The sequence below is a fragment of the Procambarus clarkii genome, chromosome 57 (assembly GCF_040958095.1).
Source record: "Procambarus clarkii isolate CNS0578487 chromosome 57, FALCON_Pclarkii_2.0, whole genome shotgun sequence".
In the NCBI taxonomy this organism is placed as follows: domain Eukaryota; kingdom Metazoa; phylum Arthropoda; class Malacostraca; order Decapoda; family Cambaridae; genus Procambarus; species Procambarus clarkii.
This window is the reverse complement of record NC_091206.1, coordinates 20216498-20288586: the sequence shown is the minus strand read 5'-3', so window position 1 is coordinate 20288586 and position 72089 is coordinate 20216498. Positions and strand designations below refer to the sequence as shown.

General features: G+C 47.2%; 3 protein-coding genes across 3 annotated transcripts; all 3 read right to left on the bottom strand.

Annotated features, from left to right (window-relative positions):
* Positions 1-1695: 1695 nt before the first annotated feature.
* Positions 1696-2400, bottom strand: LOC138353376 (uncharacterized). The gene has a single exon (XM_069306378.1). It carries the CDS (start codon positions 2398-2400, stop codon positions 1696-1698), a length of 705 nt encoding a protein of 234 aa, XP_069162479.1.
* Positions 2401-3462: 1062 nt separating this feature from the next.
* Positions 3463-8986, bottom strand: LOC138353375 (dynein heavy chain-like). The gene is made up of 2 exons (XM_069306377.1): positions 8961-8986; positions 3463-4126 (listed from the first exon to the last, which is right to left on the bottom strand). The coding sequence occupies exons 1-2, from the start codon at positions 8984-8986 to the stop codon at positions 3463-3465; spliced, it is 690 nt and encodes a 229-aa protein (XP_069162478.1).
* A 47696-nt stretch (positions 8987-56682) lies between these two features.
* Positions 56683-67042, bottom strand: LOC138353374 (putative membrane protein YdgH). The gene is made up of 2 exons (XM_069306376.1): positions 66953-67042; positions 56683-57312 (listed from the first exon to the last, which is right to left on the bottom strand). Exons 1-2 carry the CDS (start codon positions 67040-67042, stop codon positions 56683-56685), a joined length of 720 nt encoding a protein of 239 aa, XP_069162477.1.
* Positions 67043-72089: the final 5047 nt, after the last annotated feature.

The window sequence follows — 72089 nt, the reverse complement described above, 5'->3', positions numbered from 1 at the left end:
TATACTCTGGAGGCTCCTGGTATTATACTCTGGAGGCTCCTGGTATTATACTCTGGAGGCTCCTGGTATTATACTCTGGAGGCTCCTGGTATTATACTCTGGAGGCTCCTGGTATTATACTCTGGAGGCTCCTGGTATTGTTCTTGAATTATCCGGCCCGAAGGAGCTTGTGGAGTTTGGGTCCACAGGTTCGTGTCTGGGGAGTCACGACACGTCCCTGGACCCCAGCTGTGGTGGGGTCAGCTGTATACCCAGCTGTGGTGGGGTCAGCTGTATACCCAGCTGTGGTGGGGTCAGCTGTATACCCAGCTGTGGTGGGGTCAGCTGTGGTGGGGTCAGCTGTGGTGGGGTCAGCTGTGGTGGGGTCAGCTGTGGTTGGGTCAGCTGTGGTGGGGTCAGCTAGCGTGGGGTCAGCTGTGGTGGGGTCAGCTGTGGTTGGGTCAGCTGTGGTGGGGTCAGCTAGCGTGGGGTCAGCTGTGGTGGGGTCAGCTGTGGTTGGGTCAGCTGTGGTGGGGTCAGCTAGCGTGGGGTCAGCTGTGGTGGGGTCAGCTGTGGTGGGGTCAGCTGTGGTTGGGTCAGCTGTGGTGGGGTCAGCTGTGGTGGGGTCAGCTGTGGTGGGGTCAGCTGTGGTTGGGTCAGCTGTGGTGGGGTCAGCTAGCGTGGGGTCAGCTGTGGTGGGGTCAGCTGTGATGGGGTCAGCTGGCGTGGGGTCAGCAGTGTTGGGAAGTTAGCCTGGTTGTGAGCACCACAAAAAGTGTATTACCGTCATAAACAGTGATAGCATCAACCTGGGGCGGCATTAAGGCCAGATAGTGGTATCCAACGTTTACAGAGGAGACTGGGAAAGGTAGAGGGGAGGAGGGGGGGGCAGGGGGAGAATACGGGTAGAGAGAAAGGGGGAGAGAGAGAGAGAGAGAGAGAGAGAGAGAGAGAGAGAGAGAGAGAGAGAGAGAGAGAGAGAGAGAGAGAGAGAGAGAGAGAGAGAGAGAGAGAGAGAGAGGGAAGGATAAATATAAAGTAGATAAAAAAGATAGAAAGAAATAAAGAAAATACAAAAATAAGAACGAGTGTGAGTGTGTGAAATTGATGGGGAGGGGGGAATGTGGAGGGTGGAATGGGGGGGAGAAGGGGAAGAGGGAGGGGGTGTTGGTGTACTGGGTACTAAGGGAGAAGTCCATCTAGTGTCTCGCACTGGTCTAGTCTGTTGCTAGGCCAGGCTCCATGTGGTACTCTCTCTCCCTGTCACTCTCCCTCCCAACCCGGCCCTCTTTCCTCTCTCGCTCGCTCCCTCACAGCACTGTAGCAGCTCTCTAACACTATGTAGAACAGATAAAATATTATATATGCTGGTTAGTATTATGAAATGTATGGCCATTTCTATGTATGAGTATGTGTACATGTATATATAACATTAATAATTGTGTAACTAGCGTCATAACATTGTTATTTGCTTAGCTAAACGAACTAGAGGGTTCAGTTCCTGAACCGATTATGTGCCTCTGTAATCCTTTACACCACCGCCCACGGAATGGGTATGGGGTGAATAATAAAGCAATTGAATTCTGTGGTGGAAAAAATATATAAAAATCCTTATCTACTGCCTTCCTTCGTCAGAATCCATATTGGTAGACCATCTCCGTCCTCAGTGAAAAGCTGCCACGGGGAAAGTGAGCATCCTCATATGTCCTTCAGGAACTAGCAAGAGCCACCAGAGCTGTAAGCTAAGATGCCGTAAGCTAAGATGCAATAAGCCAAGATGGTGTAAGCTAAGATGCAGTAAGCCAAGATGGTGTAAGCTAAGATGCAGTAAGCCAAGATGGTGTAAGCTAAGATGCAGTAAGCCAAGATGGTGTAAGCTAAGATGCAGTAAGCCAAGATGGTGTAAGCTAAGATGCAGTAAGCCAAGATGGTGTATGCTAAGATGCAGTAAGCCAAGATGGTGTAAGCTAAGATGCAGTAAGCCAAGATGGTGTAAGCTAAGATGCAGTAAGCCAAGATGGTGTAAGCTAAGATGCAGTAAGCCAAGATGGTGTAAGCTAAGATGCAGTAAGCCAAGATGGTGTAAGCTAAGATGCAGTAAGCCAAGATGGTGTAAGCTAAGATGCAGTAAGCCAAGATGGTGTAAGCTAAGATGCAGTAAGCCAAGATGGTGTAAGCTAAGATGCAGTAAGCCAAGATACTGTAAGCCAAGATGCCGTAAGCCAAGATGCTGTAAGCCAAGATGCTGTAAGCCAAGATGCTGTAAGCCAAGATGCTGTAAGCCAAGATGCAGTAAGCCAAGATGGTGTAAGCCAAGATGCCGTAAGCCAAGATGCTGTAAGCCAAGATGCAGTAAGCCAAGATGGTGTAAGCCAAGATGCCGTAAGCCAAGATGCTGTATGTCGGAAAATCCGACACCATTTAATATATCATACAGACAGATAATAGCTGTGTTGTATAAATAAGTTAACCCATAGAAAACGTAACTTGTAGTGGAATTACCGCCTAAAGAAAACGGGATATCATCACCACATACTATTATATTCACCACCTATTATGGTGGGAATTATTCTTAAATACATTAGTCTTTGGACTTTACCATCATAAAACATCTCATATAAATTAACTTAATTATCAATATTAAAGTAGAGTAAATGTGACCCTTCTATCACTTACTGACATCTGGACAATGTAGGCCAGGCGTCAGTGAGGGAGGAGGGGCAGCCATTGTTGTTGTCACCTCCGAGACGCGTGGAGCAAATTCGGCTCCTATTATATCTGGACAATGTCGGCCAGTAGCGTCAGTAGTATGAAGTGTTAGACATTGCCATTGTTTATACTAGACCAGAGGCGCAGGGAGCAATTCGGCTCCTGTTAATTTTACATGGACGTAGTGTTATGGAAACCAAAGGTGTACCATCTTCAACACGCTGTCAACAAATTCAAGTTAAGTGTTCTTTCCGAAACCCATGTATCTTTCATTTATGGCCATTAATGTCATTATATAGGGTGACCCGGTTAGAGCACGTGGTAGCCTCAAACTAAAGGTAATTAAGCCAGGTCTTCATTGTTCCATTTACAGTGTTCTCTGATATACCTGTCATATATAGGATTCTGGCTTTACAGCTAGCGCCCTTTTGACAGGTTAAGACGAGGAAGCATGCATCAGTTACCAGGGTGATGGAAGCTATCTCAAAGAGGGAAAATGTGGTGTCTACACCCTAGTTATACCTGGTGGACTAACCTGCTGTACTATAAGATAAGGAACCTCTTCAATGTATGTAGTCTAATATTGTAGTTTGATTGGCTGCATATATATATATATATTCATTTAATATAAACCCCCCCTAATGTGTAGAGGATCGATTTGTGAGATTATGAGATTATTGCAGAAATACAGTCCACTTATCATTATACAAATTGCTATCGAAGTATGTAAATTAACGTAAATATAAATTCATATAAATTAAATAAATATAAATCTCACAGGTCGGTTCCCACACTGTAAGCCAAGATGCCGTAAGCCAAGATACTGTAAGCCAAGATGCCGTAAGCCAAGATGCAGTAAGCCAAGATGCTGTAAGCCAAGATGCTGTAAGCCAAGATGCAGTAAGCCAAGATGCTGTAAGCCCAGATGCCGTCAACCAAGATGCTGTAAGCCAAGATGCAGTAAGCCAAGATGCCGTAAGCCAAGATGCCGTAAGCCAAGATGCTGTTAGCCAAGATGCCGTAAGCCAAGATGCTGTTAGCCAAGATGCTGTAAGCCAAGATGCCGTAAGCCAAGATGCTGCAAGCCAAGATGCTGCAAGCCAAGATGCCGTCAGCCAAGATGCTGTAAGCCAAGATGCTGCAAGCCAAGATGCTGTAAGCCAAGATGCCGTCAGCCAAGATGCCGCAAGCCAAGATGCTGTAAGCCAAGATGCTGTAAGCCCAGATGCTGTAAGCCAAGATGCTGTAAGCCAAGATACTGTAAGCCAAGATGCTGTAAGCCAAGATACTGTAAGCCAAGATGCTGTAAGCCAAGATGCTGTAAGCCAAGATGCTGTAAGCCAAGATGCTGTAAGCCAAGATGCTGTAAGCCAAGATGCTGTAAGCCAAGACGCTGTAAGCCAAGATGCTGTAAGCCAAGATGCTGTAAGCCAAGATGCTGTAAGCCAAGATGTCCGCCACAATTATGTTTTACGAGTTTTGTCTTGGGTCCGTCTGGCTCATTAGTGTTTTTTTCTTTCTTTTCTTTTAAGCTCTCTTTCCCTTCCTCATCCATTGTTTTACTTATGTTACTGTTGCATGTTTTTTTATGGTCGTCGCGGGCTATAAACATATCTCAGTCGTCGCTGTTGTTGAAAATATTTGGAATTAGCTTAATAGTGATAATTTTGTATTTTGGTGTTTGTGCTTCAGCACTAAGGTCTCTTAAGTCATCGATTAATGGAGGAGTATCGTCCATAGTTCCTCTCGTTGTTTATCACTATTGACTTTTTAACTATATTTTCATCATTTAAGATGCTTTATAAATTATGTTAACATTTATTCCTTGTTGCTTTGGTTGAATATGTAAATATGTTTGTTGTGTCTTGAGCTGGTGCTGTACCCCGAGCTGCTGTTGTCTCTTGAACTACATTATGAACCACGTGTCCTTTTATGACGACAGGCAGGGTCTGAGAGGCAGGGTCTGAGAGGGAGGAAGGGTCTGTGAGAGAGGGAAGGCCTGAGAGGGAGGGTCTAAGAGGGTCTGAGAGGGAGGGGAAGGTCTGTGGAAGGGACAATAGAGAGCCATTAATGAGAACCAGAAATAAATACACCCAGAGGAAGAGAGAAGCCAGGAGTATATTTGAAAAGTTGTGACAAAAGCTGAGGACTAACAAAAGCTGATCTATAGCCATATAACACTAAAATACAAAAGTGAGACACCATGTAATCAGGTTGAAGAGACAAGTAGTAGTTATCACAGAAAACGATAAGGAGGTATACGAAGAACTTGACAAATATTTCAGGCATTTACAATAGAACTTGTGTGGAGACTAAGGTTGCGAGATGAGAGTCCGGAAGAAGCAATGGATGACATGGTAGTTACTGTATATGATGTTCAAAAAAATGCCTGTATGAACTAAATGAGACAAAATCTTAAGTGCATTTACATGTGTCGAGTAAATGTAAGGAAATACTAGCACCCTGTACAGGTGGACATGAACTGGAATACCCCATGAGATGTAGTTAGGGAGACCAGTCGGCCGAGAGGACAGCACGCTGGAATTGTGATCCTGTGGTCCCGGGTTCGATCCCGGGCGCCGGCGAGAAACAATGGGCAGAGTTTCTTTCACCCTATGCCCCTGTTACCTAGCAGTAAAATAGGTACCTGGGTCTTAGTCAGCTGTCACGGGCTGCTTCCTGAGGGTGGAGGCCTGGTCGAGGACCGGGCCGCGGGGACACTAAAGCCCCGAAATCATCTAAAAAATCATCTCAAGATAACCACCTCCATCCACAATTCTAAGCCTATATAGCTTCAACAGAATTCGATCATGAGGATAGTTAAATTATAACACAACAGGTACAACAAGGCTTGGGTCTGAAAATGAGGGCGGGTTCTGTTATGTTGACCAGACCACACACTAGAAGTTGAAGGGACGACGACGTTTCGGTCCGTCCTGGACCATCCTCAAGTCGGGTTCTATTAACATGGTTGGAAGATATACCTTAGTAATTAGCCACAGATACTCGGAATATGTCGAGGAAGTGTTAAGAGCCGGACAGGAAGTGAGCCACCTGGTGACAACACAAGGTAACGCTTGTGTATTACCTCCGAATGTTGATTTTCTAATTATCTGATTTGATATTCTGTCTTTATGAATTAGTGCTGGCTTCCTCAAGATGATCAAATTCAACAGAACGGTCCTTAGGGATATTTGGTTTGTGTCGAAGACTACGAAAACCGCGTAAAACTCTCTTGGCAATGACTCCGTTGATAAGATCATCCTCCCTTCCTTGGTAAAGTCGTACCCGTTCCCCCACCCGTTGATGTTTTTTTTATTAACACATTTAGGTAAATCAACATTTGGGCAGCTGCCCTAGACTATATGAAGGGGAGTACAGTGTGTCAAATAGCTAGCTACGTGGTGCTAAACCTCCCCATTACACACGATGGTTAGTCATACGTTGATGAGTGGGCTCCTTCTCCCTAGTCTACACTGGCAGCTCTCCTCTCAGTGAGGGCTGACACCGAGCACCTGCACGTGGGCAGGTGGCAGCGGGTCGTGCAGGGGAAAGGCATGCACCAACATACAACACCCTCGCCTCACCACCACCACCACCACCAGGACGGCGGCCCTCGTGCACCACCACCACCACCAGGACGGCGGCCCTCGTGCACCACCACCACCACCAGGATGGCGGCCCTCGTGCACCACCACCACCACCAGGACGGCGGCCCTCGTGCACCACCACCACCACCAGGACGGCGGCCCTCGTGCACCATCACCACCACCAGGACGGCGGCCCTCGTGCACCACCTGGTCCCGCCTCTCAACTGTCAATCAACTGGTGTACAGATTCCTGAGCCTACTGAGCTCTTATTATATCTACATTTGAAACTGTGTATGGAGTCAGCCTCCACCACATCACTACTTAATGTATTCTGTTTGTTGTATTCATCTACGGGGCCGGTGGCTAAGCGGACAGCACACTGGACTTGTGATCCTGTGGTCCCGGGTTCGATCCCGGGCGCCGGCGAGAAACAATGGGCAGAGTTTCTTTCACCCTATGCCACTGTTACCTAGCAGTAAAATAGGTACCTGGGTGTTAGTCAGCTGTCACGGGCTGCTTCCTGGGGGTGGAGGCCTGGTCGAGGACCGGGCCGCGGGGACACTAAAGCCCTGAAATCATCTCAAGATAATCTCAAGATCTCTCTGTGCCTGCAGAATCGAGCTCTAGCTCTTGAACTTCGCTTTTCTAGCTGCTGTTGTCTAATGCAATGACTGATGTGTGTGTGTGTGTGTGTGGGCCCTCCCCCCCCGCCACATACGGTGATTATCTTATGCAATGATGTCTATGTTCTTTGGTGGGTATTGTCGACTTTGTGATCATGTCTCCTATCATTCTTATGACCCAATGACGTGTGGTTCAACTCAATAACTGTCCTCATACCAAATGTCTTGCATTGATCGTTTTAATGTCTTTAAATTTTCTCAAGACCATTTATCAATCATTTTACACCAAAGTCCCCAATTGGTAATTTATATTGTATTTTTTTAAATAAAGATAAAAAAAAAAATTCTGTAGTACTGAGAGGCCGTCCTCCTAAGGTTTCCCAACTTCAAGGAACTGTCTAATTAAAGTGCCCTTAGCCTAACCTACATCAGAGGGCCCAAAACAGAAATGTCAATTTCGTGAGCCGTTATCATTTTTCTAGTACGACAATTTTTGGCCTTAGGTAGAGTATACGTCAAAATGCGACGTTCTATTAGGAGGACGAGTTGGGAGAACTTACAGTGGTGTCACCAGTATCCCTGCCAATCTAACAAAACCATTTACCTTAACCTTAGTTATTCCGTTATTACTATCTTCTTAAAACATTATTTCACTAATTGATTTAGGGAGAGTTTCCTGGTCATTATTTTTTATTAATACATGAGGTACATCTGCATTTGTGCAGCTACCCTAGACTATATGGACTGGAGTATAGTGTGTCAACAAAGCTAACTAGGTGATGCTAAAAACTCCCCATCACACAGGATGGTTAGTCATACTGAGGCATGTTACGGTGGGGCTGAGGAGGCGTGCCAGTCTCCGGGGGCTAGATTCACGAAAGCACTTACGCAAGCACTTACGAAAGTGTACATCTTTCCTCAATCTTTGACGGCTTTCGTCACATTTATTAAACAGTTTACAAGCATGAAAACTTCCCATTCAATTGTTGTTATTGTTATGAACAGCCTCCTGGTGCTTCGGAGCTCATTAACTGTTTAATAATTGGAAACAAAGCCGCTAAAGATTGAGAAAAGATGAACAGATTCGTAAGTGTTTGCGTAAGTGCTTTCGTGAATCTGACCCCGGGACACTCCACCACGGTGCTGGGTTATGGATTGTAAATTCTCATTATTTCCCCGTGGATGTAAACAAGTTGCTGATAATATTCTATGTCGGTAGAGCAGACTCTGCCCGCATACCTTCTCTGGGAGCATACTCCCGGGCGACCAGCTGCCTCTCACCTGTCACACCTGCCTCTCTCTCAACTACTCTTATCCTTCATTCACTCCTCCTCCTCCTCTTCCACACCCGTAGCATCCCCTTACCCCCGCCCCTTCCACTACCCTCAAAACCTCTCCCAACCTAACCACCCCCACTAGGGTGTTGTCCCCCCCCTCCCCCCGCTAGACGTTTCTGTTTATCAACACCTGCCTCTCACCTGTAACCTCCACACCTCCACTACTTCCTCATGAGGTGGACTGGAACCTACAGATCCCACCCCACCTGCCCCTTCCCCTCTCATTCCCACTCCACCTCCTCCTTCCCCCCTCTCATTCCCACTCCACCTCCTCCTTCCCCCTCTCATTCCCACTCATGACCCACACCTGTTTCTCCCCTCGACCCAGATGTTTTGTACATGACCTCTCATTACCCCCTCCCCCCTTCACCTCCAGTCGATGGATCACAGCTGTCTCCCCTACTTCCCCCCCCCCCCACCACCTCAATCACATACTGAATGTATTCGTATCCAGAGTATGGTCTCCACTCTCGAGGTCACTTCAACCCCCCCCCCCCTGGTCCATGCCTGCCCCCCCCCCCCTGTCCACCCGTCCCTGAGCCGTGTGGTGGCCGAGCCTTGGCCCTCTCCACCTGGCCCACCTGTCCTTCTCCGGGCCGGGACAGGTGGCTGCTGGCCCCACACACGAGGAATATAAAACTTTATACCGTTTTTTACACTAAATTTATAATTTAGTGTAAAAGTTTTTTTCATAAATTTAGAATAAATTTAAAATTCATACTAAATTTTAGTACTTGTTACCGTCATGTTTACATTTTTGCCGTGATGTGGACCAATACCTTGAGGTGCTTCCTTGAGGTGCTTCCGGGGCTTAGCGTCCCCGCGGCCCGGTCGTCGACCAGGCCTCCTGGCATCTTGAAACATACACCAAGACAATCAAGGCATCTTGAACATTCATTTGACATCAATACTTGTATATTGTTCATATGTGTACAGTTCTTCGTGTGATCCTACACTCATTTGAACAAAAATGAACCACTCGTCAATGCATTGAATAACTGTCCTCCAAGGCTTGAACAATGATCTTTGAGCCAGTTGTTTTAACAACCTTTAGGTACAATTGCAGTTATGGAACGATTGTGCACTATATGAAGAGTTCATTTACCAGAAACCAGGCCATACCACAGACTCCAGAACGAAGAAGAGGGCAGGAGAGAAGGACGAAGAAGAGGGCCGGGGGGGGGGGGGGAAGGATGAAGAAGAAGAGGGCAGAGGGAGAAGGACGAAGAAGAATGGCAGAAGAGAAGGACGAAGAAGAGGGCGGGAGAGAAGGACGAAGAAGAGGGCAGGGAAGAAAAGGACGAAGAAGAGGGCGGGAGAGAAGGACGGAGAAGAGGGCGGGAGAGAAGGACGAAGAAGAGGGCGGGAGAGAAGGACGAAGAAGAGGGCAGGAGAGAAGGACGGAGAAGAGGGCGGGAGAGAAGGACGAAGAAGAGGGCCGAAGAGAAGGACGAAGAAGAGGGCAGGAGAGAAGGACGAAGAAGAGGGCGATAGGGAAGAGGAAGGAGCCATTAGTGGCACTCTATTATGAAAGGAAATGTGTCGGGAGTAAATATTTGGGAACGTCAATGGCAAGCAGACATAGTTAGGCGTCGGCGGTTCCCAGTAAGGTATACATAGGTATACCTGCCTTGTTGGGCGGCTCAGAGGTACACTACAGGGTATACATAGGTATACCTGCCTTGTTGGGCGGCTCAGGGATACACTACAGGGTATACATAGGTATACCTGCCTTGTTGGGCGGATCTGAGGTACACTATAGGGTATACATAGGTATACCTGCCTTGATGGGCGGCTCAGGGATACAATACAGGGTATACATAGGTATACCTGCCTTGTTGGGCGGCTCAGGGATACACTACAGGTATACATAGGTATACCTGTCTTGTTGGGCGGCTCAGGGGTACACTACAGGGTATACATAGGTGTACCTGTCTAGTTGGGCGGCTCTGATGTACACTACAGGGTATACATAGGTATACCTGCCTTGTTGGGCGGCTCAGAGGTACACTACAGAGTATACATATGTATACCTGCCTTGTTGGGCAGCTCTGAGGTACACTACATGGTATACATAGGTATACCTGCCTTGTTGGGCGGCTCAGGGATACAATACAGGGTATACATAGGTATACCTGCCTTGTTGGGCGGCTCTGAGGTACACTACATGGTATACATAGGTATACCTGCCTTGTTGGGTGGCTCAGAGGTACACTACAGGGTATACATAGGTATACCTGTCTTGTTGGGCGGCTCAGGGATACACTACAGGGTATACATAGGTGTACCTGCTTTGCTGGGTGGCTCTGAGGTACACTACAGGGTATACATAGGTGTACCTGCCTTGTTGGGCAGCTCAGGGTTACACTACAGGGTATACATAGGTATACCTGTCTTGTTAGGCGGCTCAGGGATACACTACAGGGTATACATAGGTGTACCTGCCTTGCTGGGCGGCTCAGAGGTACACTACAGAGTATACATAGGTATACCTGCCTTGTTGGGCGGCCCAGGGATACACTACCGGGTATACATAGGTGTACCTGCCTTGTTGGGCGGCTCAGGGATACACTACAGGGTATACATAGATGTACCTCCCTTGTTGGGCGGCTCAGAGATACACTACAGGGTATACATAGGAGTACCTGCCTTGTTGGGCGGCTCAGGGATACACTACAGGGTATACATAGGTGTACCTGCCTTGCTGGGCGGCTCAGAGGTACACTACAGGGTATACATAGGTGTACCTGCCTTGTTGGGTGACTCAGGGATACACTACAGGGTATACATAGGTATACCTGCCTTGTTGGGCGGCTCAGAGGGACACTACAGGGTATACATAGGTATATCTGCCTTATTGGGGAGCTCATGGATACACTACAGGGTATACATAGGTATATCCTGCCTTGTTGGGCAGCTCAGGGGAATACTAGAGAGTATACATAGGTATACCTGCCTTACTGGGCGGCTCAGGGATACACTACAGGGTATACATAGGTTTACCTGCCTTGTTGTGCAGCTCAGGGGAACAGCTAGAGAGTATACATAGGTATACCTGCCTTACTGGGCAGCTCAGGGATACACTATTGGGTATACATAGGTATACCTGCCTTATTGGACAGCTCAGGGATACTCTATAAGGTATACGTAGGTATACCTGCCTTGTTGGGCAGCTCAGGGGGTACACTACAGGATATACATAGGTATACCTGCCTTATTGGACAGCTCAGGGATACTCTATAGGGTATACATAGGTATACCTGCCTTATTGTACAGCTCAGGGATACACTATAGGGTATACATAGCTAACCATATACATAGTATACATAGCCTGTTTGGGCTGGCTTCCACATTAGCCAGTTGTGTGAGGGGCTCCCCTAGTTTGACTTCTCTTCTCTTCACCTTACTCCTCCTTCCTCCGTCATACGATGGTATTAACACATGTTGTGTCGACTTTTCATAATATGACCAAATGATATTGCGTGTTGAGGGGTACCGCCTCCAGGTACCGCCCTGGCCCCCATGGTGGGACCTACAGCAACTGTAGACACTACAAAACAGCAACTGTTGCGCCCCCTCCCCTATCCCCCCCCAAAAATATAACGTTTTGTACTACTGGCATAAAACAGAAGCTATAGAAATCTAACCTAACCTCACCTTGGCCTAAATAATCCCTATTAGTACATATATTCGCGATTTTTTTTTCGTATTTTTTCTTTACATGTATTAAGAAGTTGATAGGAGAAACCACCTTGCCATCCAGGTTCACACACTATGAATACATTCATTGAGAAATATGGATTTATGAATATTTCGAGGAACATAATTTCCAGATAATTAGGGATGACCCCATCAAGAGACTGGGCGGGTGCAGATTTACCGAGGCCATTTATTATTATTATCTTTATTGACAAAATTAAATACAATTTTGCCTAATCTGAGGATTTCGATTAAGTCTTATTAAAGTGAGGATAATGCTGGTATTCACTGTCACGCAGGACAGAGGGTCATACATCAGACTATTGGTCTAAACTGTAGGCGGAAGCACATATATATCATGGTTACAATCAATGTTTTAATGTATGGATATGTGAAAACAACTTTCTATTCTGCACTACCACACAAGGGCAGGAATGGGTTCATAAGTGATGCAGCTTAGAAGTAATATAAATAAAAATTGTTCTTCATTCTTTAAAATGGACAAGCAAATTTTGGGTAAATTGTTAGGATGTCGTCCAGAACACCTGAGTCAATAAAATAGTTACACAGTTGGTGGTACAATAGGCCAGGAGGTCTAAAATGCTTTACGGTTTCGCATTCATCAATATAGTGTTCTAGTGAATGCATTAAAGGTTTATCACAGAGTTTACAATCAGAATATTCTGGTAGTGGCTCAGCCTCACTAACCTGCCAGATGTGTCTATAGCCAAGGCGAATTCGCGCAATGACTACATCACATTGCCTGGTCCGGTTACTGTGCTGACCATACAAATACCTATTATTACAAAACTTGTCATAACTTTTAATACTGCAGTTTTCAGGTCTCGGGGCATTTCCTAGTTCTTTTAAATTTGAATTCATTTCTTTAATTTGTATGTTTCTAATAACTGCATTAGATAGTCCAAAGTCATAATCAATGTTTTCTTTCCTGCAAGCCTCATTGGCCAATTGATCTACAAAGTCATGTTTTCCAACTCTAACCACAACGTGGCCCAGCCCGTCTCCGTGCTGCCGTGGAGGTATAACCAACGTTCTCAGAAGTCCTGTGATCAAGAAATGTTTCCAGGGCAGTAACCACGTCGGGACGATGAGTGTTCTTGAAGCTGAGTGAGAGATCGCCATCGTTGGTCATGAAGCCCGCTGATGTTAGCAGACATTATGCTAATGAACTGACTCCTCCTCCTCCTCACATCCCCAATGCAGCATCCTAGGGATGTGTGTGTGAGAGTGTATGTGTGTGTAGAGAGATAAATGTATAATAACAGGTAAAATAGGTCGGGAGCCGAGGCTAACCATAGCCCGTGCTACTTGCCCCGCTCCTGTGCCAGGTAAGTTACGGGCTCGCCATAGCCCGTGCTGCTTGGAACTTGTTCCGAGTAGCTGAATCTATAACAACATAGGTCGGGAGTCAGTACATTAAAGAAATGACGGTTATAAAGGCGGGGTCCAAGACCTAACTCCATCCTGCAGTCAAAAACAGCAAATACACACACACTGAAATTTACAATAAGTACTTTTATTGAGAAGTTTCTGATGGGAGCAAATATATTCGCACTGATTTACTGAAATTTGAAAGTAGTAAATCCGTAAACCCCATTTGTTATCAGAAATTGATCAGAAGTCCCAACACTCTTTGGCAATAGGAAAATCTTTGGGAGACGTTAAGATGACTTAGAGGGAAGCCTCTCGCTCTCTCCACTACGTGAAGCTACGACCTGTTGGTTCTTACAATACTTGGGGGGAAGAGAACACTAATACACTCGTCTCCCTTACTAAATCACATGTATAAATAAAGCAAGATCATCACATCGGCTGAGTAAATAGAAACGCAGTTTTATTGTCTTGGGACTTTCATCACTCTTACTGCTGCATGTCGCTGTATCTCTATTATCAAACAACTTTAATCTGTCCAGAGACTAATGAGAAAAATCTTTTCCACTTGTCAATACCTGGACGACCGAGAGTAGTGAGGGGAAATGGCCTCACGGCGTCGCCTTCCTATTTATATCAAGTTGAGAATCGTCTCCTGAGCGGTTTATTCCCCTCATAACTCTGTGCTGTGAAGCATTTAATGGTCCGAGTCCCACTACAAAATACCCTGGTCAGCTCCATTCAATAGCTTGTCAGGAGCCGGGCCTAAATTCCTCACCAGATCGGGATCTATAGAGAAGGCGACGGAGGGCCCCGGGAGCTGTTGGCCAACTCTTGACAACTCTTTAGGAATTTCTGGGATGTTTGGATGGCGCTGGGGCGAGCTACGAGGGAGCTCTTTCACGCAGAACGAGGCCGACCTGAGTTGGGAGACGCGTCTCAACTTGGGTTGAACTTGAGTTGGTTCTCTGGGGCCTCACACACCCTTTGGTGGTTTGTGAGAGCTCTTTGGCGTCGGAGGCGGAGGGAGTGGAGGACGAGAGGGAGATAGGAAAGGGGAGATAAGCAGGTAGAAGTGAGATGATGACCAAACAACACATCAGAAGGTGGGGAAACGACGACGTTTTGGTCAGTCCTGGACCATTATCAAGTCGTGTGATAGAAGAGAGGAAGGGACAGGCAAATAAATAAGGTAAGAGAGAGAGAGAGAGAGAGAGAGAGAGAGAGAGAGAGAGAGAGAGAGAGAGAGAGAGAGAGAGAGAGAGAGAGAGAGAGAGAGAGAGAGTGAGTGAATTTAGAAGTGAGGAGCAGGTAAGTGATGAGATGTGAGGAGGAAAGAATAAGAAGAAAGGTACAATTAAGAAAATGGGTAAGCAACGGGAATAAGCAAAAGGGGCAAAGCCTAGGTCAGATTAAGTTTGTTAAGATTTAATGGTCCTGAACGGACCGAAACGTCGTCGCTTCTTCATTTTCCGATGTGTGGTTTCGTCATCATATCTTCAGCCACGTTATTGTGCCTCATCGTCTGCAGGTAGAAGTGAAACGGGGAGGTAGGTATGAAGAATGGTTGTGGAAAAGGGAGGGATGAATAGGGAAAAAGGGTCGGGGAATGATGGAAGAAGGAAAAGGGGAAAGTAGGAAGAATGGAGAGAAGGTAGGGAAAGAAAGGTGAATTTACAAGAAGCATTTAGCATTACGGGGAAGATTTGGCTGCCTTGAGGAAGATTTAATTTTTAATTTTTATTTTAGAACACCTGGAACATTTTATAATTTGCGGAAGCTATTCAGGGCTTGGGCAAGTTGGAATACTCATCATGGTTATTAAAGGGAAAGTTATTTGAAGATTTGTTTTCTTTACTTCTAAGTCTTTGTGAATATGTGCTCAGCATGTGATTAAAGTCCGAGGAAATAATTGTTTATACCAGCATCTTTCATCTCCCGTTTTATTCAACTATATATAGGAAAGAATTCATAGTGCCCTAACGAAAGCATATTTTGAGGTTTTAAAATGAACTGCATTGCACAATAGGAGACAAACTAGGCCATGACAATTATTAGTGTTCAAAACTGACGAAATACTAAAACCGCAACAAGAGTTAAATCTTTATTGTTTTAAAAACAATAATGGTTCTTTTCCCCAAAGATTTTAAGAACGATATGAGGATAAATCTACGAGGCCATCACCAAAGATGAGACGTATGTTTATTGAGGGAAAATAAGAGGCAGAAAATAAAGTAAATCAAATCTACATTGATGCCTCGGCTAATTCTACTAACGGCAGTTGTGAAGCAGCTTCGTAATTAGCAATAATGTCTTTCAAAACTAAAATGAGGAAAAATAATTGAGCACCATTGCTGCTCAACACAAGCAGAGCTCTCTGCCTGTGTTATAGCATTAAGATACCTGGAAAAGAACACAATGTGATCATCTATCCGTATTTTGAAATTGAAATAAGTTTATTGAGATAAAATACACACAAAGGGATGAGGTAGTTCAAGCTATTCTCACCCCGTTCAGTACAACGTGTTAATACATACATAGACACACATCACAAACAATAAACATATTATCGAACATTCTGAGAGATAAACATATACATTCCTTCTTAACACAAGTAGTATGGTATCACATACACAATACTTTTATGACCTCTATCCGTATTGACGCCTCACTGAAAACTCAGCCACAACACAAGAGGGACAGACGGCGAGAACGCTGTGAGAATTCAAACAAAGGCGAACAAGTTCTTGAAAATTTCCAATGTCGAAATTTGTGGAAGAGAACGAGCAGATGTGTCGGCTTTCAAGGCTGAAGGTAAACCATATTGAATATATCGCTCCCCCCCCCCCACCCCCACCCCCAAGACACTTCTGCAAATCAGAAAATAAGTGAGGACCGATGAAGTGTAACTTCAAAGAAGCGAACTGACTTAAAATGTCCAAATTAGTATGATTTTCTTCCTCGTCGGGATAGACAAATTTAGACATGAAGAGCCACATCGATTTTCTATGGGGTCTCGTGTTCTCCCCCAAGCACCCTTCCTCACCTCCTTCGTTCATGTCACAATTTCGTAAATTCACAACTTCCCAGAAGCTTAATCTCACTCTTCGAATAAAATATATCGAGCCAAATTTCAGAGCTAACAAGATCTTGTAATGATTGACATTTTTGACGCATATCTTATCGTGCAACTGGATGGAGTGCTCTGAGGAACGATACCAAGTGGGAAGGATCGTTCAGGCATCCTGTACCATAGTATGTCTTGGGATATAAAGTAGAGGAGTTGCCCTCCGGCCGGCCGTTGTCTCACCCCGCCCCCAAGACACCAGTCACGACTGGCAAGGTGTTGTGATGCTGCTGGTGTGTAATTTCCCGTAGTTCACACATGCGCCACCGTGCGGCGCACGTGTCGGTAGTCCTGCATGGGCTTCCATGTGTAGCACCCAAGGAGGAACAAGAGTAATTATCAGGAGAAAATGCTAAATCAGAATTACTATAACCTAACTATTACTTACTATACTAATTTAGAATTACTAAATGCCTAACCGCTTGGACTATGGGAATCGAACATCGACCCTGCCGGAAGAAAGACTCACTATACCGGCCATGCCAATAGGGTAGACACTTGGTTTCTTCTTAAGTGGACTAAAGACTACCTCACTGATTACGGGATATTCATGCCCGTGCCACCTCTTGGGATGGCTTAATCTTCATCACTCGATTACCTCACTGGGAGTAACCCAGGGACATCTTCTATGGGCCTCATAGAGGCCCATAGAAGGGTCTATGGGTCCTCCTCACTCATAGGTCCTCCTCACTCATAGGTCCTCCTCACTACACGACAAGGTAGAGGCGCCCCACTCACCCCAATACAAGAGAGGGATGGGGACGAGGTAAAGGCGCCCCACTCACCCCAATACAAGAAAGGGATGGGGGGACGAGGTAGAGGCGCCCCACTCACCCCAATACTAGAGAGGGATGAGGGGACGAGGTAGAGGCGCCCCACTCACCCCAATACTAGAGAGGGATGGGGGACGAGGTAGAGGCGCCCCACTCACCCCAATACTAGAGAGGGATGAGGGGACGAGGTAAAGGCGCCCCACTCACCCCAATACTGGGGGGTGGAATGGACAGGGGGAAGGTGTTCGTGGCGGGGAAGCATTACTTCTGGCTGCGTCAGTATCTCACCAGCGATACATATCTGGCCAAGTGTGTAATACAACAGCAAGTAGGTGGTAAGTATTCCCGGGCGACCAATATTCTACCAAATCCACTTATCTTGTATTTCTTGCCAGGTTAATATAGAAATTTTGTTATTTTCGTGCTGGTTTAGTGGTCTTGTGTGTTTCTTTTGTTTTTCATTATTTGTTAATGTTTTAAACAATTGTTCTTTTAAATGATTTAATATTTTTAATACTTTATTGAAACATGAAATTATTACTTTATTATTTTTGCTTATTAATAATATAGTTCTATTGTTCATAAATGTATTCATAATACAAACTGTTCAATATATAAAATTTAATACATATATGTGTTGTAGCTTTTTAAAGTACGCATAATTAGTATATAATGTATTTTAATACACGACTTTAATAAAATTATGCATTCACACACACACACACACACACACACACACACACACACACACACACACACACACACACACACACACACACACACACGCGCACGCACACTATATGTAGTACCTGGTGGTACCTGGTGGTGCCTGGTGGTGCCTGGTGGTGCCTGGTGGTACCTGGTGGTGCCTGGTGGTGCCTGGTGGTACCTGGTGGTGCCTGGTGGTACCTGGTGGTGCCTGGTGGTGCCTGGTGGTGCCTGGTGGTACCTGGTGGTGCCTGGTGGTGCCTGGTGGTGCCTGGTGGTACCTGGTGGCGCCTGGTGGTGCCTGGTGGTACCTGGTGGTGCCTGGTGGTGCCTGGTGGTGCCTGGTGGTGCCTGGTGGTGCCTGGTGGTACCTGGTGGTGCCTGGTGATACCTGGTGGTGCCTGGTGGTATCTGGTGGTGCCCGGCTTGACCCCAAAAGGTTGGGTCATTTAAGTGTTGGGAACCCCTGAATGCAGATCTGCCATCAGAACATATGTTTTGAATGTCAACAATATGAACAGCTGAAGAAAAAAAAACTGGGTGGGAAAAAACCCCATTTCATATAATTTTATGGGGGTCGTAGTGAGAGCGACACCGACCCGCCTATGACAGTCCCCTGCCACGCAATAGTCACCCTGTAACGCTGGGTGAGGCTATCCCCAAGCGTGTCTGCCAGGACGCTTACGTATATATATATATTAAACGAAGGGTCCTGGTTGAGATATCCTTGAGGTATTCCTCATACTTTTTGACCCATTTTAAGACTTAAACGTATACATTAGCGTCATTCTCTAGGTTGAGAACCTATACGATCTACGAGATTATCTGGTGTAGGGCAGTATATCAACTACTCTCTGACAGTCATGGAAGTGGTGGTGTGACCAGCTCTCTCATTTCCCTCATGCTGTAGAACTGTTGTGTATCAGTATAAGTGATCTGAACGCTCAGTGTAACGCGACTGGCCGCTCGGTGTAACGCGACTGGCCGCTCAGTGTTACGCGACTGGCCGCTCAGTGTTACGCGACTGGCCGCTCAGTGTAACATGACTGGCCGCTCAGTGTAACGCGACTAGTCGCTCAGTGTAACGCGACTGGCCGCTCAGTGTAACGCGACTGGCCGCTCATAACTCCCAGGGGCAGTGTGGGAAGAGTCGTGTCAACTGCCCCACACGGCCTCTAATCCCACTGCAAGCACTGGCACCCTCCGCCCCCCCCCGCCCAGTAAGACCCCCCCACGCCCAGTAAGACCCCCCCCGCCCAGTAAGACTCCCCACGCCCAGTAAGACCCCCCCCCCGCCCAGTAAGACCCCCCCACCGTCCAGTAAGACCCCCCCGCCCAGTAAGACCCCCCGCCCAGTAAGACCCCCCCCGCCCAGTAAGACCCCCCCCGCCCAGTAAGACCCCCCGCCCAGTAAGACCCCCCCGCCCAGTAAAGACCCCACCCGCCCAGTAAGACCCCCCCCGTCCAGTAAGACCACCCGTCCCAGTAAGACCCCCCCGCCCAGTAAGACCCCCCCGCCCAGTAAGACCCCCCCCCGCCCAGTAAGACCCCCCTTCGCCCAGTAAGACCCCCCCCGCCCAGTAAGATCCCCCCGCCCAGTAAGACCCCCCGCCCAGTAAGACCCCCCCCGCCCAGTAAGACCCCCCCGCCCAGTAAGACCCCCCCCGCCCAGTAAGACCCCCCGCCCAGTAAGACCCCCCGCCCAGTAAGACCCCCCCGCCCAGTAAGACCCCCCGCCCAGTAAGACCCTCCCCGCCCAGTAAGACCCCCCCGCCCAGTAAGACTCCCCCCCGCCCAGTAAGACTCCCCCCCGCCCAGTAAGACCCCCCCGCCCAGTAAGACCCCCCCCCCGCCCAGTAAGACCCCCCCGCCCAGTAAGACCCCCCCCCCCCCGCCCAGTAAGACCCCCCCCCGCCCAGTAAGACCCCCCCCCCCCCCGCGCAGTAAGACCCCCCCGCCCAGTAAGACCCCCCCCCGCCCAGTAAGACCCCCCCGCCCAGTAAGACCCCCCCCCCGCCCAGTAAGACCCCCCCCGCCCAGTAAGACCCCCCCCCGCCCAGTAAGACCCCCCCCGCCCAGTAAGACCCCCCCGCCCAGTAAGACCCCACCCTTCTCATTATCCACAAACTTTACACAATAATACACATTTTCCCCGGCTATGAATAACGAAGGTCATCAAATTCCGTTTGTTTTATATTTTGTCTAAAAAAAATTAATTTCAGGGCAAATGATGATTAATGGCCAGTGATTTGGTGTTTTCATGTTCACTGGGTGGGTCACTCTGTTCATTGGGTGGGTCACTGTTCGCTGGGTGGGTCACTGTTCACTGGGTGGGTCACTGTTCACTGGGTGGGTCACTCTGTTCACTGGATGGGTCACTGTTCACTGGGTGGGTCACTGTTCACTGGGTGGGTCACTCTGTTCACTGGGTGGGTCACTCTGTTCACTGGGTGGGTCAAACTGTTCACTGGGTGGGTCACTCTGTTCACTGGATGGGTCACTGTTCACTGGGTGGGTCACTGTTCACTGGGTGGGTCACTCTGTTCACTGGATGGGTCACTGTTCACTGGGTGGGTCACTGTTCACTGGGTGGGTCACTCTGTTCACTGGGTGGGTCACTCTGTTCACTGGGTGGGTCAAACTGTTCACTAGGTGAGTCACCCTGTTCACTGGGTGGGTCAATCTGTTCACTGGGTGGGTCAAACTGTTCACTGGGTGGGTCAAACTGTTCACTGGGTGGGTCAAACTGTTCACTGAGTGGGTCAAACTGTTCACTGGGTGGGTCAAACTATTCACTGGGTGAGTCAAACTGTTACCTGAGTGGGTCAAACTGTTCACTGGGTAGGTCACTCTGTTCACTGGGTGGGTCACTCTGTTCACTGGGTGGGTCAAACTGTTCACTGGGTGGGTCAAACTGTTCACTGGGTGGGTCACACTGTTCACTGGGTGGGTCACACTGTTCACTGGGTGGGTCACACTGTTCACTGGGTGGGTCACTGTTCCCTGGGTGGGTCACTGTTCACTGGGTGGGTCACTCTGTTCACTGGGTGGGTCACCCTGTTCACTGGGTGGGTCACTGTTTACCGGGTGGGTCAAACTGTTCTCTTAGTGGGTCAAACTGTTCACTGGGTGGGTCACTCTGTTCACTGGGTGGGTCACTCTGTACACTGGGTGGGTCAAACTGTTCACTGGGTGGGTCAAACTGTTCACTGGGTTGGTCAAACTGTTCACTGGGTCGGTCAAACTGTTCACTGGGTGAGTCTGTTCAGTCAGTCTTGACGATGGAGACAAACTGTAGATGGAACTGACGTGGTTGACCCCTGACCCGACTACCTTGTTTCCTAGTCATCATTTAGAGAGTGTCTGAATGTGTTATTATATTCACCTACATCCTAATTACCATGTCATCTGTGTTAGCCGGGATCCCGTACTAAGGTTCATCTTATCATTTCCCAATATAATTCTTTACGATTTACGAGCACGACTCTTTAATTCGTGCTAATCGTAGTTCACAAACCTGAGCACGATTCATGGTCGAGGCAGAAACAAATGAAGTGAGTATCTCTCACTTGATGCGTCTGTTCACCTAGCAGTAAATAGGTTTCCGGGAGATAGAAAACAGCGGCTATGGGTAGCAATGTGTGTGTGTGTGTGTGTGTGTGTGTGTGTGTGTGTGTGTGTGTGTGTGTGTGTGTGTGTGTGTGTGTGTGTGTGTCTGGTAGAGAGACCTGATGTAAGCGCGCACACTCGCGTGCACTCTTAAACACACGCCCTCACGCCGTGATCTAGACGCTTTTTAAGAACACAGTTTACATTTACGTGTTCGTAATCACATATTTTCCCTCTTAGCCGTGTGTAGCACCGGGTGCCAGGAGCCAACACCCTACCATCCCACAGTATACTTTACTCCTGAAAACAGTATACTTTAGCCCAGGACTATACTGTAGTCCTGGGCGTGAACTCAAGTATACTTGCTGGTAGGTAAGAACATATCAATACTTCAATACCACCTTCAATACCACACAAATACAAGTCTAAAATCAAACTACCTGGCTACCTTCCCCCTGGTAGCCAGAGCTGTCATTAGACTAATGAAGGTCCGGAGTCCTCTTGAGGGCAGCTCAAGGCGTGTTTATAAACCCATCTTCGTATTCCATTATTCCCCTGGACATCAATAGTCTAATTTCGGGTTCAGGGAATGAAGAGAAAATGAAACACGAATGTGTGAATGGGAGGGTGGTGGTGGAAGGGGATGGGGCTAAGGGGAAGGGGGGAAAATGGGGGTGAGGGGGGATGGAGGTGAGGGAGGGATGGGATATGAAGGATGGGGGAGTATGCTGACGATGGGGGATCACCTCAATAACCTGGGGGGAGGGAAGAAAGAGCCGGGCCACTGAACACTACAAGCCACAGTAACTGATAACATCTGATATCCTTTGCTCAGTCAATGATATATTGGCCTCTAAGGACAGATGAACATATGATGTCGTCTCGCAAGACCTGTCTTCAAGTTGACAGAAGGAAGGACAGATCAGCGTCCAGGGTTGACAGAACAGAAGGTAAAGAAAATGGAAAGGGAAAGAGTTGAATTCGCTTGCTGAGTGTGTAGTGAGAAGTGGAGCGACTTGCAGGAGCAACGAACGACTCGCCTTTTCCTTGATTTGTAGTTAGTTACCCTTGTGTGCGTGCAGGTCAACCTGTCCTCCTGCAACCTGTCCTTCTGCGACCTGTCTTTCTGCAACCTGTCCTCCTGCAACCTGTCCTCCTGCAACCTGTCCTCCTGTGACCTGTCTTTCTGCGACCTGTCTTTCTGCAACCTGTCCTCCTGCAACCTGTCCTCCTGCAACCTGTCCTTCTGCAACCTGTCCTCCTGCAACCTGTCCTCCTGCAACCTGTCCTTCTGCAACATGTCCTCCTGCAACCTGTCCTCCTGCAACCTGTCCTCCTGCAACCTGTCCTTCTGCTACCTGTCCTCCTGCGACCTGTCCTCCTGCGACCTGTCCTCCTGCAACCTGTCCTTCTGTAACCTGTCCTCCTGCAACCTGTCCTTCTGTAACCTGTCCTCCTGCAACCTGTCGTCCTGCAACCTGTCCTCCTGCAAACGACGTCGCTTTTCGCTCGTATGCGTTACATAAAGGCAAAAATTGTCGTAATAGAAAATGGAAGTTGCTCGCGAAAGTCACGTACTGTTCCGTTTTCTGTTGTGGGTCCTCTGGTAGGTTAGAAGAAGACATAATTGGCCGTTTTCTTGACGGTGGGGAACCTTAGGAGGACGGGCTGTACGGGGGGCAGGTTTCCTTCACCTGGGATCCGTCTTATAATCGTTGAGTGCCTATTGCAACAGCAATGCAAGATGCTCAGATCAATGTTGCACACATGGAACTCTTAAGCATCCTTCTCTGCCATCAGACCCACTTACGCATCTTAACATGCTAATTACCTACCTTGCGGTGATTCCTAGGATCGACGTCCCCGCGGTCAGGTAACCTAGCACCTATCTGGGTTTATGTCGAGTAACCATGTGTTTAACCACACTATTTTTTTATTTTGTTGTTGCCGCCGATGGCGGCTAGTTTATTGTGCACCCCATACTCATCCTCTGAGCGGTAGCGCAAAAGCATTACAGAGGGCACAAAAGGTCTTTATCAGACCTCATCTTAGATTATTACATAAACAATTTCATCTATCCTTCACACCTTATAGATACAATGTCAGCTAGTTACAGAGAAAGTGCTATTACAAGAGCTATATATATACAGTAAGTCATCATACATTAATGGTAGGTCTTATCGCTAATACATAATAGTTTGACCAATGGGGATATTACACAGTCATAGGGGAGCTTCTGTTTATTATTAGTCCTCACAATACACTACTTGTTTCTGAATCTCATATGTCGTTCATCTACTGGAAGTGAAATGTGGATATAGTGCAAGGATTTCAGGTAATTTATCCATGGTAATAAAATAGGTTGCCATATCATACAGAGTGAGCTTAGATTTATCTCTAAATGGCTCAATTTTACTACAATCCAAGATATAGTGTTCGAGTGTGTGTCCCTGTCTTTGTCCACATGCTTTACACTTTACTTCATCTAGATCCCTATACAAGCCGAACTGCCAGAGATACTTGTAGCCAAGTCTTATACGAGCTGTGACAACATCTGTTAGTCTACTGACTTTGTTACTTGCCCCATACACATGTTTTACTTCACACATTTCATTGTGATGAACAATGGACCTGCTAGTTCCAGTCTGCACTGTTCTACTTTCTTCAAATTCATCCAGGAGTTCTCATCTAATGACACTTTTAAGGGACCTATTTGAAAACTCAAGATTCCGTTCAATACGGAATACGGTCTTTATTTACTGCAGCCTTAGCAAGGGCGTCAACTTTGTCAAGTTCCTGCAGTCCAATGTGAGAAGGAATCGACAACATTTTTATATTTACCCTCTTGCTAAGTATTCTTATATATCTACGTCTAGCTTCCAAGACAAGCACGTTGTTACTTGATTGCAAACTGTTTATTGCTCGTAGTGAGGAAGGGAGTCAGAAATAAGTAAGCTGTCTACTTCAGTGTTGTCAATAATTTCGAGTGCTACCAGTATTGCTACCAACTCGGCTTGCATTGAACCACACTAGCCCCTCTTAATCTATCCCTGCCTGAGACTTCTGCGGTCCTCCTTCGTGCTGACTTGCCTCATCAACTTCGCGTCGTGAACGAACAGTCAAAGAAGTCTAATTTCTGTGCTCATTAACACACATTAAGTATAGCATCAATCACTGCACAGATCCTCACGAGACTCCACTAATAACCAACAGAATGATTGGAAAAAGAGGAATTTAATTTCCTGCGATAATAATTCTCCTCCCAATTTATACTCTGCCAATTACTCCAGCTTAGTCAAGTAGTTATGGTCCAGAGTTCAGTTCTCGAGCCATTTATGTGCCTTTTTCGTCTTCCATTATCACTCACAGGATGGGTATAGGGTCCACTACCACTCACAGGATGGGTATAGGGGTCCACTACCACTCACAGGATGGGTATAGGGTCCACTACCACTCACAGGATGGGTATAGGGTCCACTACCACTCACAGGATGGGTATAGGGGTCCACTACCACTCACAGGATGGGTATAGGGTCCACTACCACTCACAGGATGGGGTATAGGGTCCACTACCACTCACAGGATGGGTATAGGGTCCACTACCACTCACAGGATGGGTATAGGGTCCACTACCACTCACCGTATGGGTATAGGGTCCACGACCACTCACAGGATGAGCATGAGGTTCATAATATATTAAAACGTGTCGAAGCGTGCAGCATGGAGTTGAATATGTACTCCACTGGGAATATCTGAGAGCCAGAGTCTCTGAGGAAAAATATAACGAAAAAAAAAAAATTTGAAGGATTTGGGTTCCGACTCATCGAATCGTGAAGCCCAGGGGCGGCCAGGTTCTTTTTCTTTGGTGTTGTGATTCAAAAGGGGGAATGCGCGATGCACCCTTGCTCTCTGTCCTACATGTGAGGATCTCTTAAACTCAGCCAATCAAATATCTTTGGAAGTTGCTTTTTTTTCATCCAAAACTTGACGTATCCCTGTCTGACGCGCGCACCTACACACCCCCTGTCAGACTCACCTACCCTCTGCCAGATTCACCTACCCCCCTACCAGACTCACCTACCGCCCTGCCAGATTCACCTACCCCCTTGCCAGACTCACCTACTCCCCTACCAGACTCACCTACCCTCTGCCAGATTCACCTACCCCCCCTACCAGACTCACCTACCCCCACTGCCAGACTCATCTACCCCCCTGCCAGACTCACCTACCCCCCCACCCCTGCCAGCCTCCCCCCCCCCTGCCACAACCCCGGCACAACATAAAGTGTGTGTGCGAGCAAGAGGCATAAATCGTGCAGACTTAATGTTGCATGTCTCCAGCACGGGTCTAGACCCCCGGTGTTTTTGTGTTGGTTGGACGCAGTTCACTCTTTTTGTGAGTGTGTGGGGGGAAGGTCGTTGATCTGGCTAGATTGAACTATATTGTCAAACCTTTTTATAGACTCGGATCAACATTTTCAATCTCGGCTGCAGATCTGCGGAAGATGACTGCCAGTTTACGGATTATCTCGTTGTGGGAGAGCCATCTGGAGTCTGGGGGGCGAACTTAAGTGACATATATATATATATATATATATATATATATATATATATATATATATATATATATATATATATATATATATATATATATATATATATATATCCGTGAATAATTATCTTTGGATACTCGTGGAACACACAATGGGCAACCCGTTCTCGCACTTTCTTACAGTCATTATTGACTTATTAAATACGTGCATATGTGACACTAAACATACTAGTTTACCTTGAAAAGCTTCATAGAAAACACCGACCTTACCTAACCTTCTTAGTATGTTAAGATAAGCATCTTATTGCTTCGTAATTACAATTATTACTTAACCTATACCTTTAATAGGTTAAGTAATAATTGTAATTACGAAGCAATAAGATGCTTATCTTAACATACTAAGAAGGTTAGGTAAGGTCGGTGTTTTCTATGAAGCTTTTCAGGGTAAACTAGTATGTTTAGTATGTCACTATATGCACGTATTTAATAAGTCAATATTGACTGTAAGAAAGTGCGAGAACGGGTTGCAGTAGGAACATCGCTGGAGACCTTCATGCACCATTTAGGTGAACAGAGGTACTAGGTAAAAGGAAAGTGAGGGGTAGAGAGGATGTTGGGGGGATATTGGAGGGATGTTAGTGGGGAGGGGGTTAGGGTGCAGGCCGCTGTAGGTCCCCCGCTACCACTGCTGAAATGATGGAATCTGGGAGACACAACAACCTTCCCCACCAGCAGAGGGCTCCCTCACTCCCTCCACAGGTCGGTGTTCCGGTCAACTGGCGATCAGCCGCCGGTAATGATGATTGGAGACAGTTTGCACGATCATTTAGTCAATAAATTGCAATTAACGCAAAATTGCATAGGCAGATATTTTACAATTTCTCGGCGAAGTACATTCAATTTTCCTAGCAAAATATTTAAATGCCTGCGAATGAGGGAAATAAATTAAGGAGTCGTTCCATTAGTGTCGTGATTCTGAGCGCGATTTATTTGTGTAATTTACTAAGGGCTTGCTCATGCTTAAGGGGATGTGGCTGATTGATGGTCTAATTAATACTTTCCATTCAACTGTTGCTGACCCGCGCTCTCTCGACCCCAACGCCCGTGTGAATGGTGTTTCTTGCAATTATTCTGCTTTTAAAATAGTCTCAAATTAAAGTTTATGCAATATTTTAATGACTTTTTATATGAAAATTTGGATTTTAAAAACAAAATTATATGAACTTGACACCTTAACCCAGTTTTTTGTATTGTTTCAAGTGATAATTGTGTAAAACGTTGCTAAGAAACACAAAACATAGTTTTTAATTAATAATAATAATTAATTGTGGCGGGGGACAGGAAACTAGAGGGAATTGATATACGTTCAGCTTTTATCGTGCCCCTCAACCCATCTACAAGCTTCACATGTACACACCAACCCATCTACAAGCTTCACATGTACACACCAACCCATCTACAAGCTTCACATGTACACACACCAACCCATCTACAAGCTTCACATGTACACACACCAACCCATCTACAAGCTTCACATGTACACACACACACCAACCCATCTACAAGCTTCACATGTACACACACCAACCCATCTACAAGCTTCACATGTACACACACACACACCAACCCATCTACATGCTTCACATGTACACACCAACCCATCTACAAGCTTCACATGTACACACCAACCCATCTACAAGCTTCACATGTACACACCAACCCATCTACAAGCTTCACATGTACACACCAACCCATCTTCAAGCTTCACATGTACACACACCAACCCATTAAAAGCCTTCGATTCAGTCACATCAAAGGCTAACCCCAGCACTTAATGACTTCACAAAGTGGCTGTCTGTCGAGATGTATTTTTAACCAAGGAGAGTCTGACAGATAAGTGTCAGCACGACTTTCTTTGCCAAAGTGTGGGGGAGCTGGCACCGAGGGCGCGGGGAAATGAATGAAATGATCACGAAGAGCCTTACTACATACAGCTGGGAGCCCAGGGAAGAGAGAGAGAGAGAGAGCTTCGTGCTCGGCTGTCCTGTAATTACTGCGGCCCCGCTGGTCATACCCACGAGGAGCGGTTGCCAACTGGTGCGAGACTGAGCGAAGATATCAACCTGGGCTGGTACCTGCTGCCCTCAGCTAGCCAAGGCATAACTGTGACGTGCTTGTGTCTGAAGCTAGACGCAGATATAATGAAATAATCAATAATACTCCAATGATGGTGTCAGAGTTTGACTCCTGTGGATTCCTTCTCATATTGGTCTCCGAATACATGATAGAACTGATGAGTTGGCCAAGACTTTTGCTCGTAATGAGGGAATTGATTACCATCTTGGACTGCCTTTGAGAAGTTTGAGGGAAGTAATATTCCGGGAACATCAACAAAATCTCGTAGACTTGAGGTAAAATGAAATTCACACCAGTTCCTCCATCTATCATCATTCTATTATGCAGGAAGAACCGGAAGTCTATGGGTCATCGAATAATGTTAGCAGACATCTAGATGTTACCCCTGCTAGGCTTAGGCTCGGCTACAAGTACCTCTGGGATTTTGTAACATCTGCTGATGTAGATTTGACTAAATGTAAACTCTGTCAGCAGAACTATTTGCATACTTTGCGTCATTATATAATGGAATGTGAAAAAATCCCGGAATTCAGAGATAACACTATCAATAGTGTCCAAGAAATGTGTAAGTACTTCATTCATAATGATGTACTGCCGGGACTCTTAGCGAAGTATCCTATATTTGCTTGCTGTAGGTGCAGCCTGCACATGACTGTAAAGCTGCCGCCCAGTTGGGTGTGTGTGGAGCACATGACTGTAAAGCTGCCGCCCAGTTGGGTGGGTGTGGAGCACATGACTGTAAAGCTGCCGCCCAGTTGGGTGGGTGTGGAGCAAGACTAGTAACTGTGTGACTCACCATAGATGTAAAGTGCCTTGTATAGTGACTGTTGTGAGCCTCTTGTTGAATCACTTGTGATACAAAAAAGATTATCGATGTGTATATGTATCTGTGTAAATGATTATATATATATAAATAAATATATATATATATATATATATATATATATATATATATATATATATATATTTATATATATATATAATATATATATATATATATATATATAATATATATATAATATATATATATATATATATATATATATATATATATATATATATATATATATATATATATATATATATATATATATATATATGTACATATTGTACTGTGAAAATATTTTATTCTGACCATTTACTGTGACTTATATAACCAGTCTGGTATGACAAAGCTTCAAATATCATGAAATATAACAAAAAATTCATCATAGGGGACGACGTGTGGTGCAGTTGTGGGGTCCCACAGCCTCGGAGAAGGGAATAAAGAGCATTCAGAGAAAAACTTGTCATATGACTAAATATTTACGAGAGTTTGCTTCTCCTGTCACCCCTTTTTCTACACACACACACACACACGCACACGCACACACACATACACACACACTGTGTGTGTGTGTGTGTGGCGTTTAGGGCGCTAATGGCTGAATGAGCAGCACGCTAGATACGTAATCCTGTGGACTCGGGTTCGATTCCCGGCGTCGGCGGATACAAATAGGCAGAGTTTCTTTCATCCTGATGCCCCTTTTACCTAGCAGTAAATAGGTACCTGGGAGTTAGACAGTTGTTAATGACTGTCTAACTGTCTACGGCTGTCTCACACACATCCTTGGGATGTGTGTGTGTGTGTGTGTGTTTGTGTGTGTGTGTGTGTGTGTGTGTACTCACCTAGTTGTGCTTGCGGGGGTTGAGCTCTGGCTCTTTGGTCCCGCCTCTCAACCGTCAATCAACAGGTGTACAGGTTCCTGAGCCTATTGGGCTCTATCTATCTGTGTGTGTGTGTGTGTGTGTGTGTGTGTGTGTGTGTGTGTGTGTGTGTGTGTGTGTGTGTGTGTGTGTGCTGGCACCCAGGTCACCGCCGGAGCGCGGCACCACACGAGGGGCCTCGGCACTGACCACGCGCACAAACCAATAAATTGTCCACCAGGAATACAAAACGGAAATATAAATCCAACTCTGCCGGGAAAGGGAATGAAAATAAATAGAATAACAGATGTACCCGTGGAAGTGAGTCCTGATGCCCGCTCTGTTATGGACCCGCGTGCGGGGCGCGGCTGTGGAGGGAGGGGCACACACACACACACACACACACACACACACACACACACACACACACACACACACACACACACACACACACACACACACACACCAACAGTCACCATAAACATAAATATATCAAAGATCATCCGATTTGTTGGGAAGATAAAACAATAAAAAATATATCACCGAATTCCCCCGTGAAGGAATGGAATAAAAATGAGACTAGCGGGAGTGTGGCACTCGGAAGGGGGAGGGGGAGATGGGCCCTGTGAGAGGAAAGGGGATTAATGAAGGGGGAAGGGATAGGCAGGCAAGGGAAGGGAGGACAGGAATGGGCAAAGGGGAAAAGGGGGAATGAAAGAGGATACTAAATGGGGGGAATTAAATATGAGAAGGGGCAAGAACAGGCAAAGAAAATAGGGCAATGAGGAGCGGGGATGGTGGAATATATGGGAGTAATATATGAATAAAGGGGTTAATGAATAAAGAAGAAAGGAGAGTAAGTGGACGGAAGGGAAGAAGTTTTGAGAAAGAACATTTAATAGGAATGACGAAGCCAGGGAAAGAAAGAATAGGAATGGGGGGATGGGGAGGGGGGGGGGGGGGAAAGGGAAAATGTAGTTAGGAGTAAACAGAGGACTATGAAGAGGGAGAACCAGCAATCCGGAGGAGAGAGAGGTGTTAAGAGAGGAGAAGGAGCGAGGAAAGATAATAGGAGGAGTAGGAAAGCTGGTGGGAAGCGAGGGTAGAATAGGTTAATAGGAGAGAGAGAGAGAGAGAGAGAGAGAGAGAGAGAGAGAGAGAGAGAGAGAGAGAGAGAGAGAGAGAGAGAGAGAGAGAGAGAGAGCAACCTCAGTGCTACTGATCTAGCTTACTAAGAGAGATGTCAGAGGTTGTGTGATTTCTGTTCCTCTTTGTACGGATGCAATAGAATGGAGAATGTGTGTCCGTTTCATAGTAAGGTCCAAACTCGAACAGCATAAAGTTAGTTTAGGTCTCAGTAAAGCAAGCTAAAGTTCTGTAATAACCTCTGTATTCCTTTGTATAAAGTTTCGAGCAATAATGCCCAAAAGCCTCTCGCATACTTCAGTCCTGGACTTCCGTCTGTTAATATTTCCTCCGAGGTCTCTTTCACCAGCAGGTCCCCAGAAGCTGACCCGGGCACCAACATCTCTTGAACCACACAACATCCTTTTCTTACTCACTTCCACCCACACTTCCCATTTTTTGACACCTCCCACAACACTCACCAGCCCCCCACAACACTCACCAGCCCCCCACAACACTCACCAGCCTCCCCCCACAACACTCACCAGCCCCCCACAACACTCACCAGCCCCCCCCACAACACTCACCAGCCCCCCACAACACTCACCAGCCCCCCCACAACACCCCCCATCCCCCAGATGACCGAGACCATGGAGCTGAGGTAGCCTTGGAAGTGGAAGGCTGAATAATGGAGACGTAACTTGTGAACTTGTAAACTCGCCTCGTAAATCACTTTGTGGAAATAAGTGTCTCTACATACTACCCACGTGATATTTCTCGCGCCCATTGCCACCACACCATTTTTAGGTTATATTTGACAAAAATTGTTTCTTGATTCTGATCTCTTGTTTAATCCACACACCGCCCCCCTCCCTCTCCCTCCCTCCGCCTCATACCACTCTTCACCCTTTTATCCCCTTTTTTGCCTCTCTCTTCTCCCCCTCTTCCTCTCCTAAGTTGAACAAGGAACGGTTATTTCAATGGAAACAAAGGTTAGCATAAATGAAGGGAGAGCGGAAGAAAGGGAAACGGTTGCAGAGGAGTGCCTCAGGGCTCTGTCTTGGGGCCTCTTTGTTTACCATAAACAGGAATGATTTAGACACGGGATTGCCCAGCAACACCTCTTCTGGTGATACAAAAATAAGGCGAAAAATAAATACACCATTAAAAATTGGTGTATGGTGTATTGGTGTATGAAAAATAAATACACCATTAAAAATTGGTGTATGGTGTATTGGTGTATGAAAAATACACCAATTTTTAATGGTGTATTTATTTTTCATACACCAATTAAATACACCAATTTTTAATGGTGTATTTATTTATTTTTCTAAGTCTTCATTACAATTAAAGGCTTCACATATGCTTTGGTAATTTATTTATTTATTTATATATATACAAGAAGGTACATTGGGATTGTGAGGATACATAGCATAATAATTACATTCTTGTAAAGCCACTAGTACGCGCAGCGTTTCGGGCAGTTTTTGCTAATGGTCCAAGACGGAGCGAAACGTCGTTGTTTCTCCATCTACTGGTGTGTGTGGTTCGGTCATCACCACCATGTGCAACGGCAGAGTCGTAGAAGTATAAATGCAAAAAAAAAAATGTTCGGTTCTGATTGTAAGTGACAAATGAGCAAACAGATACCAGCTTAACAACGTTGCCATCGCCAAATATTATATATAAATGTAGTATTTCACTTGTAAATTGATGTAAATATGATCTTTATATTATATATTATTTAATACAAAAAATATATGGATGCGAAAAAATCTGGAGTAATGATCAGTAAGGATATTAAGCCAACAAATGAACGCATAAATGTTCGAAATAAGGCAGGTAGGAAGCTGGGAATTATTAGTAATAAGGCATCAAATGTAATTTTGTTTAGCAAGAAAGTCCTCCTTTAGGTAATGCAGTTCAGTTTTGGGCACCGTACCGTAAACTATATATATATCTACCTTGTAAACCAATACTTGGGCTCAGCAAGAACGGCGCTGACGTTACTAAATGAGAGTACAAGCTAAGAGCTGTTAACAAACCTTATTAAGAGCTTCTCACTCTTAGTGTAGTTGGCCATTATATTCAGTAGTTTAGGGAGACACTTCCCAGTCACTACTGAGCGATGCTTCTCCGTTCCCAGCTCATGTCTCAGTTTGAATCACAAAATACACTTATTGGCATAAAGATCCAGCGGCCATTAATAGGACAATCTTTGCATCTTGTCTAATGACTGTGTAACCGCGTGTGTGTGTGTGTGTGTGTGTGTGTGTGTGTGTGTGTGTGTGTGTGTGTGTGTGTGTGTGTGTGTGTGTGTGTGTGTGTGTGTGCGTGTGTGTGTGTGTGTGTTTGTGTGTGTGTGTGTGTGTGTGTGTGTGTGTGTGTGTTCACCTATTTGTGCTTGCAGAATCGAGCTGTAGCTCTTGGACATCACTTTTCTTGCCGCCAGTTGTCTAATGCATTGACTCCTGACCTATTTTCCTATCATACCTGCTTTTAAAATTGTGAATTGAGTTTGCCTCTACAACCTGTTCCTTTGGATTATTCCATTTACCCATTACCCTTGTGCTTAAAAAATATCTAACATGTCTATGACACATCTGAATCTCAAACTTCCATCAGTACCCCTTTGTTTTATTGGTATTCATTGCAAACATTTCCTCCTTTCATATCCTACTAATCCCTAAGTATTTTATAAGTTTGTATCATGTCCCCCTCTCCTCCTATCTAGCGTCGTCAGATTTAGGTCGTTCAGTCTCGCTTCTTACCTCATCCCTGTCTACGTGCGTTTGCGTGCGTTGCATGGGCTGCGTGTGCGCACGCGTGTGCAAGAGGGCTATAAACCCTCGTCAGTTATCTCTGAAGCCTGTTGCAACATTTTAATTAAACCCGGCACGTAGTTTGATGCTCGCTGTCCCTCGAGGTAATTTAATATTTGCTCAGAAAAGCCATTCCGTTTGCAATATAAAGTAAACCTTTCCGAGTTGCTCAACACCACTACGAGGCCTGGTGTGGTCCCTGGCCACCCTGGCCTGGTGTGGTCCCTGGCCACCCTGGCCTGGCCTGGTGTGGTCCCTGGCCACCCTGGCCTGGCCTGGTGTGGTCCCTGGCCACGCTGGCCTGGCCTGGTGTGGTCCCTGGCCACCCTGGCCTGGTGTGATCCCTGGCCCCTCTGGCCTGGCCTGTTGTGATCCCTGGCCACCCTGGCCTGGCCTGGTGTGATCCCTGGCCCCTCTGGCCTGGCCTGGTGTGATCCCTGGCCCCTCTGGCCTGGCCTGGTGTGATCCCTGGCCACGCTGGCCTGGCCTGGTGTGGTCCCTGGCCCCTCTGGCCTGGCCGGGTGTGGTCCCTGGCCACGCTGGCCTGGCCTGGTGTGGTCACTGCTATATTAGCAAGTGTCAGTATGGTCATACTGAGCCGCTCACTAATTATGTCTCTCTCTAAACGCTTGCCACCTGCCGCCTGCTTCTTGTCCTTAATTATTCCTCCTCTTTTTGTCCCCCTTCCTCTGGCTCCTCCTCCCCTCCCCTTCCTCTGGCTCCTCCTTCCCCTCCCCTTCCTCTGGCTCCTCCTCCCCCTTCCTCTGGCTCCTCCTCCCCTCCCCTTCCTCTGGCTCCTCCTCCTCCTCCTCCCCTTCCCCTTCCTCTGGCTCCTCCCCTTCCTCTGGCTCCTCCCCCTCCCCTTCCTCTGGCTCCTCCCCCTCCCCTTCCTCTGGCTCCTCCCCCTCCCCTTCCTCTGGCTCCTCCCCCTCCCCTTCCTCTGGCTCCTCCTTCCCCTCCCCTTCCTCTGGCTCCTCCTCCTCCCCTTCCTCTGGCTTCTCCTCCCCCTCCCCTTCCTGTGGCTCCTCCTCCCCCTCCCCTTCCTGTGGCTCCTCCTCCCCCTCCCCTTCCTCTGGCTCCTCCCCCTCCCCTTCCTCTGGCTCCTCCCCCTCCCCTTCCCCTGGCTCCTCCCACCCCCTCCCCTTCCTCTGGCTCGTCCCACCCCCTCCCCTTCCTCTGGCTCCTCCCCCTCCCCTTCCTCTGGCTCTTCCCCCCCTTCCTCTGGCTCCTCCTCCCCCTCCCCTTCCTCTGGCTCCTCCCCCTCCCCTTCCTCTGGCTCCTCCTCCTCCTCCCCTTCCTCTCGCTCCTCCTCCCCCTCCCCTTCCTCTGGCTCCTCCTCCCCCTCCCCTTCCTCTGGCTCCTCCTCCCCCTCCCCTTCCTCTGGCTCCTCCTCCTCCCCTTCCTCTGGCTCCTCCCCCTCCCCTTCCTCTGGCTCCTCCTCCCCCTTCCCTTCCTCTGGCTCCTCCCCCTCCCCTTCCTCTGGCTCCTCCCCCTCCCCTTTCCCCTGGCTCCTCCCACCCCCTCCCCTTCCTCTGGCTCCTCCCCCTCCCCTTCCTCTGGCTCATCCCCCCCCCTTCCTCTGGATCCTCCTCCCCCTCCCCTTCCTGTGGCTCCTCCCCTTCCCTTCCTCTGGCTCCTCCTCCTTCCCTTCCTCTGGCTCCTCCCCCTCCCCTTCCTCTGGCGTCAACTTATCTTAAGACGTTATCGCGGTATAAGACATGATATATTCGTCACTATACCCATTAATTACTTCCACTAGACAACTAACGTAAGTATTAATATGTGTACACTCGCCAGTCTTGTGTACATATGACTGTGACCGCCAGTAACGTTCGGGTCAGTCAGTACAGGTGTGCCCCCGTGTCGACAACACTGCTTCTCTTGTAAACAGGAAGCAGGTGTGTGTGGAGGAGGGGGGGGGGGCGTACCCGTCAGTGCTCGCCTACATCTGTGTCTATGGGGAAGTGAAGTCTAGATCTGTTATGCCCCGCCTACTGGCCTTGGTGTATGTCTCCGCACCTTGTTTCACAAGATGGGGGGTTCCAGGCCGGTGCTGCGGATTCCAGTCCGGTGCGGCATATTCCAGTATTGGTCTAACAAATGTTAGGTAGATTGCCTTGAAGCTCTGGTTCAGGTATTTCAACGATATTCTAATGTTTTCCAGCATGTCATATGCTTCCGCTGTTTCTCTGTCCATGTGGACAGAGACGCTGTCCAGAGCGGGGCCGGCGGCTGAGCAGACAGAACACTGGACGCGTGATCCTGTGGTCCCGGGTTCTATCCCGGACGCCGACGAGAAACAATGGGCAGAGTTTCTTTCACCGTGATGCCCCTGTTACCTAGCAGTAAATAGGTACCTGGGAGTTAGTCAGCTGTCACGGGTTGCTTCTTGGGGGTGGAGGCCTGATCGAGGACCGGGCCGGGGGACACTAAGCCCCGAAATTATCTCAAGATAACCTCAAGATGTGTGTGTCTGATGATAGTTTAGGAATAACAGCCACTCAAATCTTGTTCGCTCATTGACGCGTCCAATCACTTGGGCTGGACGGTAGAGCGACGGTGTCGCTTCTTGCAGGTCGGCGTTCAATCCCCGACCGTCCAAGTAGTTGGGCACCATTCCTTCCCACCCCCCTCCACCTGTCCCATCCCAAATCCTTACCCGTTTATATTCATTCAAAGTGCTATATTCCAATTGGCTTAACGTTTTCTCCTGATGGTTACCTCACATTTTTGACACACTGGGGAAAATACGGATTACCGGACCTTGTTTGTCGTGCCTTAAATTAGTAACCTTGTCAGAGAACTATTAAGGTCGTTTGGCACGACTCTTCCCTTCTAAATCCACGCTGACGACCCTCCGTTACAAAGGTGATCCTCTCCAAATGTTCAGTTATTCTCAACGCACGCGCGTGTGTGTGTGTGCGTAGTGTGTATATTGTTGCTGTTGTTGCTGTGTGAGTTTGTTACTGTATGTTACGATCGTGCGCGTGGACTTTGTGCGTGCGTTACGCCTTGTGTAGCACACGCACTCCTAAACGCACGCACACACGTGTTAAGTGCGTGCGTAACCAAACAATGAATCCCTCATAATTACGCACCGAATTACGTTATAACGATTCTAATTGTTTCGACGAATTAGAAATGAAAATCAATATTTAATTAAACAACGTCATTCCTCGCCTGGTTCAGGGACGATTACCTCACATAATTATACTCACGTAATTGTTTTGTTTTATTTATTTATTTACGATTCTTAAATTTTTCCCTTAAAGATAACTCCTGTTTATTTATAATAAACGGTAACTGCCGTAGTGCCTGGGATCACCTCCCGTGTTAACCTCGTTATCCTCGAGACTTTGATGAGTTGAATGAGAAGGTTGATGAGTTGAATGAGAAGGTTCATGAGTTGAATGAGAAGGTTGATGTATTTAGTGTTTTCCAAAGTAACTAATTGTGTGATTTTCAGGTACAGTCAGCCATAGTTGCTCTCAATTCATCGCGTGGTGACTCAAATTCTGAAGTAATGTTGATCCATGAAAGTCAAGGGAAAAGGTTGAATAATGATACCCATATGAGTGAAAATATAATAGTAAATATATCTTTAATTCTGATCCCTAGAGCTGGGAGTCAGGTCTATGATAGAGTGAAAGCTAGAGTGGGGAGCACTCTGAAGGTTACTGGGGTAAGGAATATGGCTTGAAGCTTTATGACTATATGAGTTACATTCTTACAGTTGTTAACTGATAAAATCAGATAATATTTTGGTATAGACACGTTCCATTCCATGTCTTATAACTCACTCTTGAATAGTGGCAGCCCATGCTACGTTCTCCTTCCTTCTTTTCCTTCCTTCCTTCCTTCCTTCCTTCCTTCCTTCCTTCCTTCCTTCCTTCCTTCCTTCCTTCCTTCCTTCCTTCCTTTATTCTACTCTCTTCTTCTGTGAGTACTTCTACTCTTCTACTGTTTCTATCAACCTCTTATATAATTTATCTACTCTAACCTATTTTTCTCTCATTCTAAACTTTCTCTTGCTCCTAACCACTCTTCCTCACTCCTCCCTTCCACCTGACTCTCCCTTACACCTCTTTTAGTCTCTATTTCTGTTATTCCTGTTATTTACGGGCTCACCATAGCCCGTGCTACTGGAACTTCTTGTTCTGAGTAGCTGAATCTAAAACAACAACAACAACAACAACGTTATTCCTGATACGTGACAACCTTTGAGTTTACTGGACAACTGCAGACAAGTAGACTAATGACAAGCAGGCTTGACAGTGCTTGTCATATTCACTCCTCTCCCTCTTGCCTTAGACATTATATTGTAGAATGTCCGGTGTAAACTGATGTCCTCCTCCCAGGGATGAGATATACTGAACTCTTCAGCTCATACTGGGCCGAACATTACTTGTATACTACACCATTTATGTAACGTATGTGACGTCAATTTTAACTTGGCCTTGTTTAATTAGTAATTTTTGTGGCTGAGTACTCGATAACCAGCGAAGGGAGCCGGTCGGCCGAGCGGACAGCACGCTGGACTTGTGATCCTGTGGTCCTGGGTTCGATTTCAGGCGCCGGCGAGAAACAATGGGCAGAGTTTCTTTCACCCTATGCCCCTGTTACCTAGCAGTAAAATAGGTACCTGGGTGTTAGTCAGCTGTCACGGGCTGCTTTCTGGGGGTGGAGGCCTGGTCGAGGACCGGGCCGCTGGGACACTAAAAAGCCCCGAAATAATCTCAAGATAACCTCAAGATAATATGTAAGGTAACGACTCCCTAGTTCAGTAGAGGACGGAGGAGCCTTGTATGTATGCTAGCGCACTTCCGGGCAAACTACTTTCTCCCTTTCTTGTTGGGAGGCGAGGGCGTCCATCTCCAGCGCCCTACCCCCCTTCCTGAGCACGTGGAAGCCTCTTCCTTTCTGAGAATCTCCTTTTCCTTCTCCGCTACTCTTCATTTCCTCCGCCTGCCCTTATTCTTCCCTCTCTTCCAACATCCCAACACCCCCTCCCCAGCACCACCTCTCCAGCACCACCTCCCCAGCACCACCTCCCTAGCACCACCCTCCTAGCACCCCTCCCCAGCACAACCTCCCTAGCATCCCTCCCCAGCACCACCTCCCCAGCACCCCTCCCCAGCACCCCCTCCCAAGCACCACCTCCCCAGCACCCCTCCCCAGCACCCCCTCCCCAGCACCCCTCCCCAGCACCCCCTCCCAAGCACCACCTCCCCAGCACCCCTCCCCAGCACCCCCTCCCCAGCACCCCCTCCCAAGCACCACCTCCCCAGCACCCCTCCCAAGCACCACCTCCCCAGCACCCCTCCCCAGCACCCCCTCCCCAGCACCCCCTCCCCAGCACCCCCTCCCCAGCACCCCCTCCCAAGCACCACCTCCCCAGCACCCCCTCCCAAGCACCACCTCCCCAGCACCCCCTCCCAAGCACCACCTCCCCAGCACCCCCTCCCCAGCACCCACTCCCCAGCACCCACTTCCCAGCACCCCCTCCCCAGCACCCCTCCCCAGCAACCATGGGTCGCTGAGAGCGCACCATTGTCCCAGCGTGAATCGAGTAATTAATGCCGTGAAAAAAAGTCTCACGTGAATGGCGAATTAAGTTTCGGAGTTGCCATGAGTGAGTGCTTCGGTGTCGATCCGCGGTGATCAGCGGAGCATTGATCACCGTGGCTGGGCACGGGTGAGGCCTGGGGCACGGGCGAGGCCTGGGGCACGGGCGAGGCCCGGAAGCAATATACAGGCAAGACGACATCTCCTACAGGGAACCTGACAATAAACAAACACTTGGCCATAACAAACGTCACACCAGTTGTGCTCACAACCACATCATCAAACATAACGTGATAATTCACCAAAATAATCGAGATACAACGACAATAGATTAATACCCAGTGCTTTAGATATGTCTAAACACACTAATACAACTAAATATTGTGTGACCAAGTAAGCTGTGACCAACAGCTCACACCACACTTACTGCCACAGCCAGCCAATGAGAATACAGAACAAGATTGACTAGAATCCTCGATTTCGAAACAACTTTGCTTCATTATGCAAAGGAACTGAAGATGCTGGAAAACGTCCACGGAACTTCGTCCTTTAGAAGCACACATCTGGCTCCTAGAGAACTGTAAAGTGAACTTTGCAGAGGTCGTACTTCACCTTCAAAACCAAATGAAGAACATTAGGACATGACTTGTGTTAAAACCATTGATCTAACCTTTTATGTCACGTCCAGTGAGTCTATACGAAAACCGCTTCCATACATCCGCACACACACATTTTATATATATACACACACACATATACATATATATAATGAAGACTGCAGTGACAGCTCAGAAGGTCAGGCCAGAAGCAGAGACTCCTCCGTATTGCAGTGGCGCGTAGTGCCGCTATTCACACGAGTACAAGTGTATTTGCAACAAGGCGGAAACAAACCAATATGGCTTGCATGGTCTGCACTGTGTTGGCATACAAGACGCAACGAAGCTCATACTATCAACTAGGGCCTCGCCGCAGTCTAGTGCCCAGCAGAGCGGCAGACAGGGACGCTGTGATTTCTTCTGGCTCAAAACCCTGATAGCCGTGCGCTTCGCCCGGTTGATATCACCCATATACCCCCCCTGGAAGAAGTATGGTAGACAGCTGGTGGAGGACTTCACACACATGTATCCACCCTGGCTTCATGACACCTGTCTCTTCTTCAGTGTTTGTCAGACACACGGTGCAGCCAGCCATTGGGAAGCAGTCAGAACAAGCAAGTGTAATCAGCTGGAACATGGGGTACACTTTTGTCCCAATAGCATCTAGACCCTTGGCTCCTGGAGTAAATATTCCATGAGTTACAGCTCATGGAATTGGGTTCAAGGCTCATTGACACTACCAAAGACCCAAGAGCTGCCAGTTTGTTTCAGCGCCTCAGTATGGCCATCTACAGGGAAAATATCTGCCTTGTCCTCGGTTCCTGTCCACAAGGTGAGGAGCTCCACCCGATGCACAACCTTTAACCTTTCACTGTAACCACCAACTTGTAATGTTAACTGTAAAAATGTCAAATAAAGGAAAAAAATGGTGGAAACTTAACAAAATCCCCCCACATATTTTTTGTAATTTTCTCCGAGGTTATTGGTTCCCTTTCAAACCAACGGTGATACACTCCTATATATTTTCCATTATAAATAAATGCGTAAGTGTATTATATATTACATATATAACACGATATATCAACACTAGCACGAGCCTTTGTCAATCTGGATGGTTTACCATTCAATTAAACCCAGAAATTACTATTCATCCGCAGACAATAAATTTAATGATGAATGACTACCGAAATTGTGAAGAGGGGGACGTAATTGTAGACCGAGGGGAGGGTAGAGGAACCAGAGGGGTAACGCACTAGTGAAGAGGGCAAGGGGAGAGAGAGAGGGGTAGGGGAGAGAAAGGGAGGGGAGAGGAAGGGAGGGGAAAGAAGGGAAGATATGAAGGAAGGAGAGGGAGGGAGGAGAGAGGAAGGGAAGAGAGAGGAAGGTAGGAAGGAAGGAGAGAGAAAGGGAAGAGAGAGGAAGGGAAGAGAGAGGAGGGGAGGAAGGGAAGGGGCAGAGGAACAGCAACAATTAGACGCAAGTTTAAAAAGAAAAAAAAACTCCCGGGACATTCGTCGTCTCCTTTATCTCACCTCTTCATCTGGTGGAAGAGGGAAAAATTGTAGAGAATGAAAGGGAGAGAGAGAGAGAGAGAGAGAGAGAGAGAGAGAGAGAGAGAGAGAGAGAGAGAGAGAGAGAGAGAGAGAGAGAGAGAGAGAGAGAGAGAGAGATGCGAAACAAAGGGAAAGCGATTGGGTGTTTACTGGAAGCAGAGATGAGAGGGAAGGGAGGGAGGGAGAGCAGACAAAACACACACACACGAGAGGCAGGTTATTGAGCAGAGCCCAAGGACATGTAGAGTGGACGATCACCTGGTGCTATACACTACCTTTTGTCTCGGTCTCTCAGGTCTCTGAGAGTGTGGGAAGACTCCTTAACATCTGGCCGAGCGTCGAGGCTAACCCCCACAGTGCTAGGCACACCAGCCAGGTGTTAAGTCGTGTTATTACACGTGCACTAATTATTGCAATGACCAAAGTGCTAGTGATGGAAGTTATAGGAGCAGTATTTGTAACAAGCGATAGTGGTAGGAAAATGGACAGGCTAAGGATAGTAGGGGATGGTGAAAGAAGAGGTGGAGGGGGGATAGTTGTAGCAGGGGTTGAAATAGTTGTAGAAGAGGGTGGTGGTGGCATGACTAGTTGGCGAGTGTTGTGGTACTGGGGTCGACTCCGGCACTAGACATGGTCCGCGGACAGGTATATAACAACTTCAGATGTGAGACAAACATTCTTACGTGATTGAAGAGACAGAAGCTAGGTGGACAGGCCAGGGAGGGGAGAGGTGGGCAGGCCAGGGAGGGGAGAGGTGGGCAGGCCAGGGAGGGGAGAGGTGGGCAGGCCAGGGAGGGGAGAGGTAGGCAGGTCAGCAAGGAGAAGAAGATACGGGGCTGGCGGGAATAGAGAGGGAGAGTGATGCACCTACACGCCTCTAAGGGAGCTGAGGATTAACAAAACCAATGGGAACGGGGTTCTGAACGATGACGGAAAGTTTAAAATGATAAAGGAGAGTTCTGAAAGGTAAAGAAAGGTTGTTCATGATGAAGAAAGGATTATAATGATGAAGGCGAATAATGAAGGAGGAGGTTTATGATTGACGATGGAAGGACTTGGTTATTCTTATGACTTGGACTGTATTGCTTGTTAAACCTCGAGCTGGACGAGGACTGTCATACCCAGTAAGAATAACTTCTTGCTACACGAAGGTCTGGGGTTATTCTGTGCATCAATGGCAAACAGAGAGGCTCCTGACAGTGGCAAACAGAGAGGCTGCTGACAGTGGCAGACAGAGAGGCTGCTGACAGTGGCAAACAGAGAGGCTCCTGACAGTGGCAAACAGAGAGGCTGCTGACAGTGGCAGACAGAGAGGCTGCTGACAGTGGCAGACAGAGAGGCTGCTGACAGTGGCAGACAGAGAGGCTGCTGACAGTGGCAAACAGAGAGGCTCCTGACAGTGGCAGACAGAGAGGCTGCTGACAGTGGCAGACAGAGAGGCTCCTGGCAGTGGCAGACAGAGAGGCTGCTGACAGTGGCAGACAGAGAGGCTCCTGACAGTGGCAGACAGAGAGGCTGCTGACAGTGGCAGACAGAGAGGCTGCTGACAGTGGCAGACAGAGAGGCTGCTGACAGTGGCAGACAGAGAGGCTGCTGACAGTGGCAGACAGAGAGGCTGCTGACAGTGGCAGACAGAGAGGCTCCTGACAGTGGCAGACAGAGAGGCTCCTGACAGTGGCAGACAGAGAGGCTCCTGACAGTGGCAGACAGAGAGGCTGCTGACAGTGGCAAACAGAGAGGCTCCTGACAGTGGCAGACAGAGAGGCTCCTGACAGTGGCAGACAGAGAGGCTCCTGACAGTGGCAAACAGAGAGGCTCCTGACAGTGGCAGACAGAGAGGCTGCTGACAGTGGCAGACAGAGAGGCTCCTGTCAGTGGCAGACAGAGAGGTTGCTGACAGTGGCAGACAGAGAGGCTCCTGACAGTGGCAGACAGAGAGGCTCCTGACAAATGAACAGGGAGGAAAAGAGCCACAATGACAGGTGGCTGACAGAAAGAGGGAGGAAGATACCTCCCTGCCTCCTTCTCTCTCCATCTCTTCACTCTACGTTTCATCAGCTTGTATCTTGTAATCCCTTTTTCCCTTCATTGTTGTGGAGATAAGGACAGAGTCGAAGAGGTGGTGGATAGCTGCAGGTACAGATACTCTGCTGCAGGTACAGTTTACTCTGCTGCAGGTACAGATACTCGGCTGCAGGTACAGATACTCGGCTGCAGGTACAGATATCAGCTTTCAGTCATCGTGCTGTGCCGCTCCTCGCCTGAAGTGGGTATCTTCAATAGTTAAATTCACAATAACAATAAATAACAATAAGAATAAAAAGCAACAATATGACAAGACTTAATAACTAAACAACAACAACAACATCAAAACACGGAAGTTCAATCCATTCACCTGGGCTCTAGGAGGCTCGAACCGGGGACCCCACGTGTGAGAAGCCGAAGCACTACTGACCGAGCTATTGACAAGTCTTAATTAATAAGAATTTTCTTGTATCCAGTGTTTTATAAAGGCTTTCTTAGTCTGTTTACTTCTCTTGTCCTCTGTCATCTTTTATTCTCCCAGAACTTCCTCAATATCTCCCAGAACTTCCTTAGGATCTCCCAGAACTTCCTCAGGATCTCCCAGAAGTTCCTCAGGATCTCCCTGAACTTTCTCAAGATCTCCCAGAACTTCCTCAGAATCTCCCAGAACTTCTTCAGGATCTCTCAGAACTTCCTCAGAATCTCCCAGAACTTCTTCAGGATCTCTCAGAACTTCCTCAGGCTCTCCCAGAACTTCCTCAGGATCTCCCAGAACTTCCTCAGGATCTCCCAGAACTTCCTCAGGCTCTCCCAGAACTTCCTCAGGATCTCCCAGAACTTCCTCAGGCTCTCCCAGAACTTCCTCAGGATCTCCCAGAACTTCCTCTCTCCCAGAACTTCCTCTGGATCTCCCAGAACTTCCTCAAGATCTCCCAGAACTTCCTCAAGATCTCCCAGAACTTCCTCAGGATCTCCCGGAACTTCCTCAGAATCTTCCAGAACTTCCTCAAGATCTCCCAGAACTTCCTAAGAATCTCCCAGAACTTCCTCAAGATCTCCCAGAACTTTCTCAAGATCTCCCAGAACTTCCTCAGGATCTCTCAGAACTTCCTCAGGACCTCATAGAACTTCCTCAGGATCTCCCAGAACTTCCTCAGGATCTCCCAGAACTTCCTCAGGATCTCCCAGAACTTCCTCAGGATCTCCCAGAACTTCCTCAGGATCTCCCAGAACTTCCTCAAGATCTCCCAGAACTTCCTCAGGATCTCCCGGAACTTCCTCAGAATCTTCCAGAACTTCCTAAGAATCTCCCAGAACTTCCTAAGAATCTCCCAGAACTTCCTCAAGATCTCCCAGAACTTCCTAAGAATCTCCCAGAACTTCCTCAAGATCTCCCAGAACTTCCTCAAGATCTCCCAGAACTTCCTCAGGATCTCTCAGAACTTCCTCAGGACCTCATAGAACTTCCTCAGGATCTCCCAGAACTTCCTCAGGTTCTCTCCTGCGTCGTGTCCAAGAGACGCCGCCAGCAGAGTGCCAGACTCCGCCGGTTACTTCCCCTAGACGAAGACCAGTTGACCTCGCAAATTAAAGTTAATATCCACTCTCTCGCGCTTCCACCGTGTGCCGGTGAGGTCAAGTGGCGTGAAGGGCCCCAGACGGATGGGTAAGCCGTTCGATCAGGCCTCTTATGAACTCCTGGATAGCTGGATAAGGCGTCCCGAGCATCAAAGAGACTTCAGGCAGGAACAGTTAATAGCTATCCCGAGTGTTCTTATTGCGTTAGGTGCCGAGCAGGTACGTTCAGAAGAGGCAGCGAACTTTAGGGGATTGTCTCACTGAAGGGAGGAACGGCGGGGAGTGGGCCGTGAAGTGAGGGTAGTGGGCCGTGAAGTGAGGGCCGTGGGCCAGCGAGGGCAGTGGGCCAGCGAGGGCAGTGGGCCAGCGAGGGCAGTGGGCCAGCGAGGGCTGTGGGCCAGCGAGGACGTTGGGCCAGCGAGGGGCCAGCGAGGGCAGTGGGCCAGCGAGGGATACGGGCTGTGTCATGTTTCACTAGCGGATGCAGGAGACTGAGCTGTCATGGGGAGGAGGCTTGTGGAGCCAGACCTTGATGTAGTGAGCCTCACCCGCTCGCCTCACCAGCAAGGAACCGTCGCCGGGAATCTAAATCAACATTCATCATTTCCTCCAGCTACTGGGACGTAAGACCACTCACTGGAATATGAACATTTATAACCCTGAAAAGTTGCTCTTTCATATTTTTCCTCAATATTCTCTTTCTGTTTCTCTGTCCATCTTTTCTCTTTTTCCAACGGTAATCTAAACACAGCAACAGATGTTAGATATAAATATCCTGATGTAAACATTATGATGTTCATCTCCGCAGAGCTGGTCACTGTGATTTAAGCTGGCAACATTTCCCGTGAGCCTGTACTATCGGCGTATGTCTACTTGTATAACAGTAGCCGCTGAGATGAGATTACAGGGTTGAGCTTCGGTTCCAGGGCCCGGATTTTTCTTGTCTGTCGCCAGTAGCAATGAATCTCGACCCACTTGTTAATTTTCTCATCTAACCAAAGCTCGCTGTCTCCGCTCTATTGATAATTCCGCGTGTTCGCCTGTCTCACTCTCAAGTGTGGAAAAAAGTACTTTGATAGAGAAGCGAGTGAGACAGAGGCAGGGAAGATGGCATCATAACGAGGAGGCAGAGGCAGGGAAGAAGATGGTAACATGATGGAGGAGGAAGAGGCAGGGAAGAAGATGGTAACATGATGGAAGAGGAAGAGGCAGGGAAGAAGATGGAAACATGATGGAGGAGGAAGAGGCAGGGAAGAAGATGGTAACATGATGGAGGAGGAAGAGGCAGGGAAGAAGATGGAAACATGATGGAGGAGGAAGAGGCAGGGAAGAAGATGGTAACATGATGGAGGAGGAAGAGGCAGGGAAGAAGATGGTAACATGATGGAGGAGGAAGAGGCAGGGAAGAAGATGGTAGCATAATGGAGGAGGAAGAGGCAGGGCTGCAAGTTACACCCCCCCGGGTTGACATGACGGGTGAAAGTGCACCAAGAGACAAGTTGCTGGTGTTGCCGGAGGTTTGGGCTACCTCGACCATGTCTATAGCTTGGCCCGGCTTAGATAAATCCTCTTGTAATTACAGATAGATTGGAGAAATTACGAGGGAAGCAGACCTTAAGAAGAACGAGGCAATTTCGCGGTGAACGCCTCCCCGCAGTTAGCCAGCGGGTGAACGTTCTGGTTTAAGATGGAGGAAATTTATCTACGACTCATCTACCACGAAGAAAGACTGCGGGGGACAGAAACAGGCGCAGGTGTTTGCGGGATTAGATTAATCGGTGCTGTATCATCTTACAAGAGTGATATGAGTTAAGATCCTCCATTTCCTTTTCACTCCAGGAGTTACGGTAATGGGGAGGAGGAGGCTGTGGACGAGACGGAGAAGCTCTCATTCACTAGACAATTAAGACCTCAACGCTTCCCTCTTAACAATTTTATCGCTCATTTTCCGCGTTTCAATCCCCGGAGGATCGCCCAAGGCGCTGCCGGACTGGAAAAACGGCAGACTTTAACACCACGATGCAAAAAGTTTAAAGCAGGAAAACGAGAACTTAAAGCCAGGTCAGCAAAAAGTTCCTCACTATAAAACACAGATCTGTGGCAGAACGCAGCAGCGATGGCTGAGCTGGTGGAGCCAGGAGGGACGTAACTAACAATACTCCCCTACCAGTGTCTACAGGGAAGTGAGGTCTAGCTCTTTAGACCTCACATTGCCCGAGTACCGGACAAAACTGATCTTCAAATAGCATGGGGTGTTAAACAAAATTATCTGCACGAATACTAAGAAACAAAGCCAACACTCGGCCAGGGACGCCCCGTGCACCTGTACCCACCTCAGAATTACAACGAAAACGTACAATTCTTCCTCCTAAATAAACTTGAAAAGTTCTTCCCCGTGTAGTCAAGACAACATGAGTATTTTTTATCAATATATTATGGTATACTTCTGGTCTAATACGGCGTTGATTCCACCTACTTTCATGAATATAAATTTTCCAACTCGCGGTCTCACGGTCTTCATATCCTGCCTCCGCTGCTCTCACAGGAAATATATCCAAGAAGTCCCTTGTGAAGGTTATACAACCATTAAATCCCGCCTCAGTAATCACAGGCGTTAAGCAGCCAGGTTAACACACCCCAAGTCTTCCTCAGCCGAGCCTGGTCACAAACACGCCGCTGTGTAAACTTTCACCTCAAACGTGAGTTTAGTTTAGTTCATTTATTATGCACCCCATACCCATCTTGTGGGCGGTAGTGGAAAGGGTTACAGAGGCACATAATGGGCTCAGGGACTGAACTCCACAATTCATTTAGGTAAGCAAGTTACAGTCTTGATGAGCTAGTTACAAAATTCAATATAAGTCGTCACATCAACAATGGGTTCGAGATCGACCTGAAATACAGGTTCTAAATTAAGCAACTGACATATGTGGAGAGCTAGTGTCAAACGTGAAACGGTAACATTGTGGTCAGACGAGTCGGCCTTTCATGGCGAGAATAGCAAGGTACTAAGCCGTCACGACTATATGTGTATAGTCTTATAGTATTTGTATATGCAGGCGATGAGTCAAAATAACGTGGCTGAAGAATGTTGACCAATCCACACACTAGAAAATGAAGAGACAACGACGTTTCGGTCCGTCCTGGACCATTCTCAAGTCTATTGTCTTGATCAATAGACTTGAGAATGGTCCAGGACGGACCGAAACGTCGTCGTCCCTTCATTTTCTAGTGTGTGGATTGATCAACAGTATTTGTATAGTTGCTATTATTAGCACTTGGAAGGGATATGAGGGGACTAGAGGTGCCCAGTTTGTTGGACACCTTATGTACTCATCTAGTTGTGCTTGCGGGGGTTGAGCTCTGGCTGTTCGGTCCCGCCTCTCAACTGTCAATCAACTGGTGTCAATCAACTGTCCCTTGAGAGGCGAGGCCGCCGCTCTACAGTCTAGTCTAAATGGTTGGAGCCGTGGTAAGAAAGCTTTAGAATGCTCGCAAAAATGACCGCAAACAAGCGTCGTATATAAGATACGGAAACACGGAAGCGTCATTACGTGTGTTTAGAGATTGTTCACAAGGGCGGCAGCAGGAGGGGAAAATGGCGATAAGCAGCTCTCTTCCTCCACTCCCCGGAAAGGTGCGTGAGGAAGGTCACACACACATACACACACACACACACACACACACACACACACACACACACACACACACATACACATACACATACACATACACATACACACACACACACACACACACACACACACACACACAAAACATACATATACACATAAGAGATATAGAGACATTAAGGCAGAGTTCACCGAGTGCTGCCATACACAGAAGCAGCAGACAACAGACAAGTTATAATGGTGCAAACAACGGCACCTGAAAGCAATCAGGGGGTATATGGTCTGACGAAAATATGTGAAATATTTTATAAATTTACTGACGCATGGAAAATACGCAACTCCCATAGCCGGGTTGGCCCTCTTCTCCCCATACTGGACACGGTAGAGACTTACACCTAAGCTGCATCACTTATGAACCCATCCCTGTCCTTGTGTGGCAGTGTACAATAGAAAGTTGTTTTCACATATCCATACATTAAAACATTGATTGTAACAAATGATATATATGTAATAATTATTAATAATAATAATAAGAGACTTACACAATCGACTTGAGAATGGTCCAGGACGGACCGAAACGTCGTCGTCCCTTCACCTTCTAGTGTGTGGTCTGGTCAACATACTTTAGCCACGTTATTGTGACTCATCGCCTGCATGATATATATGTGCTTCCGCCTACAGTTTAGACCTATTGTCTTATGTATGATCCTCTGTCCTGCGTGACAGTGAATACCAACATTATCCTCACTTTAATAAGACTTAATGGAAATCCTCAGATTAGGCAAAATTGTAATAATTTTATCAATAAAGATAATAATAATAATAATAATAATAATAATAATAATACGAGACCTACACAAGGTCTCTCACCACAAGCCTCAAGCTCCAGCCTCCATCTTATGTGTACAGGACCAATATTCTCAAAATTCCGCTCGGTATGACATGTTAACAACCTTCAACTGACTGACTGTTGCTATTCTGTTTTCTGTCCATCAGGTACTCCCATGCCGAGTTCTCTATTCTCCCAGTTATCCCAGTCTGCTGCTGCTGCTGCTGCTGCTGCTTCATCTTGCGCACCAGTCTTGTCATGAGCAACTGTGTCAAATGCTTTTTGACAACCCAGGACAATGAAGTCTACCCATCAGTCTTTTTCTCGGGTTATTTTAGTAATGTGGAAGGAAATTGGGGGATCGAGATGATGTGGAAGGTAGTAAAGGATAGGGGATGGTGGAGTATTGTAATGGGGGAGGTGGATAGGAACCGGGGTTGAGGAAGTCAAGTAGAAGGGGCTTGTCTACGCCGGACGACTCAAATAGAAAACGGAACAGAACGTCACTTTTGTGAGTCGATTTCATTTCAAATTACGTCCAAATTTGGCCATAGCGCGCATACGAGCGAAAAGTGACGTTATTTTTAAGAGGACGGGTTGACCGGTGAGAGGTGGCCAAGCGCTAACTATTACAAACACAAATGATACAATTACGATATTAAACAGCAAGAATAACAGCTGTAATAACATCAAGGATAACTGCAGCTATACCACCAACGTTAGCAAGAGTGACGATAACAGAAACGATAACACAATCACTTCCTGGTACATAAGCCTCAAAAAAGGTAACGGAATTAAACCGACAAAAAAGGTATAAGGCAGTTTAAAAAATAAAATAAAAATAAAATAAAAAAAACAGCAAAAACTAAACAAAATTCATTGGTTTGTGCCGAAGGGGGTTGGAGGGAGGGGGGGGGGGATGGGGGGCTCGATACTAAGAGTGGTGAGGGGGGGTGGGGGACGGTCAAAAGAGGGGTTGTGGGGAGGGGGGGTTGAGAATGTCAACACAATTGGCGGTGCGTGGGGAGGTCTATTCGGTGTGTGGGGAGGGAGGGGGGAGAGAGGGTGAAAGGGGAATGGTGCAAGAGTATGGGGGGGGGAGATGTTGTCATACCAGCTGATCTTACACCACTAACAGCTGTTATACTTCCACCAGCCCCTGTTTCGTAATGATCCACAAAGCTGTTGTGGTTGGGAATGTGTGTGTTTTATCGGCCTAACCAACTTCCCCCCCCCCCGAGAGTGAAGCTGGCGGCCAGTGCCAAGTCCACTATAACACCTAGGCATTGATTTTTGTGATGTGGGCTACAACAATGTAGCTAATTTAATTGGTCTAGTCCTTACTGCCCCATAGTGACTGACAGGTAAGTTCTGATGGGGTATTGTAAGTTGTGATGAGTAAGGTATGTTGAGATGGGTAAGTTGTGATGAGTAAGGTATGTTGTGATGGGTAAGTTGTGATGAGTAAGGTATGTTGTGATGGGTAAGTTGTGATGAGTAAGGTACGTTTTGATGGATAAGTTGTGGCATGTAAAATATGTTGTGATTCGTAAATTGTGATGAGTAAGGTATGTTGTGATGAGTAAGGTAAGGACCGGCGTCCCTTCCCTCGTCTCCAGAATGCCTGAGCTCTACGGAGCAAGACATCAAGAAAATTATTATTTGTCTTCCATCTCAGAACCAGAAAAGTTCTGCCGAGCTTCTGCTAACACCTCCAGTTATTGTGAAGGTGACCCTGCCTCGCCTGGCGCTGCCTCGCCTGGCGTTGCCTCGCCTGGCGTTGCCTCGCCTGGCGTTGCCTCACCTGGCGTTGCCTCGCCTGGCGATATTAAAATATTGAACAATAACACACAGGCGCAGTCGTGCTCTCAAAGCCCAAAAACAGTCTCACGCTCAGAGTGATACATCGCTGACCACTCCGACAGAAGCTATAACTTTATGTTGATTGATTAGTGAAGATTAAGTCAGCCAAGAGGTGATACGGGCATTTAAGTAAGTAGTCGATTGTTGGGAGTGAATGTCCTCTGATCGTGGAAGGATATACTGTGTGCTGAAGAAACTATGTTAAAACTAGACCACATATGTACCGTTTCCACTTACATCTGACCATCTAGAGAGGGTAAATAGAAACTGAGAAGTCCCTTCCATTCATCTCCAGCCCCAGAGCTGCGATATAATCTCTGGGGCCCTCAGGCGCATTCAACCACAGAGGAGATATGATCATAACATACATGATATTGAGAAAAATCAAAGATAGAAAACGACAGCCTTTTTAATTGAGAGAAAGTTGGACAAAAGACCACATTTGGAAGTTGGAAATACAAACGAGTCGAAAGAATGTAAAAAAAATACTCGTATCAGGAGGTCTGGTCGAGGACCGGGCCGCGGGGACGTTGAGTCTCGCAATCATCGCAAGATAAAGGTACCCTGTACGGGTGGTCAGCAAGGGGAATGCACTGAAGGTAGTTCTGGAAGCCACCTCCGTCCACAATTTTAAGGCAAGATTCGACAAAGAATTCAACCGAGAGGAGAGTTAAATTACAATGTAATAAGTACAAGGCGAGTAGGCTAGACCTCACCTGTGTTTTATTATAATTAGATCAGTAAAAAAAAAACAGGTGAGAGAAGGACAAGACCCAAGAGCTAAAGTTGGACTGATTGACAGTCATCATCTCATCTCAAGATACCCCCTCCCCCTGCAGACACAAATTGGTAAGTACACAGTACACACAGGGGTCTGGTAGCTGAATAGACAGCGCGCGGGACTCGTAATCCTGTGGCCCGGGTTCGATTTTCAGCGCAGGCAGAGACAAATGGGCAAAGTTTCTTTCACTCTAATGCTCCTGTTACCTAGCAGTAAATAGGTACCTGGGTGTTAGACAGCTGTTACGGGCTGCTTCCTGGGGGATGTGTGTGTGTGTGTGTGTGTGTGGAAAAAATACTTAGTAAGTAGTAACAGTTGAAAGGCGGGCCGAAAAAGCAGAGCTCAACCCCCACAAGCACAACTAGGTGAATACAGACTGCAGTAAAGGTGAGGGGTAAAGGGGGAGTGGTAAAGGGGGGAGGGGTAAAGGGGGAGGAGACAGCTGTGAGGATGAATGGCTCCAGCCAGCCATAATGACAACACCCGGCCAGCTAGACCATGGAGCCAGCTAGACCATGGAGCCAGTCTCCCATCACTCTCTTATCCACATGTCCACGTGTCCAGGGCCAGCGAGGGCTGACATGGGTGGCAGGGAAGTTCTATTATGTGCAAGAACCGGTCTGATATGGAAGGGATGATGGATGCTTCAAATTGAGTGGGATTAAGTGGGTGGAGGCGGTAGGTGGTAGAGACGGTCGAAGAGGAGTGATAAATTCGGCTAAAGAAATGGCTATAATAACCGGGTTGACTTTGTTTTACCTTGTGGTGGTTCCGGGGGTTAATGCTTGTCTCCTGGTTGCTGGCCTGGTCAGTCAGGCTGTAGGTGATAGCGGCTCGCAATCTAAGGTACCACAATATGGTTGATAAAGGACCCTTTGGAAGGGCTTTTTCAGTTTCCTCTTGGACACTATTATAGGTCTGATGTAATTCCCCTTACATTTACAGGGTGTTCCATTTAGGCAACTTCATTTAGACCTAAATGGTCTTGCATGATCCATGGAATTAGTGTATACTTACTGCACTAATACAATGATTTCGACCGTTCTTCCCATTCTACAATGCCTCCTGGTCTCAAGAAATGATTTGTCTATAGATTTAGAGCAAAGTTCCTTAATACTTTTCAAAAGTAGAATACCATTCATCTCACTCGCTAGCATTACAGGGGATACAATTTGAGGGTTTAAACCCTCAAATTGTATCCCTAAACGCAAATTATTGCGTTTGGGTTTGCAATAATTCCCTGAATTATTGCAAACCTAACAATTCTGGAATTTTATTGAATGGATTCAGGACGTAAATGTTCTTCGCCTGTTCTTCAGGTCACCAACTGCACAAGCCAGAAATTTATTGTATTTAAAATTGGCATCATTTACTTGGCATCTTTTGTTCGAAAGGTTTTTATTACCTAAACTATGATTATTGTTGTTGTTGTTGGAACCGTAATTAAAAGGAGCAATAAAAATGCACGATTGAAAGTGGTAGAAGTAATGGGTGGGTGAAATGGATAACGAGATGGGTAGTTGTGAAAATGAATTGAGTATTTAAATAGGCAAATGAAGATGGTCGATGCGGGCGAAAGAGGAGTGAGGAAGATGCTAAAAATTGGTGAAGGAGCACTCAGCTGTATTGCAGTTATTAGCTCACCTCGCCAGCTACACAACCTGGGTTCCAATCCAGGCCAGAATGGAACGTTTGGGCATGATCCTCGGGGGAAAAAAATAGTGCTGATAAATTAACCGGTTGCAGTACTTGGTGCTGGAACTAAGCTCCAGCCCTAACATCAACAATAATGGCATAAAAACACCCAAGAGCTCAATGGATCCAAATAAAAGTTGATTTTCCAGAGACAAAAGGGGCTCCTGAAGACCTGTATAATTTCAGGGGGCTCACCGAAGACCAGTATTATCCCAGGGGGGCCCTGAAGACCAGTATAATCTCAGGGGACTCACTGAAGACCAGCATAATCTCAGGAGGCTCACTGAAGACCAGTATAATCTCAGGGGGCTCACTGAAGACCAGTATAATCTCAGGGGGCTCACTGAAGACCAGTATAATCTCAGGGGGCTCACTGAGGACCAGTATAATCTCAGGGGGCTCACTGAAGACCAGTATAATCTCAGGGGGCTCACTGAGGACCAGTATAATCTCAGGGGGCTCACTGAAGACCAGTATAATCTCAGGGGGACTCACTGAAGACCAGTATAATCTCAGGGGGCTCACTGAGGACCAGTATAATCTCAGGGGGCTCACTGAAGACCAGTATAATCTCAGGGGGCTCACTGAAGACCAGTATAATCTCAGGGGGCTCACTGAAGACCAGTATAATCTCAGGGGGCTCACTGAGGACCAGCATAATCTCAGGGGGCTCACTGAAGACCAGTATAATCTCAGGGGGCTCACTGAAGACCAGTATAATCTCAGGGGGCTCACTGAGGACCAGCATAATCTCAGGGGGCTCACTGAAGACCAGTATAATCTCAGGGGGCTCACTGAAGACCAGTATAATCTCAGGGGGCTCACTGAGGACCAGCATAATCTGAAAAATCACAAAGACAATATGACGTCAAACTCCAGACATGCACGACTTTCTGAACGTTATTTTGCACAAACTTGAGGACGAAGCTGAAGTAACTGAAGAGGTGTTGAACTGGTTGAGACAACGTGTACATGACAGGAGACAGTTAACCGTAACGGAAGCTCTGAACCTATGTAACTGTAATGGAAGCAAGAGTACCAATAACTGGAAGTAGGGGGGGGGGGAACAGGACCGGTTGCCCGCGGCGAATTGACTGCGGAAAACTCGAGGCACACCCACAACAGGCATAGTTAACGAACACATAGTTAACGAACACAGCTGTACTGATGCCAGACCAGCTTCACAGGCGTGGGTGTAATAATATACGGCCGAATATGCACACACACACACAGGTAAGGATCTAGAAAAAAACCTCACGGAGGTATGGAAATTCCAACACACGCATCTACGCAAGCTAGACAGTCCCTTCTTCCCCCTGACGCCCATGCTGCCCCCTTTACCATCACGCCCATGCTGCCCCCTTTTCCATCACGCCCACGCTGCCCCCTTCCCATCACGCCCACGCTGCCCCCTTCTCCAGCCCCCCATACACACACCCTCTGGCTGCATCCGAGGACGCAGCGAAAAAAATTATTTTTTGTCCACGTTCTGTATAATTTTCCCATTTTTAGCGCCTCGATAATTGCTTTTCTGTTGCCTGCAGCGCTTCCCATTAACATTCTTATATACACAGTTACGCAGCTCTGATGACAGCCCCTGATGACTTGATCAGAGTAACTACCACCATACGCAGCTCTGATGACAGCCCCTGATGACTTGATCAGAGTAACTACCACCATACGCAGCTCTGATGACAGCCCCTGATGATAAGTTCAGTGTAAGTACTCTCTTACGAAGTTCAGACGCACTCTCCCTTCAAGCACACACGCGCGTATGAACAAGTGTTAGCTCACGTCATTTGTTGTAGCCTCACACTAAACATCTCCCTCCCCGCTCCCCTACAACAAACCCAACGCCCCCCCCCCCCCTCCTACTCCCATCACAACCCACCCTATTCCTCCCTCATCAGTTCACACTACCCCTCTCAATATAAAAGATCAAGAACAGGAATCTGGTTTTCTTTTGTTTACCAACATCATCATATATACATCATATGTATATATGATGTTGATTTACGTCAACATCACACACACACACATTATATATATATATATATATATATATATATATATATATATATATATATATATATATATATATATATATATATATATATATATATATATATATCAGTGATGTCGAATTAAACCCAGAATTATGATAGGATGGGGGGTGGGGGGTAATCACAAGGACCCCACTACACCCCAGCCACCCCTTTAAACCCTCCTGCCACCCCCACCTCACCTAAACCCCAGCTAGCACCTTACCCTCTGCCACCCCAATTCCCCCCTGCCACCCCAACCACCTCCACTATACCCCACCACCCCCACTACATCCCCCTACTACCCCCACCTCACCACCCCAACCACTCTGGCTTCAACATTCCAGCCTTAATTAAATTCTATTGGTACTACAATCTATATGTCCTTTAATTAGGATAAAAGGAGTCTTGATTCTTTGTGTGCTAAGGCTCCGGACCATTAGTCTCACTGGTGAGTCACTGGCGAGTCACTGACGAGTTACTGCTGAGTCACTAGCGAGTCATTGGTGAGTCACGAGTCGTTAGTAGGTGGCAAGTAACTGGCAAGTTAGGGGAATCAAATAAAAATATCAATTACTGTTTTTTACACGAGCGACATATTTTAGATCATGACGTCTTGTTTGTGTGTTACAGTAATAAAGGTGACTATTAAGTCATCAAGTAAAACAAGAATAAAGCAATTCAGTTTCATATTTTCCTTGTCTCTTGTCGTCCTCGATATCCTGCCTAACGACCTCGATACCCTGGTTGACGTCCTCGATACCCTGGTTGACGTCCTCGATACCCTGGTTGACGTCGTCGATACCCTGGTTGACGTCCTCGATACCCTGGTTGACGACCTCGATACCCTGGTTGACGTCCTCGATACCCTGGTTGACGTCCTCGATACCCTGGTTGACGACCTCGATACCCTGGTTGACGTCCTCGATACCCTGGTTGACGTCCTCGATACCCTGGTTGACGTCCTCGATACCCTGGTTGACGTCCTCGATACCCTGGTTGACGTCCTCGATACCCTGGTTGACGACCTCGATACCCTGGTTGACGTCCTCGATACCCTGGTTGACGTCCTCGATACCCTGGTTGACGTCCTCGATACCCTGGTTGACGTCCTCGATACCCTGGTTGACGACCTCGATACCCTGGTTGACGTCCTCGATACCCTGGTTGACGACCTCGATACCCTGGTTGACGTCCTCGATACCCTGGTTGACGTCCTCGATACCCTGGTTGACGTCCTCGATACCCTGGTTGCGAATGGTTGTTTTTTGCTTATCTGGAAATATCTGTAACTTGAGTTACAGATATTTCAATTACATCGTTAGCAGGGAGCAACTGGAGAATAAAGCTTGATTTCAAATGTTAGAAATGCTTGCCAAATTGTTTAATGTTATTAATGCTTTTGAAATGTGTGAACAGTAGTAAATGCTTGACAATTATTAGCAGTTAGACATGCATGCAAAATCTTTGCACAGAAATATGGGCATTAGGCTAATTAAGATATTTTGAGCAGCAAATTTATGTCTTCATTTCCAGACTTAAAATTATACCAGTATCAGGTGCCTAAAATGTTCTATTTCATCACAAATCCTGACGACCATCAGTTGGATTCGCTGCTCGCCCTCCATGGGGTGTGGTTGTGTCGGCTGAGCTCTGCTGTTGTTTCCAGGAGTGTGTGATGATTGGCTGTTGCTGGTGACGTGACGGGTGCCCTGTGGCTGTGAGAACAGGAGGGATGGAGTCGCCATTGCCTCCTGTAAAGCTGTTTTTGAAGGCTGGATTAGAATTCTCTGCTCGGTGAATCACTCAGCGGTGGAGGTGGTATCGTCTGATTTCCTGCAAGTTGATTAGGCTTCCATCGGGGGCGTCCAGATTATCTCTGCCCATCGGGCGGTAGTCAAGTTTATTGCAGCGGAAGTGTTCGTGGCCTTTGTGGGCCGTTTTGCTGGGCGCTCGTTTACGCTGCCTGAGGTTGCTGGTACTGTGGTCGTGTCGAACCGCAGAAGCACTACTACTTATGTGAGTGTTTATGGTGCACTGTTATTTTGGGCAGTTAGACCGGGTGTTGCACATTTGGATGACTGTGATTTCATCTGACCGACTGAAAGGTGTGCCAAATGGGATCTGGACACTCACGATGAGGCTTACGTCTGCCGTCCCTTCTTCAGTGCTCCTGATGGGGTACTATATACAAAGTTTTTATGCTGGTCAGCCGCGGACCTGTTTCCAGTGTGGCTTGTCGGGCTATCAGGCTGCAGGATGTCGAGCGGGCGCCGTGGAGCATGTAACCCTGTTCGAGAAGAAGGACTTCCCTCCTCTGGAGGTCCTAGAGGACTCTTGAGTGGTAAAGTGGATGGTGTGCCTGCACTGTTGGGGGTTGTTGAGTATGTGTTGAGTGAGGGGCCTGCTGCTCCCCTGGTTGGTGATGGGGGCGTTAGGGACGTGGTGCGTGTTGTCTCTCTGCTGCGTCCCCTTCCTCCAGCTGCTGTGTCTTCCATGGTGGACTAAGGCGGTGCGATGCCACGTGCAGGGGCGATATGTGCGGCGAGTGTCCCTGTGGACGACCATGCGATACCGTCTGTGTTGGTGTGTAGTCTGGTGCCTCCGGTAGTCGAGGCGGCTGTGGTGTTGCGTGATCGTGAGATGCGGGACCGTGCACGGCCTCCCAGTGGTTCTGTGCCTCTTTGGGATGTAAACAATTCTGACGACTTGTACCCAAAAAATCGATCTCAAAGCGCTCGAGGCGGGCTCCTAGTTTTTCTTTCACTCATGGTGTTGCCTGGGTCGACGTGGGGGACTACGGGGATTCGTCTTCTGCTGAGGATGACGGTGGTGATATGCCAGGGCTCTTGCTGGGCCTGTTAGTGGTGAGTCCATCGTGGGTGCCTCTGTTGCGGGGGCCGGGGGATGGTGTGGGGGCATTGGTTCCTGCCCCTGTGCCCCTTCTCGCGCCCCCGTGTTTTAGTTCCCCGGAGTGAGGGGGTTGTGGCCCCTGATATAAGCGTTAGTGTGGCCCATGACATGGTCGTTGTGTTGAAGAAGGCCGCTCGCTGGGTGGACTCCATCAACCAACCCCTGTGCTGCCGCCCGGCATACAGCTGCCCTCTGATTTCCAGTCTTCTGTGCTATGGTCACCCGTGCCCCTGCCCCCGGTGCAACAACATCTTGAGCTCCAGCGCACCTGCCCATGGTGGCAGGCCCCGTGTGGCCTATCCCAGATTTTACACACTGCCCCAGTGCCTCTCGCGAAGATTGGGCTCAGTGGGCAGCATACAATGATAATATCCTTATCATCTTTTTCCTGATAAGCATCCACAGCCCTGAGCTCGTTCTAGGGTCTTGGTGTTATATTGTGTTGTTGTTGTATTTAGCTTTGTATAGTGTTTGTGTATTATTGTTCCTATGTTTTCCATGTTATTTCTGTTGTATGGCTTTGGTCTGTTGTGGCGCTCCTGTGCCTTGTTATTTTTGTGTGTGTCTCTTTATGATTTTGTTTATACTATGTTCCTGTTGTATTTTGCTTTGTATACTGTTTGTTATTTTGTTCCTGTTTTCCTTGTTTTATGTGTTGTATGGTTTGGGTTTGATTGTGGCGCTCCGGTGCCTTATTATTTGTATGTGTCTATTTATGTATTTGTTTATACCACATAAATAAAAAAATAAAAATAAATCAGTGTCACCATAGTCATTAACACACACAGCCCCCCCCCCACACACACTACACGTCGCAGACCCCTTCGCACACACACACGCACACTCCAGGCCGCAGCCCCCCCCCCCCACACATTACACGTCACAGACCCCTCCACACACACACACACACACACACGCACACTCCAGGCCGCAACCCCCCCCACACACACTCCACGTCGCAGCCCTCAGGAAGCCTCCTATCCTGGCTACAGCCACCTGGACAGACTTAATGAAGGCAGGATCAGAGCGCCTCAGGTGCCGTTGCTGGGAGAAGCCTCGACGGCACTTTCAAGGGGGAGAGGGGAGACCGAGGGGGAGGCCGAGGGGAAGGCCGAGGGGAAGGCCGAGAGGGAGGCCGAGAGGGAGGCCGAGGGGGAGACAGTGACTAATTATACACTTGGAGAGAATTAGTTATGTAAACAAACATCAGAAAGGCGGGGAACCGAGCTACGAGGACAGATTGAGGTAGTTAAACTTAATACCGTCACTCTACCGTCCAGCCTGTCACGACCCTTGAGACTAAATAATGTTCTTCTCCCCACAGTGTAAAGAACAAATAAAAATCTGCCATGCCAATAGGTGTCTAGGGGTATAATTAATCACTGTATAAAAACGGGAGAACAATATATTTTGCTAAGGGTGACAACTTAACAACCATTAAATAAATAGTAGCCAGAAATATTTATCAGCATGTAATACTATAGAATGCAAGTAATTATTTGAGACCTGAGCACTATCACCAGAATATGGAGTAAGCCATAAATACACTAAAATCGTCTATCCAGATAAATTATTTATATGGGCTTAAAATAACAAAAACCAAGAACTTAGGTTAAACACAACTGCACTCGACCGCAGCCGCCACTCTACTGCCCAGGACGTGGTCCGCAGGCCCAACGTCGACTAACCGTCTACCCAAACACCAATTAACGTTCGCATGAACATTGTGAACATTCTATTTACAAAGGTCAGCCCTAAACTCCAACATTATTAGCTAAGAGTTGCAATTACCGGTCTCACATTCCTTGAAATATTACGGCTACCACATATGGGAATAAATATATATAAAACTATAGGCAATTGATTTGCCAACAATCGCCCTGGCCATTCCTAATTATTGTCAACCGCCCACACGGCTAATTTCACGTGACATCCACCACCAAAACAATCTTACACACACTACCCAGCTATCTATGTTATATATATATAATGTATATATATCTATATACACAAATCTTATACAACTGACAGCAATATTTACGTAGAGAAAATAATAACATAATATGAGGTTCGGGAGAATTGGCAGAATCGTAATAAGATTCGTGACACAACCAAAGTGGTTGGGCTGGACAGTAGAGCGACGGTCTCGCTTCATGCAGGTAAGCGTTCAATCCCCGACCGTCCAAGTGGTTGGGAACCATTCCTTCCCTCCCCATCCCATCCTAAATCCTTATCTTGACCTCTTCTCAGTGCTATATAGTCGTAATGGCTTGGCGCTTTCCCTTGACACTTCCCTTCAACTTCCCAATGAGCTACATCCGGTCGGCACAAACACAAGTACACACAGGAGCGGGGGCTGGATGGCCGAGTGGACAGCGCTCTAAGCACGTGGACCTAGGGACTGGGGCTCGATCCCCGCACCCGGCGGAGACAGATGGGTAGAGTTTCCTTAACCTTGATGTCCCTGTTACCTAGCAGTAAATAGGTACCTACGGGCTGCTTCCTCGGTGTGTGTGTGTGTATGGAGGAAAAAAATAGTTAATAGTAACAGATGATTGATTGACAGGTGAGAGGCGGCTATATGTCGAGGTTATACTGACGAGGCGGCTATACTGACGAGGCGGCGGCTCAACCCCCGCAAGCACAACTAGGTGAATACAACTAAACGCGTACATAGTACACAATTGCTTCTCTCCTCTCTCTCTCTCTCTCTCTCTCTCTCTCTCTCTCTCTCTCTCTCTCTCTCTCTCTCTCTCTCTCTCTCTCTCTCTCTCTCTCTCTCTCCTCTCTCTCTCTCTCTCCTTCCATCACCCTCCCTCTTTCTCTCTCCCCTCATCAGTCTCACTAACCAAACTAACCAACACTGGAAAATCCCGAACGGTTAAGTTAATTGTTTCTTGACAAACTGAGGCTTGTGATCTCGCCGCGGTGATTGGCACCAATGATGACCTGACCTACCTTTGGTTTTTTGTGGGGGGAAGGGGGAGGTGGGGGGAATTATCAGGGGAAAGCGCCAAGCCATTATGACTATATAGCACTGGGAAGGGGTCAGGATAAGGATTTGGGATGGGACGGGGGAAAAGGAATGGTGCCCAACCACTTGGACGGTCGGGGATTGAACGCCGACCTGCCTGAAGCGAGACCGACGCTCTACCGTCCAGCCTAAGTGGGAGGACGGGAGTGGGGGGAGGGGAGAGTAAAGAGAATGGTGAGGCACATGAGAGGAGAAAGTTTGGAAATGGGAAATATAGTGAGAGTTAAGACAGCAAGAACCCGCTGGTACGGTGTGTGGGTGTATTTACTATTTGTGTCTGCATAATCGAGCTATTAGCTCGTGGACCCCGCCTTTCTAACCAATTTTTTTTTCCGCTATTATATCTACTACATATTTCTAACACACACACACACTCATACCCAGGAAGCAGCCTGAAGCAGCTCCCAGGTACAGTCTATCTTCCAGGTACCTATTTACTGCTGGGTGAACAGGGACATCAGAGTGAAAGAATTGTGCCCATTTGTTTCCGCCTCAGCCGGGAATCAAACCCGGGCCCTTAGGACTACGACCATCGAGCGCTATCTGTTTGGAACAGGAATTCGTACAACTGGTTAGAAATACTAAAAAAGAGATAAGGAAAGCAAAAAGAAACTATGAAGTTCGCATAGCAGAGCAAGCAAAAACAAATCCTAAAGGGTTTTTCCAATTATACTGGACAAAGATTAGAGAAAGGATAGGTCCATTAAAAACTGAGACAGGTCAAATAACAGATAGTGATGAAGAGATGAGTAGTATTTTTAATAAGTATTTTATATCTGTATTTACTAGAGAGGAACTTAACAATATGCCTTCAGCCGAACAAGTCTATGTGGGTGGGGACGAGGACAGGTTGACGAGTTTAGCAGTTACCAGGGAGGATGTAATTAAACAAATAGTAAAACTCAAACTAAACAAATCCCCAGGGCCGGATGAAGTGTTTGCCAGGGTGCTTAAAGAATGCAAGGAGGAGCTTTGCGACCCACTGTCTACCATATTTAATAAATCAATAGAGTCAAGCAGAGTGCCAGAGTTATGGAAAGTTGCTAATGTGATACTAGTTTTTAAGAAAGGAGATAGATCACTTGCATCAAACTATCGACCAATCAGCCTAACGTCTATTGTGGGAAAGTTACTCGAATCTATAATTGCAAATAAAATTCGTCTTCATCTTGAAAAACATAAATTAATAATTGAGTCGCAACATGGTTTTATAAATGGCCGTTCATGTTTAACAAATTTGTTATCTTTTTATTCTAGCATAGTTGAGGCAGTTGATAGTGGTAAGGATTGCGATGTTGTGTACCTTGACTTTAGCAAAGCTTTTGATACAGTACCACATGAAAGACTGATTAAAAAGATAGAGGCTCATGGTATTGGGGGTGCTATATTAAGCTGGATTAGGGCATGGCTATACCAAAGGAAACAGAGAGTTAGTATAAATGGAGTCAAGTCAGAGTGGGAAAATGTTGTAAGTGGAGTACCTCAAGGCTCTGTCCTGGGACCTCTGCTGTTTATAATATATATAAATGATTTAGATTCAGGTTTGATTAGCAACATTTGCAAATTTGCCGATAATTCAAAAATCGGCAGGGAAATTAATACGAAAGAAGACTCACTATCTCTTCAGGTTGATCTAAATAGGGTTTTGAAATGGTCAAAGGATTGGCAGATGCAGTTTAATGCTGATAAATGTAAAGTTCTGAGGCTAGGTAATGATGATAGAGTTACAAGATACGAGCTAGATGGTGTTGAGATTGCGAAGTCGGATTGCGAAGGAATCTGGGAGTTATGATTAGTAAGAATTTAAAACAAAAGAATCAATGCATGACATGTTCGTAATAAGGCATATAGGACACTGGGATTTATTAATCGCAGCGTTAGTAACAAGACAATTGGTGTGGTTCTTCAGCTATATCTTGCTCTGGTTAGGCCCCATTTAGATTATGCAGTTCAGTTTTGGTCGCTATACTATAGAATGGATATAAATTCACTTGAACGTGTCCAGCGTAGGATGACTAAGTTAATTCCCCAAATTAGAAATCTTTCATATGAAGAAAGATTAACAAAGCTTAAATTGCATTCACTGGAAAGGCGAAGAGTTAGGGGTGATATGATAGAGGTTTACAAGTGGATGAATGGACACAACAAAGGGGATATTAATAGGGTATTAAAAGTATCAACACATGACAGAACACGAAACAATGGGTATAAATTGGATAAATATAGATTTAGGAAAGACTTGGGTAAATACTGGTTCGGTAACAGGGTTGTTGATTTGTGGAACCAATTACCGCGTAACGTGGTGGAGGTGGGGTCCGTCGATTGTTTCAAGCGCGGGTTGGACAAGTATATGAGTGGGATTGGGTAGTTATAGATAGGAGCTGCCTCGTATGGGCCAATAGGCCTTCTGCAGTTACCTTTGTTCTTATGTTCATAACCACTCAGCCGCCATGCCCCTATTGTATGTGTCGGCAGCTATGCTAAGCTTGCTCTCTCTTCTAAGGGAGCTGTGAGTGTGAGTGTGAGAGGCGGGGTCCAAAGAGCCAAAGCTCAATCCCCCCCCCTAAGCACAACTACACGAGTACAACTAGGTGAGTACACATGTTTCGATGTTCTGTTTAAGGGTCTTCATTTTATTATCGATTATTGTTTTTTTTATTTAGTAAATAGGGAGCCGGTCGGCCGAGCAGACAGCTCGCTGGACTTGTGATCCTGTGGTCCCGGGTTCGATCCCAGGCGCCGGCGAGAAACAATGGGCAGAGTTTTTTTTCACCCTTTGCCCCTGTTACCTAGCAGTAAAATATGTACCTGGGTGTTAGTCAGCTGTCACGGGCTGCTTCCTGGGGGTGGAGGCCTGGTCGAGGGGACACTAAAAAGCCCTGAAATCATCTCAAGATAACCTCAAGATAGTTTTTTATATTTGTGTGTGTGTGTTTCTGGTCAGTATTTCATCTGGGAATTGTGTACTGAGGGGCAGTTTCCATTATATTGGTGGAGGCTCTTGGGCCGCCATCTGCGGGCCCCCTCCTTCCCCACCTCCCTCCCTTCCCCACCTCTTCCCCACCTCCCTGCCTCTCCGCTCCCTTCCTCCCCATCTTGGTATATTACCTTCAAGGTAATTAACGGAGCTATGTCAGCGCTGGCGACGGCAATATTAGATTTCGCGTTCCTCTTGAGGATTATCATTGTTATAGCGAGTTGGTTGGCACTGAGGAAGCCGAGGCTGAGGCCAGGCTGAGGGAGCCGAGCCACGAGGCCAGGCTGAGGGAGCCGAGCCACGAGGCCAGGCTGAGGGAGCTGAGCTACGAGGCTACGAGGCCAGGCTGAGGGAGACGAGGCTAGAGACAGGCTGAGGGAGCCGAGCACGAGGCCAGGCTGAGGGAGCCGAGCTACGAGGGCCAGGCTGAGGGAGACGAGCTACGAGGGACAGCTGAGGGAGCCGAGCCACGAGGCCAGGCTGAGGGAGCTGAGCTACGAGGCCAGACTGAGGGAGCCGAGCTACGAGGCCAGGTAAAGGAGCCGAGCTACGAGGCCAGGCTGAGGGAGACGAGCTACGAGGGACAGGCTGAGGGAGCCGAGCTACGAGGCCACACATGAGGGAGCCGAGCTACGAGGCCAGGTACTGAGGAGCCGAGCTACGAGGCCAGGCTGAGGGGAGCCTGAGCTACGAGGCCAGGCTGAGGGAGCCGAGCTACGAGGCCAGGCTGAGGGAACCGAGCCACGAGGCCAGGCTGAGGGAGCCGAGCTACGAGGCCACACTGAGGGAGCCGAGCTACGAGGCCAGGCTGAGGCATGGGGAAGTTTTATAGTGTAAGTGCAGGGAGAGGAGTGAAATATTAACAGAAATGTCAGTTCAAAGAACTGCATTACAGGCATAGAGGACAGGAAGGAAGGGATGAGTCTCTCTTAAGACCTCTGACAGTTGGGAAATCAGGGCCGAGGAGCTGAAATTTAATCCTGTTAATTCTATAAGTATGTGTTGCATCTCTCCACACCAACCCTTAGAAGAACACGTGAAAATAAAAATAATAACTAATATATATATATATATATATATATATATATATATATATATATATATATATATATATATATATATATATATATATATATATATATATATATATATATATATATATAACTTTTTAGACACTCAACCCACCAGGGGACTCGAACACTGGCCAACAAGGTGGCAGTTGCATGCTGTATCCACTACACTATACTTCAAAGCTTCAAAGCTAGTGGATACAGCATGCAACTGCCACCTTGTTGGCCAGTGTTCGAGTCCCCTGGTGGGTTGAGTGTCTAAAAAGTTATAAACTTCAGCTACTGGAATAGGGTAGTCTGTGCATATATATATATATATATATATATATATATATATATATATATATATATATATATATATATATATATATATATATATATATATATTTTTAAGGCACAACTCTCCTAAACACGAAATTACCATCTCTTTTAAGGGTCTGAGCGGGTGGTGGAGCGGGTTAAGGCGTACCTGTTATGCCAGTTGCTGGAAGGCTTCTGTGCTGGCTAGGGTTCGAGTCTCCTGGTGGGAAAGTGTTCTAAAGTTGTATATATATATATATATATATATATATATATATATATATATATATATATATATATATATATATATATATATATAATGGCGAAATAATCATAGATTACCCTTGACATGCCCTCTCCATCCTTCCCCTTGTGACGTGCCCTCTCCATCCTTCCCCCTGTGACGTGCCCTCTCCATCCTTCCCCCCGTGACGTGCCCTCTCCATCCTTCCCCCTGTGACGTGCCCTCTCCATCCTTCCCCCTGTGACGTGCCCTCTCCATCCTTCCCCCCGTGACGTGCCCTCTCCATCCTTCCCCCCATGACGTGCCCTCTCCATCCTTCCCCCGTGACGTGCCCTCTCCATCCACCCCCCGTGACGTGCCCTCTTCATCCTTCCCCTTGCCAGCTTACCTCCAACATCCTGCCCACTACATCTTGCCCCAAGTTGCCCCTCAAGAAGTTGCTACAATTAGCCGCCAACGCGGGCGAGGGGCCGGCCATCTCGGCCGCAGGCTGGCCAGGGCAAAAGGAAAATCGCAATAATAATAATAACAATAACAAATTGAGATTTGCAGAGCGGGTCTGGGTTGCAACAATGGTGGTGCAGTCTGCAGGCTCCCTCCCCCCACCCTCCCCATTCAAAGTTGGGTCTCGTAAAAGAGAGTGTTTCTGCGAGTATTGGCCGCTGCCGGACCTCGGGGATATTGGTACTGCTCTCTGCCTCTCCTTTTACTGGCGAGAGCTTTTTGTTGCTGTTGTGGTGTGGAAGTGGTGTTGGGGGTGGTTGTGGGGTGTAGGGGGGTGTAAGTGATCGGGGGCCCCCGGGCGTGGGGTTGGTGGTTGAGGAGATGGTTGTCGGGTAGGGGTTGTGTGGGCTTGGATGCAAGAGCTCTGCTCTTGGTTTGGATCATAAAGAGCATAATACTCGGAATGTCTGGCGTTATTACACAATGTGCTTGGTGTCGGCTACGGTGGTGGAGCTGTGATGTTGGCTGTGGTGGCGCCCGGGTGCACCCGGGTATCACCACAGGGGAGAGTAGGGAGATAGAGGTGAGAGCAAGGGCGGGGAGAAGGGGGAAATAGAGATGGGAGAGAAGAGACTGACGGGGGAGAGGATGGGTAGATAGGGAAAGCGGGACGTTTGGAGGGGGGGGGGGGAGAAGAGGGGTTGAATGGGGCAGGGGGAGATGGAGGCTATCCTGGGCCTTCCCCCTTCTAGTATATACACACTACATATTTCTTCCTTGATTAGTGAACGTTGTTGTATCACACCAGAAACTTAAGGCATTATCACAACAAAATTCCATAAATGCCTAGAAAGATATATGCACTCAGATGCGAGACCAACACGAGCCTCGGGCACCCTTGTGCTCCTGCCGCCCTAGGACCAATTATTGTGGTAACGGAGCCACACTCGCTTATTGGAGCGTTTTATATTGTCCGGAAATACTACGTACTCTGGCGGCCCAAACTGGACTCAGGCTTGCGTCTGTGTGGTCGGATGGCAGGCTGGCTGGCCGAGAGATAGGCTGGCAGGCTGGAAGACAGGTAGGCTGACACTTTGCCTGCCTGCTTTGTTTCTGCCACTGCCATTTCCACCTTCCCCAGGTAATTAGAAAACGATACGATATAGCTTCACGTTTAACTCGTGACCTACTCGACCACCGCGGTACAGCGACCAGTGCCAAGGTCCACGATACCCCGCCCTCCTTATTTTATTATTAACATTTTTATTGACAAAATTCTTTACAATTTTGCCTAATCTGAGGATTTTGATAAAGCCTTATTAAAGTGAGGATAATGCTGGTATTCACTGTCACGCAGGACAGAGGGTCATACATAAGACAATAGGTCTAAACTGTAGGCTGAAGCACATATATATATATCATGGTTACAATCAATTTCAAGTCCCTGGCCATTTCTTAGTTCTTTTATATCTGAATTACTTTCTTTAATTTGTATGTTTCTAATAATTGCATTAAATAGTCTAAAGTCATAATCAATGTTTTCTTTCCTGCAAGCCTCATTGGCCAATCGATCTACAAAGTCATGTTTTCCAACTCCAACATGGGATGGGATCCACACAAATTTTATACAAGAGTTACTATCATTGGCAAAAATTACATTCCATTTAATATTACAAGCTACTTCCGACATACATTGTGATGGGTTATTTAAGGACTGCAGAGCACTTCAACTCTACCTCTCCAAGGGGGAATCTTTCACGAGGGATACTTATATCCCTGAGCTATACTCTCAGTTTAACTTTCGTGTAGAGTTAGAGGTTAGGAAAAGAGGAAGGAAGAAGAGGCCGGTGGGCGGTAAAGATGAGGAAGAAGGGAGATAATGATAAATTTGGTGGGAGAAGTTGAGGGATTTACATGAAGGAGATGATATATGGGAACAATGGGTTGATTAGAGGAAAAAGAAAAGCGATGAAAAGAAAGGGAAAAGGAATTAGAGGGTATGGATATGAGGAAAAAAGGTGAGAGATGGATAAGAGAGAAGAGGCAACATAAGGAAGAAATGAAGAGGAAGAACTAATAAGCGAAGATAACAGGAAGGCAAAGTAGAGGAGATAGAGGGTTAGAGAAGGAGGAAGGGGGGGGGCAGAAAGAGGGAGGTGGAAGAAGAAATGATATAACAGAGTTGTGGAGTCGAGTTTTGATTGTTGCCGCCGAAGGCGGCTAGTTTATTGTGCACCCCATACTCATCCTGTGAGCGGTAGCGCAAAAGCATTACAGAGGGCACAAAAGGTCTTTATCAGACCTTATCTTAGATTATTACATAAACAATTTCTTCAATCCTTCACACCTTATAGATACAATGTCAGCTAGTTACAGAGAAAGTGCTATTACAAGAGCTACATATTTACAGTAAGTCATCATACATTAATGGTAGGTCTTGTCGTTAATACATAATAGTTTGGCCAATGGGGATATTACAGAGTCATAAGGGAGCTTCTGTTTATTATTAGTCCTCACAATACACTACTTGTCTCTGAATCTCATATGTCGTTCATCTACTGGAAGCAAAATGTGGGTACAGTGCAAGGATTTCAGGTAATTTATCCATGGCAATAAGATAGGTTGCCATATCATACAGAGTGAGCTTAGATTCATCTGAGAGAATGAATCCTCATGAAGGCTGAACACGGAGCCCTCACTCACTCAACCTAAACATCTCCCCGCACAGTGTGGCCCAGGGCGTCGCTGGCCCGAACTGTGTACCCAGTGTGGCCCAGGGCGTCGCTGGCCCGAACTGTGTACCCAGTGTGGCCCAGGGCGTCGGGACCCGAACTGTGTACCCAGTGTGGCCCAGGGCGTCGCTGGCCCGAACTGTGTACCCAGTGTGGCCCAGGGCGTCGGGACCCGAACTGTGTACCCAGTGTGGCCCAGGGCGTCGGGACCCGAACTGTGTACCCAGTGTGGCCCAGGGCGTCGGGACCCGAACCGGGTACCTGAGGACGAAGAAATGTTGGCGGATTAGCGGGAGAATATGTAAGTGGCGAGGGACATTACTTAAGATTTACCTGAGTCTCTCCCCTCCCAAAACTTTTCTCATTTCAGATGTTTTTCTTCGAAGTTTTAGTGAATGGCGAGGCTGTGTGTGGTGGGGAGGATGTGGTCGGGGAGGATGTGGCAGGGGAGGGTAGGTGGGGAGGATGTGGCAGGGGAGGGTAGGTTTTACTTTTATATCTATGTCTTACATATAATATAGGATGATTGTCCTCTGCGACCTTACAAAGTAAACAGAGGAATCGAGCTCTCCTAGACGTCCAGACTGGTCTCCTGTAATACGATCCGACTGAACAGTATTACAGTCCAATCTCAACCAATCTCGCTGGTTTTTGGTTGGGAATCATGTCAATTAACCGTGAGAGGGGTTGAGGCCGCACCAAGAGGTTAGTGGCCAACCAGCAAGTATACTTCAGTCCTGAACATCGTTCAGAACTATAGCGAGCGCCAGTATACTGTCTACACTGAGGATCTGGATAGACCTTACAGGGAATGAGAAGTCACTGTACCTACCATATACTGGTTCCAGGAATCAATGCCCCCGTGGCCCAGTCACTAACCAGACTTCCTGGTTGGTGCACGGGAGACATCTCCCGTCACGCAAGGTTCAGTCGCACCTCCACAGATCTCCAGTATCAGCTCTTGATACCGGTAATGGCTCAAAAGAGCCACCACTTACGGGCTATTCATGCCCGTGCCACCTTTTGGGTGGCTTAATCTTCATCAATCAATCAATCTGGTTGGTGGTCAACAAAGCGGTTTGATCCGAATGATTGATTGGTAGAGATTAAATCATCCCAGAGGTGGCATGGGCATGAATAGCCCGTAAGTGGAGACTGCTTGGAGCCTCCACTGATGGTGACGTCACTGGGGTAACGAGCCACACAGTAGTTTAGGTGTAGGGGATAAATGCCATATCGATGGTGGGCGTCTGTCCCAACAGTTAATTTGTACTTTCTTAAAAGACAAAACTAAGCTCATTAATTTGTCCTTTTAAGAAACACTAATTAACTAATCTCATTAAGTCATACAAGCACGGATGACTTGTGGTGTTCAGAGTAGAGGTAATGATTCCGCGGACGTCTGCCCATAGTGCCCAGAAATCAGGATAGATGAGCATCCTTCTGAAACTTGGACATACTTGAGCGATTTCCCCGGAGAACATCATCACCACCACGTCTAATGATGGACGGCAAGTGGGGTTATCTTGAGGTTATCTTGAGATGATTTCGGGGCTTTAGTGTCCCCTGCGGCCCGGTCCTCGACCAGACCTCCACCCTCAGGAAGCAGCCCGTGACAGCTGACTAACACCCAGGTACCTATTTTACTGCTAGGTAACAGGGGCATAGGGTGAAAGAAACGCTGCCCATTGTTTCTCGCCGGCGCCCGGGATCGAACCCGGGACCACAGGATCACAAGTTCAGTGTGCTGTTCGCTCGGCCGACCGGCTCCCATCCTGACAAGACACAAACGCTAACTTGTAGACCGTTCAGACCAAGTTACAGCCGCCGCTCCTGTGCCAGGGAAGTCCACTACGGGCTCACCATAGCCCGTACTACTTAAATCTTTTCGTTCCGAATAGCTGAATCTAAAACAGTAGTAGTAGTAGGCACCAGACTCAGGACCCTTACGATAACCTACCAGAGGCCCCCCCCCCGCCCCCCCCCGCCCACCCCAAAAAAAGGAACAGTATGACTGAAAATCGGTTTACAAACGACTCACAAAGGATGACGTCCGAATACTTCCGGAACAAGTGCTTCACTGAAGACTTATGTTCGAACCACAACGCAGTAAATGTACCCACACAGAACCTAACCTATCCTATCTTATCCTAACCTAACCTAACCTAACCAGACCAATGGCTAAATATACACAGTATGCAAATATGTAACAATATTAATTAATATTTGATAAAATTCCTATTTTGAATGAACAGCATGTTAAAATTGATGAATGCGTCCTTGGGGTCGACCGCCCACCCCCCCCACACTATACAGCGACACCGTTCACAACTCTCAAGATTAATGCAC

Coding starts and splice junctions, on each gene's coding strand:
- LOC138353376 (XM_069306378.1), bottom strand. CDS start 2,400: ATGGTGTCGGATTTTCCGACATACAGCATCTTGGCTTACGGCATCTTG.
- LOC138353375 (XM_069306377.1), bottom strand. CDS start 8,986: ATGACGGTAACAAGTACTAAAATTTA. Junction 4,127..8,960: donor GTAACAAGTACTAAAATTTA/GTATGAATTTTA, acceptor CTTGGCTTACAG/CATCTTGGCTTACAGCATCT.
- LOC138353374 (XM_069306376.1), bottom strand. CDS start 67,042: ATGGCCGGCCCCTCGCCCGCGTTGGCGGCTAATTGTAGCAACTTCTTG. Junction 57,313..66,952: donor TAGTGGGCAGGATGTTGGAG/GTAAGCTGGCAA, acceptor CTCAAGTTACAG/ATATTTCCAGATAAGCAAAA.